The 72,089-nt window shown below is 44.2% G+C and overlaps 1 protein-coding gene across 1 annotated transcript; it reads left to right on the forward strand.

The window, feature by feature from the left end:
• Nucleotides 1–6,234: 6,234 nt before the first annotated feature.
• tmtopsa (teleost multiple tissue opsin a) lies at nucleotides 6,235–52,479 on the forward strand (the record flags this gene model as incomplete). Its single annotated transcript, XM_080010459.1, has 4 exons — nucleotides 6,235–6,610; nucleotides 15,549–15,877; nucleotides 45,122–45,355; nucleotides 52,162–52,479. 4 exons carry the CDS (start codon nucleotides 6,235–6,237, stop codon nucleotides 52,477–52,479), a joined length of 1,257 nt encoding a protein of 418 aa, XP_079866585.1.
• Nucleotides 52,480–72,089: the final 19,610 nt, after the last annotated feature.

Genomic DNA, 72,089 nt, shown 5'->3' on the forward strand with positions numbered 1-72,089 from the left:
CAGATACATGCGATGACACACTGTGCATCAAGTGTTTACAGCGCCGGGTCCGAGGCGGACGTATGTCCAGCGGATAATCTAGGAGGCTGCGGCTGCCGATGCGTCAGAACCCCGGGACAGTAAATCCATGGTGCCCGTGACAGGGCACTTCATCTGAGCTTTTCCACAGCCGCTGGCATAATAAGTTGCAAAGCAGTGGTGGCCGCTCTCCCAAGGTCGATGTCGGAGGGGATGCTGATAAAGGGCAGGAGGGGTTGGGGCGAGGCGGGGTGGGAAGAGTAGAGGAGAGGGGTATGATGAAAGAGCACCAAAGCGCATAATACAGGAAGTGGAAAAATGCTGTGCGGGAGGGCTGGAAGGTGACAGTGGCGCTGTGTCGGGATATTCAACAAAGCCCACGTATGATAAAAGGAATTGAAGTCGCTGGCGGGACACGATTCTTGACATGGTACAACCGAATCCCCTCCGTGGTCATTTGTTTGGTTTGTCCTCATCTCTCTCTCTCTCTCTCTCTCTCTCTCCCCCCCCTCTCTCTCTAATATGTATTTGTTTATTTATTGATTTCTCTTCCTGCTGTTTGTGCTTGTGCCGCTGGAATCAGTAGATACCACGTGTGTTAAAAATTAACAAAATATATTTTTTAAAACTCAACTCTCAAGACTACTCCATTCTTTTTTTTCTTTTCATGTTCTCTCTTTGGATCGTGGTTTCCGTCCCTCACAACAGGGCAGATGGTCGGGCCCCTTGCAGGCGAAGTCTAGACACTGTATTTAAGGCCCATTGGAATGCGATTCTGGGCTGGGTGCCACTCTTACCTCGGGTCGCGTTCGACCACACACCACGTAATCAAATCAAATGTAGTGCTTCCAGCCCAGGTGGAGCCAAACAGCGAAGGAGCAGGTCAGTGGAAATGTTTGGAAAGTTTATGCCCGGAATGTATAGTACCTCTGGTCGATGCCTACGACGCTATAACAGTGTAGCCTATGTCCATATGTGTGGGAGCAAAATGATCTTATTCCTGATGGCGCACAGCAATGTAATGATGATTACACTTGAAAGGTTCACTGGAATAATAATGTAATCGTGGCATCCCTGTGTATATGATTAGCGCACGCACAGTAAAGTTGCTTTTCCGGAGGGGTTGGTTGTCACGGCGATGTCCTCTAAAACTGAGGATGCCCCGCGATGCACAGACGTCCAGCTGGCCTCTCCAGCTGCTCACGCCTGCGTTTTAACGCACGCACACTCACTTTCACCACTTTCTGATGTCACGGGGCAAGTGGTTACAGGACATGAGTTGCTGAACCAACCGATCGAAAAGTCATGATATCCTCACTATTTTCGCACTCATTCAAGGTTTATTCTGGATTCAAGAGGTTTATTTGTGACATACGGTACATATACTCATTTGTCTCATTTGTCATGGCATAGATGTTAGTAATAATTTTGTTTTCTAGTGTGTGTGTGTGTGTGTGTGTGTGTGTGTGTGTGTGTGTGTGTGAGGGGGCCGGGGGGGTCTTTGTGCTTTGCGCTGTCTTTGCTACTCTCATTTGTTACTCTTCATGTCTGAATTCACAGCTGCTGATATAATATATCAGAAGCTGGTATATATATTGTATATCTACATATATACAGTAGGCAGGTGTGTATAAACAGTCAAGTCACACTTTATTTATAAAGTGCATTTCATACCAGGGCAACACAATGCGCTTTGCAAAGAAATACAATTAAAGAACAGTGTGTGTGTGTGTGTGTGTGTGTGTGTGTGTGTGTGTGTGTGTGTGTGAGTGTGTGTGTGTGTGTGTGTGTGTGTGTGTGTGTCTGTGTGTGTGTGTGTCTGTGTCTGTGTCTGTGTCTGTGTGTGTGTGTGTGTGTGTGTGTCTGGTTGAACTTTTCAAAATGACAAAAAACCTAATGCAGATATCGCAGTGACCCCGTGACCCCTGGTGCTCCAAGTCTTCTGAGAAGGAGCTCCTCGGAGCCCGACCAGCACAGTGACATAGGAATCCAGTTAAATACCATCGGCATGGTCCCACCGAGAAAATTAAATAGCAATGGTATTCACACCACAACCTAAATGTCCTAATCCAAGCCAATTAGGACAAAGTACAGGGGAAGATGTTGTCAGAGTAAATGTCGCCACGGCTGTTCTCGCGGGTAATTACCTTGTTACCAAATGACGAGCGGCGCTGGATAATGGATAAGTAGTGGACGGGGGGACAGGGAGCGGGCGATCCTGTCCGATACTGTAGTTTTCTCTCTTGCGGTGCAAAGTCAAGTCAAGTGCTACACAGAGGGCACATTTTGAACCAGGCGTGCATAATTAAGAACACTGCTTTTATCTCCAAATGCCACTCTTTGACTGTGAGCATTCCTTTACAATTACTGACTAATTGGGGTGTGGGGGGCGTTCAAGGTTCATAACGGTTTTAGAGGGGATTGCATTATTAATGTGTTGTATGGTGAAAAAGATGCAGCTCTAAGGAAAAAACAAGTTTCTTACATTTCTGTAATAAAATTTAAAAAAAATAAAAATAAAAAAACGAATTTCTTAAATGCCCACAAATGTCGGCAGAATTATTACACTTCATAATCATTCATGTTTTTCAGTGGAATAATCTGATGTCATATGTCTCTGTTTATCAAACCCCTTTTTTCCATCGACCTACTTCAACTTCAACCGAGCAGAATACCCTCAAATTGGTCGGTCAATTAGCTATTGTTCCTGAAAATCCGCTTTGAAAACTGTTTCTTCGTAGGTTTGAGAAAAGGAGTTAACAAAACGCTTTTGTAACACTTTCAAATTTTGCACGTGTACTTGCGCACTCGCTTTGGAATGACTTGGCCATTCTGAAAAACTATTGATTGACTTAAGTGTTTAGGATAATTATAGCTTCAGCTGACTGTCGCAAAGACATTCTGATTCCTAGGCACCATACATACAGTATATATATATATATATAAATACTGTACATATAAGTGAGTTAGAATGTTAAAATGTCATGGTTTTTTTTTTCACAAAACATGATATTTCTCATTAGTCCATAACATTTGTATTTTTTGAGTAATATGTCTACCGAAATATCTTTTATTTCTGTAGTCCTTGCTATCCTCGTACCTTTGGCATACATGTTGCCATCTACTTTTTCTGCATGCAGTTTAAACAGTCACACCGACCACAGCAAGAGCCTCCAGTGAATCCTATGATGTGAACCCAGCTTTCTCGGACAACTCAAACGCATGTATTATTTACAACTTGCTCTTAGAGTGGAGGGAAAGGAAACATGGAGTCAGTTATTGTTGAAATGTGTGTGAGAGTGGATTGGGTCTCCAGAAATTATTTTACAACCGTCTTCTGAGCAAAAGCCCTTACAACGCTTTCAGTAATTTCCACAAAAGGCATTGTACACTTGTGACTCTGATTATCGAGACCCACATTTCCTCCAGTTTGTTTCCAAGGGATTGACCTGCCAAACATAATCGCATCGCACTTATTCAAATACTTGACTCTAATTACCCTCTCAACTGAAGTGACTGATCCAAAATAATTGTAGATGTTTTGTATTTTATTATTTTTTTTTTTTTTTATGTTTAATGTTTGTGTGATTTTTGTGTATTCATGTTCATCTGAAAATGATGTTTCCGATCTCAGTAGACCAAGACTGCTGTAACTGCTGCCCATCTGTTCCCCGCGGCCACACAAAACTGGTTCAGTCATCATGTTCACAGAATTTTGATTATTTTACATAAAAAAGAATGGATAAGCATTAAAAAAATAAGTGCCCATTTTACCTAAAAGTATTCAGATTATTCAGCGTTCTTCAGGAAAATTAAACTGTACCCAAGTGGCTAATTGGGCAAATGTTAGAAACACACTTCAACTTTCTATGGTCCAGATATAACAGAAATGGTCCACATTCAATCAATGAAGTTTATTTCCACTATATACTATATTTTGTATCAATTTAAGCTTGTGGCGCAGATGATTAACACACAGTTTAACGCTCCATCAGCACGGACACTAATCAAACTTTAGAATTGTAGTCAGACGTAAACTGAGCCATAATGGAATGAAATGTATGCTATTGAATTATCGAGAAAGGCAAAATAATATTAATAACCATAAAATTTAAATTAATTTTATTTTAGCCAGTGGTTAATTGAAACCTTTTTCAAGGTTAGATCACCTTGAAAAAAAAGTCCCCAAAGTCCCAAAGATTGCTCAGAGATACGAATGTTTCTAAATATCTGTTTGTGTGCAGTGCTTGAACATGTATTCAGATCTTTTACTTAATTTAAACTAGAAATACATTTACAGAAAATTACTATCTTAAAAGGGGAAGTACCAAATTTGCATTTCTACTGAAGTAAAAGTATTTAAGAACTTGCATTTACGAATTGAAGAACTTAAGTGCACTTAATGTATTAAAAGTAAACGTACCTGTCATGTCCGGGGTACATGATGTTTGTGTATATGATATGTATGTTTATACAGTAAATCATAAGCACTATAATCCAGCATAAAATACTGCCGTACTCATCACACACTCATACTATACAGAGTGTGTGCAGGTGTACCTTGCGGAACTAGCTCTGTCAGACAACTCGACAGTGTCACACGCTTCCTTCATGGGCCTGCTTATTTAAGCAGCCAATCCCTCTTGCCCCACCTGCTTGCTTCCCGCTTTGTTAATTGCCATGCTGCTGCACTCCCTCCACCTCCCCTGCATCCACCTGTTGGCCTCTACTCTTATATCCAGTGGGGCGGATGCGAGCTTATCACTCCAATATTTCTAGCTCATTAAGCGCGTCTACAGTATGTTTGCTGTACACCTCACCGAGAGTTATGAGCAGTAGAACCCAAACTTCCAAACGCAAATGATTAAATCTAAGAGTGGTCCGTCAGAAATTAAAATAAATATATATTTTTTAGGATTTTTACTTAAAAAAAAGTAAAATAACTGTTACCAACATTGCTGTGTATAATGTTGTGGACTATAAAAATATGGATATTTGCTTTGAAAGTTAGTTCAGTAAAATCAAAAGTCTCTGTCACTGATTATACTTAAGTACAGCTACTTGAAAGGGGGACAGTGCTCAATGGGGGACAGTGCAGTGGTGGGAATGTTTGTGTGAAACACAGAGCGTTCCAATGAGATCTCGACTTGAAGTCAGAGCTGTGAGAGAGGCTGTCAGGGGGAACATGCCTGTGCAAATCTAGCCATTTTACCTGCAGCGCAGATGGAAAATTGAAATGATCTTCGTACACACAATGAGGTATATGCAAATGTCTCTCGGTTTACAGGTTATGCAACTGTCGCGGTACTTAAAGCACTTTCTATTGCACAACGAACAAAGCACAATCCAGTGCCCGTCTCTTCACCCTTCTTTCTCGCGTCAGAGATTCAGCACCATGGACAGCGCCCGGCGAGCGCTCGACTGAGAGAGGAGAAGCTGGAAACTGTTGCAAGTGGCCGTGGTGACATGCGGGGAAATGAGGAGAACGGGGGGAAAAGGGCAACACGTAAGAAAGCGTGTGGGGGCAGGAGTGGTGCATGGACAGACACGGAGAAATATTGAGACTGGCAAGAGAAGGAGATGGAGACGGAGCGGAGGAGAGCGCAGGGAAAGTGGGGGCGGGGGGCATTTCTGAGACTGAGCTGGAGTTTGAGTTGAGCCTGGGTCCGGTGGTCTTTGGCTCCCCACCGGGGCTTTCAAGTCAAGTGATGCGCAGCTCACTGGGCTCCACTCTCGTCACGTGGCTGCCGTGTGTTGTTTTTTTTTTTCCATGCCGATCTATTCCCACGGAGCCTCCGACGTCACGCTACTGGAGCGCAGTAGTTTAAACCCAGACAGTGCGTGAGTAGGGGGGGACAGTCGGCGGTGGTGGGGATGGGAGAGCACCGTGTGCGTGGAAACCCAGAAGTGTGAGTGCATCTCAAACAGCCACATGGTGGAGCACAGCCTCACCAAACTTTTCTTTTTTTTATGGTCGATTTTCAAAACCCCCGAGCAGAGAGAAAAGTTATGATATTTCCCACTAAGTCTACTCCAGCTTTGAAACTTTCATTAAGCTCTACTTTTTTTTTTTCAATATTGTGGAAAATAAAAGTTTCTTTAAAAAGAAACAAGGCTTTAACATAGTCTGGAAAGTCTCTGTTTTCCCCCCCAGACACAAAAATTGTCAGCGACACATTAAGCTCCGCCGCACCGTGCGCGCTCTTGTGCGCAGCGATGATAGTGTCCAACCAGAGCCTGAGCGGCTGCGCGGAGCTCGGCGGCGCGCTGTGCGTCGCGGCCGGGGAAGGGCGCCTGGAAGCGGCCGGCGCGCACCGCACAACCCTCAGCCCCACCGGGCACCTGGTGGTGGCCGTGTGCCTGGGCTTCATCGGCATGTTGGGTCTGCTGAACAACCTGCTGGTGCTGGTGCTCTTCTGCCGCTACAAGATGCTGCGCTCGCCCATCAACATGCTGCTGATCAACATCTCCACCAGCGACCTGCTGGTGTGCCTGCTGGGCACTCCGTTCAGCTTCGCCGCCAGCACGCAGGGACGGTGGCTCATCGGACACCGGGGGTGCGTGTGGTACGGGTTCGCCAACTCCCTCTTCGGTAGGTGGCTTTTATTCGGATACTGCAGTTGTGATTTCTTGTTGAATATGTTGTGTTTCTGATGCGGGAAAGGGCGACGTGGCGGGTGTTTAGTCATCCCGGAGAACTAGGTGTGTGAGACCCGGCATCGTTCTGTGTTGAGAAAATGAAAGACTGGAGGAGCGTAGTCTTTATTATATCCATGAATATCCTGAGGCCGTGCCCAGAAGTTGGGGTTATATCCCGATATGTCATAAAAATGAAAGCGTTCGATGTGAGGAGGTTTAGTCTTCCCGGAGAAAGAGAGTCCGTGCGGTTGTGTGTGACACACTGCAGGAACAATGGTTTATTCCCTTAATGAATATCACCTTCAGGATCTTTGATGTCATGTCTAAAAGTTGGAGCTACGTCATTTGGTGTCATTAAAAAAATGCTTTATATGTTCCTTTGAAATGTGCTTCTCGTGTATGTGTACCTACTGTATTCATTCTTGTTTATGATCTATATTTACTGAGCCACTTTCGGCGGGAAGTGCTTTCTTTATTGGCGTTCATTGTTTTTTAAATGCCTCTAGCGTCGAGCTCTGCAGTGGAAAAATCAGATTTTCCTTAGATCTTACATTAGAGATAACTTACACATCGCTTGGGGTGAAACACTGCGTTCAATAGCTCTGCGCGTTTTATTCAATGACATTGAAGGACCGTGTACAGTAGAATTAGGAAATCATTGTCAGATAAAAGATGAAAAATGAGTGTTGCTTGTCCGGAAGCTCAGGGACGTTAGGATATAGGATGTTCAAGTTCTTCCATTGGGGTGTGTGTGTGTGTGTGTGTGTGTGTGTGTGTGTGTGTGTGTGTGTGTGTGTGTGTGTGTGTGTGTGTGTGTGTGTGTGTGTATATGTGTATGTGTATGTATATGTGTGTGTATATGTGTGTGTGTGTGTATGTATATGTGTATGTATATGTGTGTATATGTGTATGTGTATGTATGAGTATGTATGTATGTGTGTGTGTGTGTATGTGTGTGTGTGTGTTTGTGTGTTTTTGTGTGTGTATGTGTTTGTGTTTGTGTGTCTGTGTGTGTGTGTGTGTCGGTTGTAGTGTCATTGTAGACATCTTGCATGGTGTCATCAGTGTGGACACTGTGGACACTAGGCGCAGCGTCCACTCTGACACTGACACCGATAAAGCCGTCTTCTGAAATGTGTCCAATGATCCGTTCTCTGCAGAGTGTGAAGGTTGTCAAAACTTTTCAGTGTTCCATTTTTGACATACACTCACAGTGGGGGAGGTGGGTGGGGAGTCATGGCGTATCAACATTTAGCCCTTGGTCTGACTCGCAGTGCCTTGTTTGAAATCCTTTAATGGTTTTCTGCACTGAGTACTGAGTAAAAATTTCAAGCCCCACCAACATCCCATTAAGAGCTTTGGTCTTACTGTGTTCCGCACTCTGGGATGACATCAACACATTCCTTGCTTTTGAATTGCATGAGTTATTTTTGTCTAATTATAAAGTACATTCTGGGGGTAAATTGCCACTTCAATTTACCATCTTATTTACTTCCTCTGAATGAATCGTCCTGTAGTTTGGGGGGAAAAAAAATCTGGAAAACTCTGTAAAGCTTTTAGTTGAGAGTGGACAAGAAATCTAGTCATAACAAAGAGAACTATTTTGTCGTTAGAGTGCGTGTGGTGAAAGCTTTCTGCATTTTTTATTTTTATTAAACAACCATTATAACCTGTTATTATGACAATTACCATTATGCTGAAGTTACAATTTATTTTAATATTTTATGAATCATCTAAAAAACATTTCTGTCTAAGTTTCATGAGTTGTCATCTTCTTTGATTGCGATAAATAGTTACAATTTAGGATTAATCTAAAATACATTTCTGTCTATCTTTCATGAATTTACATCTTCTATGATTGTAATAAATACAATGAGTGCTCCAACTCACATCATCACCAGGTGTGATCACAGTTTTGTCCCCTGTTTTGGTCATTATACGTTTGAAAACGGCAAATGAACACACAGAGATGATTATAATCTGAAATATGTTGAACATTGTGACATTGTTATCGAACAAAAGAAGAGACAAAGGGAAACCTTTGCAACCACCAGTGAAGCCCAGTCTTAACGGCCTAAAAATTCCATCAGACTTTTCTCTATTTATTTTCTTTCACACCTATTTCCCTACATCTCTTCAATCCACTGCCCCAGGCTGGTCGTTGCCTCCCGTGTGCCAATAGCTAAAAATTTCATATGCTCAACTCGACTCATCTAAATTGAGTTTTTCCTTTTCGCTAAAGAGACCCTCGAATATGTCAAACTCGAAATTTGAAAGGCGGCTCTCATCAACACCCTGCCACTTCCTCCGGGAAAGTGTGGCCAATTTAAAAAAAAAAAAAAAAAAAAAGCGGTATAACTTGACTGCTATCATATTGGAATGCCGAAAGTCCCCCACGCTTACGAGTTGCACTCTGTTGCCGAGCACGTCTCTGAAAGCCGCGCCAGTGTCTCTGAAACGCTGCGCTGAGATTAGACACAGTCTGAAGCCATTTCACAAGAGCATCCGCAAGGAGCCAATTAAAAAAAAATAAAAAACATCCGACAAGATGTTGGCATCTACAAGGTACCAAAGAAAAAAGAAAAGACTGAGCGGAAAGAGAGAGATATACAGGGGGTAAGAGAGAGACAATCATGACAGATAATCATGTATCTGTGTGTGTGTGTGTGTGTGTGTGTGTGTGTGTGTGTGTGTGTGTGTGTGTGTGTGTCTGTGTGTGTGCATGTGTGTGTGTGTGTGTGTGCGCATGCACGTGCACAATGGCTTGCAGACATCATTAGAGCTTCCATTGGTCGAGTAATAATTCCTTAATGGCAGAAAGATGGAGCGACAGAGAGGTTGGGGCGGGGACAAAGGCAGAGAGAAAAAGAGAAATTGATTGTTGAGATGAATAACGTCGGCCCTGGCATTGACAACGAGCCGCATCAATCTCTGAAGGGTTTAGTGATGATCAATGTTCCTCCCAATTAGAGGGCATTACTGTCGATGACAGAAGAGGTTGTTAGGGCATTGTTGGGACGCTGTTAGTGTTCGCTGCCAACGATTCGCTACCTTTCATAGTGCGGCGTCTCACTTTTGGTCCATAACTTCTTCCACTCTCGAATGGCAGAACTATTCGAGAGACGGCTGGATTGATTTGTGCCGAGAGCCTCCGCTAAAGACGGGACAATTTGCGTCGACGAGTCTAACATGGGCACGCGCGCACACACACACACACACACACACACACACACACACACACACACACACACACACGCCCGCGCACGCGCACGGACACAACTTTACAACATTTTGCATTTCTCTCAGCCCTCTGGCACCCATTTAGCGCGTTCACCTCTCCTGTCTGCCGCTATGCATTTCATCCTATGCCTCCCCTGGACTTTTATTGTCTTTCGTCCGATGGAGGGAGTGCAGGGTTGGATTTCTCTCTCGCTCTATTTGACGTCCTCCCATCCGTCCCGCGCGCCCCGGCCCTGCGTGCGGCAAGCTGTGTCCCCCTGCCTGAGGTAGACTGTGCACACAGTCACTGGATTAACCTTGGACAGCCTGCTCCTCCCGGTGCATACTGAAGCCAGATTGCCTTGCTACACACACACACACACGCACACACACATTCTCACACGCACACACACATGCACACGCGCAGGCATGCGCACACACACACACACACACACACACACACACACACACACATACACACACACACACATACACAGGGCAGAAGTGTAGCATGAAGCGGATGCATCCACAAAATTACACATTTATGAAACTTGGACATGCAAAGACACAAACATATACAGTACAGAATACATATACAGTATGTATTCGCGTGGACCTACACACACACACACACACACACACACACACACACACACACACACACACACACACACACACACATGCACAGACGTGCACATCTCCAGACCTGCCCGCTAAAGTGGACGGACATCTCAGTTGAGACCAAGGAAAGCAGAACATTGCTCCTGTCTTGTAAAGGTCAGAGTGAGTCAGCCGCCTGATGAACCTGCATCATAAACAGTGTATAAAAGACCCTGACACCCCTCGCAAACGCATCTATTATGGACGACTTGTGTCTGGTTTGGAAACACCTTATTATCAGTATGCCGCCATGTTCCCTGACTCGCTCACCTCTCTCGGCTCCCCGCGGCTCATTAGGTTTTGGGGTGGGGGGGGGTCCGCACGTACCACCCACTTCCATTCAAACAGTCTCTTCCTCGCCACCGCTGGGAAACAGCCATTTGGTGAGAGAGGGAGAGGGAGAGAGAGAGAGGGAACAAAGGCAAGCTTTTCTTTCCACTTTATTTTAAACATCTGATCATAAGACATTTATTTTGGGGTTATTAAGTTAGACGGCTGCCTTTAATCCTAACAGGCGAGTGTGAGACAGAGTGGGGCTGATGGAGGGTGGGTGGGGGGGGTTGATTGCAGACTCCATTAAGTTTGGTTGCTGTGACATGGAGGGGGGGGGGTATTGGTGTAACCTTGTTGTCTGGTTCTTCTTCCCCATTTTCCGAATCAAGAAAATCTTAATCAACTTTGAACAAGTTCTCTTCTCCAACCAACTGAGGGAGGAGGGTCAGTGCCAGTTGGAAAATCAGCGTAATCAGTGTGAATATTACGTTTCATTTTCTTTTTTCTTTTCTCCCAACGCCGCCCTGCGAGACCCGTGGCAGAGAGCCTCTAATTAGTTTTTCTGTTCTGGAATGCTGCGCAATTGTTGATTCGATTTTGGCTCCGTTGCCGTAGCGGAAAGTCACCAGGGGAGGTGAGTTTATAGCAGAGTCTGTGAGTGCGGCGGTGGAACCATTTGCAAGGGTCTGGTGGACTAAGAAATGAATAAGCCACACGGAATAAAGTGTTATGCTAAGTGTATTTCGATCAGCCTGCTTTCTGCCATCTACCTGCTGGGTCATTAGTCACAGATTTAATTTCATTCTTTAAGGATAGGTTTCGGCATTTTTCAACCCATATTAAAACGTTGGTCCTCATCGTTTCTAACTGTTCACAGCACAACCTCGCCGCTTAGCTATTTAGAAACTTACCACTCTCAACTTACCAGCCGCAGCTTCTCACCGTGCTTAAATGCAGCGCAATGCATCTCCTTTTTCTCCGAAAAACGAGAAGCTGACACATGCAGTATAGTCAGTCTTTACATATTTTACCAAAAACGGTCACAAGCCCTGCATTTTATCAGGTTGTTCAGGGTTTTTATTGACCCTTTGGCGCATCAGCAAATTTCGGCTGCATCTGCACCATGAAAGAGACTAGAAACGGGAAGCGCGTGGCTTTGGGAGCAGTAAGCCGGCTGTAGCCAGCGATACGCTTTGGACCTACTGCGGCAATCACAAAAAGTCGGTTGGAATGACGTGTTGACTATATTGCAAGTTTCATGTGTTTGAAACTCTCAAACGCACAAAAATAGCGAGCCTGTCCTTTGAGAAAGCGTCCTCCGGCGCCGCCTACTTTATCAGTATCGACTTTGACCGGACGTACAGTAGTGGCTCACGGAACATGATCATTTACACGTTTATGCGTCTTTCTACGGAGACACTGAACACGCTTCTATGTTAATAAATAAATAAATACATTAAAAAAAGCCCAAATTCACGTCAGGTCTTTAATATCCCACATGTTTGATGTGCCTTTTGGTATCGTTTGCAGTGCGACTCCAGCCCAAACATAGCTGGCGGCTGACAGATAACGCCCTCTGGGAGTCCCAGCGTCGTGGGCGGGCTGCTCTGTAGCTGTTTGGATTTCCCTCGCGCATTTGAGTCTTCGCGAGGCGGCCGCGCAACTGAAATTCACGGTAGAATACGCGGTGATTATGGTGTGGATTTGTTGAATCGACACAGTTCAAGCGCCTGCGCCCTGGGGCCTGTGAGGTAAAGGCTTTTCCGCCGGCGTCCATCTCAGTTAAAGGCTGGGGTGGTTTCGCTATCGCCAGCAGTCGTAAAACACCGGCGCCTTGGAAGGGGGAGCTGAGGCGGTAAAAGCCCGCAGCGAAACAGTCTGAGGCCGGGGAGAAGAAGCTCGGCGGCATCCCTGGAGGCACCGGCCGTTACGAAGCAGTGAGCCCTCGGGTCGTACATTTAACTCGCTGAGGAGACGCACGCCTAAGAGCGCACACGCAAGAACACACACACACACACACACACACACACATACTGGAGGTAGACACACACACATGTTCAGTATAACTAATATCTTCGACTGTGCACAGTCCCATGTCCCTCGTCCCTTCTTTTAAGCTCTTTTTGCAGTGTCTCTCACTTTTTTCTCTGGCCGTATCTCTCTTCCTTCTTTGTGCTGCTTGGCTGTGCCAGCTGTACCGTAGTGAAAGGTCCACTTGGTGAAAACAAATGTAACGCCGGGGAGGATTCCGGTCACACAGGCGGCACCCAACCGGGGCGGCGGTGGTGCCCTCGGCGTGGCGCTCCCCTCGGAAACGGCCGCCGGCCCGCCCGGCCTCGGAGGTGACATTATTTCAACCTCATCCCTTTCCAAGTTTACCTGTCAAAGCACAACCCATGAATTATCCATCCAATTATCCATCCCATGATGGAGGAGAAGGTTTTTCCTCCGTGTTTCTGAGTTCCTGAGCACATCGTGACAATTGCCAGAGCTTCTTTTGCAGATGGAACAAGGAGATGGATGGGTTATGGAAAAAAGCGAGGGTGGTTGTGTGTGTGTGTGTGTGTGTGTGTGTGTGTGTGTGTGTGTGTGTGTGTGTGTGTGTGTGTGTGTGTGTGTGTGTGTGTGTGTGTGTGTGTGTAAGTGCGCGCGCACGTATCATTGTGGAGTGAGCACTAAATAATCAGAGTGGACTTTTAATGTGCTCCTTGAAAGCTTCCATGTTGTCTCCTTTTGACTGTTTCATTTTTACTTTCTGCTTGTGATTTACGCTGCACCTGCTTGTCAACCGAAAAATTCCGCCGTTGCCTCCCCGTCCCCGTTGCTAGCCAAAGTTTGACGTTGCTGCTCTTTAACTTTCGCAATTATTTGTAAAATCATAGGTGCTCTGGTGCCAAAGCTATAAAGAATAAAGCCCATTCTAGCGGCGCTTTTGATCTCTGCAGAAAACACTGTCACTGTGGTGACTGTGCAAGCCTTCCAGTTGCAGAGCAGATAAGACCTCTGATAGCGAGAGAGAGAGAGAGAGAGAGAGAGAGAGAGAGCGAGAGAGATAGTGTGTGTGTGTGCGTGTTTGTGTGTGCGTGTGTGTGTGTGGGTGTGTGTGTGTGTGTGTGTGTGTGTTTGCGTGTGTGTGTGTGTGTGTGTGTGTGTGTGCGTGTGTGTGTGTGTGTGTGGTGGGGGTATTCGTCATTCGCTATGGCCTCATTGGGTTGTCACCGTAGACGACGGCAGAAAATCACATCATGCGTCGCATCAGTCCCTTGATGTCCTCGACGCAGTGGGACGTTCAAAGTTTCTGGTGATTTCCCGGTTTCTGGGAAAGTGTTTTCGAGTTGCGGTTACTTGGTTTGTGCACGTGCTGGTGGGTGGATACTGTATTGTTATGGGTGTTTGTTTTTAAGGCAGGCATGTTTGCACCAACATATACCACCACATATAAGCCTTTCTATCCCTCATTCATTTACCCTCCCAAGGTTCCTTCACCTTTTTGGTTTTTTTTGGGCGGAGTTTTTCTCTTTCTACACAATGGCTCAACTGAGAGAGGCCCCCACACGGAACACTATTAAAAGCAGGTTAGAAACCTTGCTGTTCACTACAGTCTATGGCTGAGTTCTGTGTGTGTGTGTGTGTGTGTTCTGTATGTTGTGAGATTTCTGTGTGTGTGTGTGTGTGTGTGTGTGTGTGTGTGTGTGTGTGTGTGCGGGTGTGTGTGTGGGTGCGTGTGTGCGTGTGTGTGGTTGTATGTGTGCGCGTGTGTGTGTGTGTGTGTGTTCTGTTTACTGTGAGATTTGTTTATTCTGCACTGACTGTTCTTATCGTTGCACAGACATTTGATATATTTTCTTTGATTGTATTTCTCTGTAAGGCACATTGTGTCGTCCTGGTATGAAATGTGCTTTTTAAATAAAGTTTGACTTGACTTGACTAGGCAGGATAGTCCAAACGCTTAAAGAAAAAGCGAGTCAAAAAAAACAAAAAATAACATTTTCCTAAACAACGTCATCATTATAGTGGGGACACGCCACCGAGAAACTTTTTTTAATTTGCTAATTGTGTGTAATGCATCTGCTTTACCAAGAGTTCACTGGTGCCTTCATGGCTGGGACTCGTAAAGCTCTCTGTGCCTCGTTTACACAGATGGACTTTCACAAGGACGTTCAAGTCCCAGACGGAGTTTGCAAAATCAGACAATCTTAAAATCTGTCAGCTCGGTCAAACTCTTAAAAACTGTCACCTTATTGTTAGACAATTGTCATAGATGTAGTAATAGTAGTGGTAGTAATAGTAGTAGGAGTAGTTGTAGTAGTAGTAGTAGTAGAAGTAGTAGTAACAGTAGTAGTAGTGGTAGTAGTAGTAGTAGTAGAAGTAGTAAAAGTATTACAATGGGGCGAGGAGCCACTGAAGAACTTGGTCCCTATTTCCCCATCAAGAGCCTGCTCCTGTCATCAGCTTCCATTTGGTTTCAAATGCTCTGAACCTCTTACAATCAGCAGCATCACACTGCTCTGGGACTCGAGTGGGATATCCGAGGGGTTTGATGTTATCCTATGTCTTAAGTCTTGTCTCCCATACTGTGTGCTCGAATGTCTGATCGCGTGTGATCACCGTCCTGCTAAATCCTACCGGGACGATGGAGGGAAAAAGTCTTACGATGTATCCCTGGCATAACAGTGAATTCCAAACAAGACCGACCTGACTTGGTTCCTGTTAAAACATCTTTACCTTTCCATCTGCAGGCATCGTGTCGCTGATCTCGCTGGCCGTGCTCTCCTTCGAGCGCTACAGCACCATGATGGGAGCCACCGAGGCCGACGCCTCCAACTACCGCAAGGTCTCCCTGGGAATCGCTCTGTCCTGGGGCTACTCCCTGGTCTGGACGCTGCCGCCCCTCTTCGGCTGGAGCCACTACGGCCCCGAGGGGCCCGGCACCACCTGCTCTGTCGACTGGACGTCCAAGACCGCCAACAACTTGTCCTACATCATCTGCCTGTTCATTTTCTGTTTGGTGGTGCCGTTCCTGGTCATCATGTTCTGCTACGGCAGGCTGCTCTACGTCATTAAACAGGTAAGTCTCGACGGTGCGGATCGGATCGCTGCGGGACGGGCTCGTAGATTAAAACAGTTTGGGGTTTCGTTTTCCTTTTTGTTTTGTTTTTTGGTTGTTGTTTTATCCCAAAACGCCACTTTTAATGTGCCTGCCGAGTAACTTGAAGCTTTGCAAGCGGGGTTTTACAGCGATGCTACGTTGTAATTCATAATGCAAAAAAATTATATTCGATAAAATGATCATTGGTTTAAGGCCAGAGGAGAAAAACAGCACGGATTCATTGTTTGGGGATCACTCGATTTAGCTGCTGTGTTTAGTTTCGTCTGGTTGTAAGGAAATTGAAGCAGTGTCCAAGGTGCCGCAGGAGTGAGTGGGGCCTCATTTTCTATATAAAAACAAAACGAACCAAAACAAACAAATTAAAGTGTTGAAGCGGGTGATGCACTACCAAAATCTTTGCGGAAAAATAAACATGTTTTTGATGCCTTCTAAGTGCAAAATAAGCGGTATAAAACATTGCCAAAAATAAACAGCATCACAGCATTAATAAATTAATCGTGTCATATAGATTTAATTATGGGTTTAGTCACCTGAAAGGCGGATCCCACCACAACCAATGGAGAGAACACATAGAGGAGCACATGCGTAATACAAATTCATTGCATGGCTGTTCCTCACAACAAAATAATCAAATTATGGTATTTTTCTAAATTAAATAATGTCATGGATTACCACTTAAAATTGACTCTGTATTGGTTACATGGGGTGTACATGTGTATTGATACAACACAGTTTTTTTAGTTTTTTTTGTTTTTGATTCTGATTGAATTTCTTTCAATCAGTATGATTACGCATGGAAGCCAGATGTTTCAAACTCGGTGCTCGATTCAATTTTCTGAATAGGGCATATCATTGAAAAAAATTTGATATCCTTATTTTGAATGAACGGCAATAGCAAACTTATTATATTTGACAATCATAAAAAAAACAAATAATCCAAAACTTCAAGCCCAATGTTCCAAGGTAAGGCATAAACCCATCAGATAATGCTTGCGTGGCGGACCTTTTTCAGCGTCATTACCCCCTTGATTGTCTTCATGACCACCCATTTAATCTGCTCTCCTAAATGGGATGCTAATTAAATTATACTGCAGTGATAAACCATAAACTCTGCCCATATTGCCGTGGAAAATATCACAGCAGGTGCCGTTCCCGTCTTGCAACTTGGCAGAGTAGCCATAAAGTCCAGTAATGAATTCTGTCTATTCTCGTCACTGCGTAGCTGCTCAAGGATCACCTCCCGAATAACATACTGCACGCTATTTGAAGAAATGCCCCATTAAGCATAAATTAATCTCAAATTAATATCGCTATTTTTTTTTTTCCTTGGAGTCAATTCCAAGCACTTGGCTTGACTCCCAGTGAGTCAAAAAACAATAATTAAAAATATTTAAAAAAATATGGGTGTTTTTCGTTTAATGTCTAGGAATTTGAAAAGCCTTGTTTTCCGAGTCAAGGCTGAACCGTAATGTGTTTTAACTTCTTCCAACATCCCGCCTCGCTTCCGAATGGTTTCTCCTGAAGGGGACGGGATATTGGGGCTGAATGCCGCTCTTCCTTTTGCTTTTTTTTTAACTGGCCTGTGAAGTAACTGACATTCGGTTTTGCCCGTCTGTCCTTGACCGCATGACTGTCAGAAGGAATATGATGGGAGACGGACTGAAGGCTGCACTGCTTCTCCAGGGAATGGTTCGCGCAAACAATGTACAAAGACACACACACACACACACACACACGCGCGCACACACACATGCACATACGCACACACACACACACACACGCACACACACACACAAACACACACACACACACACACACACACACACACACATAGTGCCACACACACTGAAACGCAAGCTCACACACATATACATAAGCATACACACTTGCATGCACACATGCAGAAGCACACAAACATACACACAACCCACAGACACATAAGCAGGTACATGCTCACACTGGCACAAGTGCGCACACGCATACACGCACACGCGCGCACACACACATACACATCGACAAAAAAAATACAAAGACAAACAAAAGTCCCAGAGCAATTTTTACAGGATTACAGCCCACTCAGAGTCTGTAAGCTTCATGTGTGTTCAGATAAACAATGCACTGTTTAATCTGCTGTGTGTGTCTGTGTGTATAGACATGTTTGTGTCGGTGTGTGTGTGTGTGTGTGTGTGTGTGTGTGTGTGTGTGTGTGTGTGTGTGCACTATTTCTTCCCTGAAATACACTGACACTCAGTCTGCTGTGAGCAGGAATGAATTACAATACACAGCCACATCAATTAAGTGACAAGACGAGACGCTGCCTCTTGTTTGTTGTTCCTTTCAGACCCAATGAGAGCGGCTCAGTCCCTCTTGTTCTTCTGTTAACCGCTCTCTTTCTTTCCCTTCTCTCTGCCGTGACACCTGTCTATTCCTCTCTTTTCTTATAGTTCATGTGGTCTTTTTACTTAAACATTTATTTTTGTCGTTGTTGTTGTTGTTGTCGTTGTTGTTGGTGGGGGTGGTGGTGGTGGTGCCCAAACATAAATCGAAGCGACAAAGTCTCTTTTTGTTTCTGATTTTCACCACAATCGTCCGCGTTTCTTCCTCTTTCTCCCTTTTTATTTCCCACCGTCCGTCTCATCCTTTCTGGTCCATTTCCGTACCGTTCTCGTGTTGGATACAGAGTGTTGGGTCTCTGTTCGATGTCGGCCAACACATTTATTTTCCTCCCCTCTCACTCTCTCTCTCTCTTTCTCATTCGCTCTTTACAACTCCTCTGAACTTGTCCTCGAATATCTGGCCGGACAATCTCTCCTGGAAGCCCGGCTCTCGCTCGCCCTCCGCCGCAGGGAGGAGTGAGCCGTGTTCCTGTCTGGTCGTGCAGCATAAATTGAGGGGTGTTTTCGTCCCGTGGAGTTTGGTGCGCTACGGCTTGGGAGGGAGGGGGGAGGTGGTCGGAGGAGCCGCTGGAGCTCCTCGTCCAATAAAGCCAGAGAGCCGACAGAGTGGAATTCCCCGATCTAATAAAGCGCCGCTCACCAGGGCCGGGCCGCGTGGGAATAAGCCAATCAATTCATCTCCCTGATTACCTTGCGGCAAAGGATAGAGCGACGGGGACCGGCCGGCATCCGTAAAAACGCAACACATCCGGCCGCTGGCGATCAGTCGGAGAGGAAGAAGAGGGAGGAAGAGGGAGGAAGAGGAAGAGGGAGGAAGAGGAGGAAGAGGATGAAGAGGAGAAAGTGGAAGGAAGAGGAGGAAGAGGGAGGAAGAGGGAGGAAGAGGGAGGAAGGGGAGAAAGAGGAGGAGGAGGAGGAGGAGGAGGAGGAAGAGGAAGGAAGAGGAGGAAGAGGGAGGAAGAGGGAGGAAGGGGAGAAAGAGGGAGGGAGAGGAGGAGGAGGAGGAGGAAGAAGAGGAAGACAGACAGAAATAACAGTGTTAAGAAACAAGTGAGGCAGTCTGACAGACTCACAGACAGACTGGACACAGGTCCATTGGCTCCACCAAAAGTCATTCAAGTCAATGGGAGCTGGGCGTGGCCTCCTGGGCGTGGCCCCCTGGCTGCCAGCAGATCATCTAATTTCACTTCTTTCTTCACAGTATCAATTCTTTTTATATTTGCTGTGTATGTTTTATTGTATACAACACTCAAGAATTGTAATGATGTGGTTCAAAAAGAAATAAAACACTGCAATTATTTACCGAATTAAATTCAAACTTTTCCCTTGACAATGGGGAGGGGGAATACAGACTTGAGCATTCTTTATTACCTTGTATCTTCTTCCCCCGTCTCAGCCTTGAGACCCCACGTGGGGACCCTGCACACAGGGTCAAGAGACATCTCTAGGACTGATTAATTGATATAGGATTGATTGATTGATTTTTTTATCGAAACAATAGTTAATTGCCGGAAGATTTTGAATATGTCATCCTTCCTCCAGGTTATTTACTTGCATTACTAAAAATTATATTATAAAAAAATGCTTTCAGTAATCGTTATACAGAGCTGCCAAGTTTCACGATTTGGCCGTGGGGATTCACGCACATCGACCGGTTAACGTGCCACACCTCGCATTTCACACGCTGAGAATCCCAAAACAAGTCCAACTCAAAATTTTTCTTTTAATTCCACATAAATAGTTTCCTCACGCGCTTGGGGCCCGCCAATCTTCGCGCGGTGGACGGGAGATCCTTTCCGAACGCACGCAGACGCCCAACTTCCTAGTGGGAGTGGCAGAAAGCGATCCGTTGATTGGCAATCCGGCATAAATGTTCACCGTTGCTCCAAAGAAAACATTTATTGTATATGTATTTATTGTTATTTCCGCCTTACGGTATAATATTTTGGATATACCGATTTTGGATATCAGCCAATCCTGCTGCTTGGCCAAGAATTGTAATACATCAAATTAGTGATGCTGGGTCCAAAATAAATAATAATAATAATAATACTATAAAATAAGGACATTTGTCACACTCTCTACTTGGTGTCATCGCAAGTATTTGGGGACTTAAAAAACGAGGTCATGGGCCAAATAGGGTTCAGAACCCCTGCACCACACACACACACACACACACACACACACACACACACACACACACACACACACACACAATGGAGAGAGAGAGAGAGAGAAGCGGTAAGGAAGTGCAGATCCGTCTGAACACCTTGAAGGCAATCACTGGAAATGAACGTGTCAGGATGTTTGTGTTTGATTTGATTCCGTGGGAAGGGTTTCGGGGGAATGGGAGTGGCCATATTCAAAACACCCATTACTGGAAGAGTCACCTGGCTCAGGCGCCGGAGAGACCCGGCTCCCGTATGGCATCGGAACCACGAGGGCCATGGTTGGCCATTATCGCTCCCTTTCGCAAGTTCTTGTCGCCTTGTGCTCGCACTACTCTGCGTGAATTGCTGGCGAGAGTTTCTGGGGGTTTTTTTGTGTGTGTATTTGTTTGGATTTATTATGGGTGTGTGTACGTGTGTGCGCGTGTGTGTGTGTGTGTGTGTGTGTGTGTGTGCGCCCGTCTAGTTCTCTTCATTCATAATTTTGCTGTCAGTGATGTTTTTGTGCTCTGTCTGTTTCAATCTCCTCTCCCTCCCTCTCCCTCCCTCCCTCCCTCTCTCTCTCGCTCTATCTGTGCCCTGTGTCACACTGTGTCCTCTCTACAGATCACTCCCTTTTCCTCTCTCACTGTCCCATTACCATCCGCCTCCTTTCACTCCGACATCAGCCTCTCCCCCTTCATCTCCATCCGCGGACCTCGCCGAGATTTCCTTTCAGCCGCTTTTTCACACTGAATGCGACAATAACGACAACAGCTCACTCGGAAATCGGAAGTCCCGTCCATTTTCTATGGCGGGTCGGAATCCGCACGCAGAGAGCCCCGCCGGCTCACTGCAGTGCGGAGGCTTTTGTTTCCGCCCGGGGGTCGGGATGAGCGCCACATCTCAGTCCGAGACTGCGACCGGAAGTCACTGGGGCTGAGCAGCTGGCAAACTATCGTTGTTGGAGCTTGGTTTTAAAACAAACAAAGTAAGTTAATGATGGATTGGTTATTTTTTATGAATCACGCAAAATCCACAATGCTCTACGATGGCCCCCTTAGGGGGAAGGGGTTCCGAGGGTCAGATCTGTTGTGGGATTCAGTGCGAAGCCGGCTGCAGTCCCACTGTCCTATGGAGCGGGTTCCTAACATTTGCAAATGAATTCCCTGCTAATCCTCCCACAAGGTGTTGAATACTGCAGAAATAGTCACAGGCGTTGACGTTGTACCTTGACTAAAATCCCTAACAAGGGTCTATTTTGAGGGTCTTGCTGCTTTTGCCATTTCATTTTTTTGGTATTCTGTCATCATTTCTACACGAGCAGAGGTTGTTTCTGTGAAGCCTGTTTTCCCGAGACACTGTGTCAAGACACAGTCATGCACTGCTTCTTGTCTGCCGCTGGGGCGGCAGCCAGGTCCAGGGCCGGGGCCAAGGCCAAGACCGGGGCCAAGGCCAGGGTCGGAACCAGGGTTGGGGCCAGGACCAGGACCAGGGCCAAGGCCAAGACCGGGGCCAAGGCCAGGGTCGGAACCGGGGTCGGGGCCAGGACCAGGACCAGGGCGAGGGGCAGGGGCAGGCGCAATTTGTCTTGCTTACTTACTGTACGAAATGAAACAAGGTCAGAGGAGGCAGTGGATCAGGCCTTCAGCTCAGGTTGTTTACAGTTGAATGGAGTGGTGCGGCCAGGGAAGGACTGGAAGTAATGATCGGATATAAAGGACCATACCCCAGTGTCAGTAGAGACCCAGTCAGGGGAGGAATAGGAGCCACAACCCCTGCCAGAAAGGTCAAAAACTTTTAAAAGAAAAGCTGGAGCAGAAGTGAAACTTTGGCCCTTGCCATAACTTATTATTATAAGTGAAAGCAGGCATTGCTTATCTCACCTCCATTACTCAGTTGGATCGGTGTGTAGTTTTATTTACGTGAATAACATGTAAAAATAACTAATTCACCATGCCACTAGTTCTCAAGACAACGTGGCTCAAGGCAACTAATATGCAATCCTCTCGAAAAGGACATGTGGAAATTAGAAAGGAAGCAAATTTAATAAATTTAAATTAACAATGTTATAAGTCAAATGAATTAATTTCAGTAATACTTCAAATGAAGGACGAGCTCATAAGGCTGGGGAGGGATCACAAATAATGATTCATGACACAGAATACATTTGGCTACACTGGTCACACACACACACACACACACACACACACACACACACACACACACACACAGTGGAAATATTATAGGAAATATTTATACTTTTTAATAATTCAAAAAATATAATTACTTATTTCACATAACTGGATTTCATTTTGTCTTACATAAATAGAGTTCTTATCTAATCTAATTTGGACTATTCCATGTGAAACTGTAATTTGTAACCGCTGAAACGCCGAAAGCTTTAGCTCAGAGAAAAGTGAGCGTATTCTGAATCTGGGAGCCCATGCAATATCTTAGATTTCGTAGAACACCATAAAATCCAAAACAAGATTGGGAGGAACGGGAGGAGACGAAAAGGTGGCAAGCCTGACAGGAGAGGTTGCTTTTGTATTCTTTGGTGCCGTACTGTAGCTCCACTGGATTCATGGATGGGGGGCAACGGCGCAGCTGCATTCAACAAGAAAACACAGGCTCCGCTCCGTGGTGAAAGGAGCGGAGAGAATGAGGAGTCGCACCGCCTGTCTGGTGGATCCAGGGCGGGAGCAAACTCAAAAGAAAACTTGCGAGAACACCGGGGCAGATAGTCGCTCAGCTGTTGTGTAACAGTGACACAGAATCCAGATCCCAATTGGACCACAGCCACCGGCTACCAAAATGTTCTACTATCGCTCTCTCTCCCTCTCTCGCTTTCTCTCTCTCTCTCTCTCCACCCCTCCTTTTCACGCTCTTTTTCCGGCTGCTCTCTTCTCCGCTCGCTCGCTCGCTCTCTCTCTCTCTCTCTCTCTCTCTCGCATTCAACTTTTGTGATTGCCTGAAAAGCTGTAATTGGGCTCAGCTGAGTTGAAGATGAATTGCTGCTGGCAGCCAAACTCTCTCTTGGGCCTCAGAGCTTTCATGTGTTTGATAATATTTCTGTTTTAGAGGCGCCTGCGTGTAGCTCTGCGTGTGTGTGTGTGTGTGTGTGTGTGTGCGTGCGTGCGTGCGTGCGTGCATGCGTGCGTGCGCGCGCGCGTGTGTGCGCGCGCGTGCGTGTGTTTTTGTTGTGTGCGCCTCACAACCATAATGTTTATGTTCCGTGCATAAAAACGACCCGAGTTGAGGGTTTGAAATTTGAGTGTCGAGCATCTGATAACATTCCAATGGGTTTGAGAGCTGTGTATTTTTATGCGGAACACAGTTACAGGAAGCCAGCGACGTGAATTGGTTTGGGTTTAACAACTTAGTTACTCTGCGTACGGAAACTCTCGACGGCACAGTACCGGCTGCACTTGTGGCAAGAAGGGACGCGTCTCGGAGCAGTTCTACGGTCTCACAGTAGTTAAGCATCGTCACTTCACTCCCACCGAGCGTGACATATGATTTATATTTGAAGGCGAATTGTGGTCAAACCAAGTGTTCACCACAGTTGTGACAATGCTTAAGTCAAAGCCAACGTAAGACAACTCACTACCATCTTACTGCTCCCACCCCACGGCCAACGGCATCCCCACCCCCACGTTGAGTGCGTGGGTCTGCCGTAGACTCGTTTGCGCGTACACACAGAGGATGGTTTGGGAGGCGGCGGCGGGAGCAAACTTTACCGCTGCACACTGTGTTTCAATCGGGAGGATTTCGGATGTCAGCACAAAAGTACGATTGGTGGCAGTCGTCAAAGCCTGGCGCCGGGACCCTCCGTCAAATGACACAACGGTACTGTACGGAGCGTAGGTCTTTAGGCGTAGTCGTAGATCTCCCCCTTGTGGAGTCCCGACGCCGGCGGTTGAGAGAACCTTACAGACGGGACCCGATGCCCGGGGGGAGATGAGTCCTGAAGTGACACTCAACAAAGACGCCGGCAGGAGTAACCAGCAGTGCCACCACTTACCACCAAATACTCTCAGGCAGCAACGGGGATGGGATCTCTGAGGGCGCGGCAGTCGATGTGAAATGAAGAAGAGCGGTGATTCGAATCTCCCGACGGTTTCGTGACGATGACAAAAAGTCGTCTTCCTGTCTGAACCTCCGCTGAAGCTCCGAGTCCCTGACGGCCGGTGTGTCGGGACTTTTTTTGATTGCAAACAAACATCAAGGAAACCGTGCCCCCGCCCACAACCCTTGGCACAAGCATCTTCTCCCAATCGGCATTCCGCATGTTGTTGTTGGTATTCTTCTTTCTGCTCTTCACTTTTGCTGAAGGTAATTTAAATCCAAGGCATTATAGGCAGGGAAGGCTTTTAGGGAATAAATTGTTGAACCGCTTCAAAGGCCGTCGAAGCTAAAAAAAAAAAAAAAAAAAAATCGTTTTCTTTAATCTACCAGAAGACGGGTGGGTTGGGGATAGCCTGATGAATGATGTCATTTAATCCAGTGTCTGCTGGATGTCTACTTTTATGTGTTCATTTAGTCGCAATAACTCTCAATGCAAGAATCAATTCAGTAATTATATTGTGCATTTAATGGTTTCATTATGGAACAGCTTCCCAGCACGCTAACTTTCATACTCCACAAAAAAATAATAATGTCTCTGGCGTCGCGTGATCAAATTTGCAAGGCTGTCCTAATACATCTAATTGATCAGTTCCAGTGGACTAACCGCTCCGTGTTCATCAGAGCAAGCTCGGCTCAAGTTTCACACTGAAAGTAATAACTATTGGTAGTGATGAAAGATTTGGCTCTTTGTTTCAAGATTCGGTAATTGTTGAGTCACTCAGCGGAGAATAAAGGCTCAATCATTCTTCAATTTTCAGAATCAGTTGGAATATCCAAAGACAGAAATTCTTCTGATGACCATTTAAATCTGTAAACTGAGCAATATCAAACTATAAATGTAATTGTACCGGAATTTGTTTTTTGTGACGATTTTGAACCTGTTTTCCCCCCTTTTGGTAAATGTGTTAATCATATCGGACATCATATTTCCTTATTAATGGGCATAACGAGACTAGACACTTCTGAAGATCTGGCGAGGGAGCTCCAACACTTATTTGGATGTGTCGTTTGCATTAAAATGTCCTGCTCTCCTTTTTGTCACAAACAAAATTCTTTGTTCCAAATTTTGACCTCACTCGTTTCTATGACAATGAACAAACAGAACCTTGGAAAACATTGATTTTGCGTCGCTTTCCTCACTGGGAAATCTCACTCTGTATTCCTCTGAGTTCCAACACAATCTGCATAGTGTCTGAAGCGCCAGCAAAAAGTAAAGAACAAGTGTTTATTTATCAAAGCAGAAATATATACAGTATGTCAACGTATCAGATTTCCACACTTCCACAAATATATTTGCATTTTGATTCCTTGCTACACCTTGTAGTGTGTACAATGTGGTGCACAATGTGGTGGTGGCAAAGTGGTACGGTGCTTGCACTGCTGTGGTAGAGCAAGAAGGTCCTGGCCTCAATTCCCGCCTGGGGCGCTGTTGGCACTGTGTTCAGGTGGGTGATCTCCCGATTAGGGGCCTTTCTGTGTGGGGTTTGCATTTCATTGCTGTGCTCACATGGGTCTCCTCCAATATAAGAAAGTATTCCAATTAAAAACATGCAAAACGCTGTCCTGTCCTTGACCACGACATGGATGGACACCTGGAATTGGTCCCCAGGTGCCGACATAGTCGAGGGCTGTCCCCTGGAGGAGGGACAAATGTATTAGGAGGAAAATGTAACGGCTGAATTTCTCCCTGTGTGTGTGTGTGTGTGTGTGTGTGTGTGTGTGTGTGTGTGTGTGTGTGTGTGTGTGTGTGTGTGTGTGTGTGTGTGTGTGTGTGTGTGTGTGTGTGTGTGTGTGTGTGTGTGTGTGTTCATGGTTGTCACCACTCCCTGCGTGTGTGTTGAGTGCATTTGCATCTGTGACACCAGTAAAATGATTCTTCTTCTCTTCTTGAGAGGAAGAATCATTCTTCTCTCATGTAACTACGTAAATAGTATGATAGCATGCTATGTGTGCTGAAGAAGGAGGAAAAAGGAAACCTTGCTCAAACACAAACGAGAGACCTGTCAATCAAGCCTACTAGGCCTCCATATATTCCCCTCTTTAAAACTTAACTTTTGTCTCTATTGGGCATTTATTAAGTTGTTACTTCTCAAAGTCAGAACCACAATACCAATTGTAAGAAAAATAAGCTACTGAAATCTATTACCCAGCAAGTGAACCAGTAAGAAGTTTCTTCTTTTTTCCGTCGACTTCCCGAATTCCATTGATTCTAAATGTCCCCTGGGGCATGAGCACAATTTTTTAATTCCACAAATTGATTCGCATTAAAAGCCTCAGCAGCACTGGGTCTTACTGATATGCAAAATTTAATGATATTGAACGAGACATAACCAAACGGAAAAAAGGAAGAAGCAGTGCTGTCTCTGTCTGTCTGACCTACTAAGACGTGGCCTAATTGGAGTGGTTGAGTGTCGGAGCACCTCTGGCGCGGCTTGACTGCCTCTGCCACCACCAGGCACCAGGAGTTCTCAGACGGCTGCAACACCTGTTCTTTACAGAGGAGGTAGTGGACGGTGCCACGTTTGGCAAAATGATGGCAGGGTTGCGTGTTGAGTACCTATAATGAATATTTATCGTTAAGTTGGGTGCCACCAATTTTATTATAATTTTATATTATATATAATATATAATATAATATTATAATAATTGGTAAATTAAAAATCTGTTTATGGCCACATGTGCGGCGCTAGAGGTCCTTACTCTTCCAGGGTCATGCTCTCTCCGTTCAGTAATCCTCACATGGAATATCAGATAAAAGCCCATCTACTTCTTGAGGAAACAATGAATGTTGATTTATAATAAAGGGAAATTAAAGCAAGTTAAACATAAACACACGGAGGGCAAGTGAAGTGGTTCTTCTGGTGAGGGGAAGTATAAACTGCAGCTAACTCACTCTAAACTGCATAATAAAAATAAAGACATTTATTGATTGAGAAGATTTAGACATATAGTTTAGTCCATTCTTACTCTAAGGGAAACAGGACTGTGGTTGTTCTTGTGCAAATGACCCTAAGTCGCCGAGCCGTTCATTTGCACTTAGTTCCCTGCTGTTGTACCACAGCTGGTGTGGTGAGGTATGATTGGGGAACAAAGAGAGGAGTTGAATGCATCTGCTCTCATAGTCTTTCCAGGGCCATCTGCTAATTCTTGACCATTCTTGACGCCTGTTGTCTTACTGTTCCCATGGTGTCACGGGGGTTCAGATGAAAGAATGCTTATCTTGTTTAAATTCGACGGTCTTCCTTTACACCCCCCCCCTCGGTCCGATAGCTGCTGCCCAGGGATCTTCGGTCAGTGAAGAAGAGGAGCGCCGTCCCACGGGGTCATGGGGCACAACAGCAGCTTACCATAGTTAGAGGGGACGTTGGTTATAGGCCTGGCGTCAAACAGAACAGGGAAAAGAAAATAAAACCTCTCTATTCAAACTTACTCTGACTCTAAATTAAGGGTTATCCGTACGAGGGGTGGGATCAGCTTCATTATTCCCTCCATCTATATCAAACTTGCGGCAGGCGTCTTCCACGCGGGTTTCTTGCCTCTAACCAACCTAGCCAGGCAACGGTTGCACTTGTCTCACTTACACGTTCGGACCTGAAGGGGTATGACTATGTTTCAGGTAGACGGTGTTAGGAGGTCCTGCAACAGGGAGAGAAGGATGCAATATGGGGCATCTTACCCATGGACAGACGGTCCACTGAGGGTCCTATGTCTCGCAATGTCAGATATCAAGAAACTTATGAGCTGTGTGTCAACCCGGGTCCCTGGAAGGAGCAAGTTTACAGCGCAAACGGTCTTGAAGGGCTACGCAATGCGCGTTCACTGCCAACACTGTGCCTCGTGCCGCCTGTCCTGTTGCAGCTTGTACTGTTGGCTTAACTGAGGGATTTCAACTTGAAATCCCTCGACATGGCGTTTGACCGTAGATTGGTTGACAATGTTGAACGCGGAGTGTCCCTATTATTAAACAGGGACCCGAGGGCCGTAGTGACCAGCAGTCCCCAATAAATTGTTTGGGTATCTTATTGCGCCTGCTCAATTCGGACTGGGTAATGGTGAACCTTTGTAGCTGCTATAGCATGCACCGATCAGCCACATCATTAAAACCGGTCCTCCGTTACAGCAGACATTCTTTGGCATATTTCACACCTTAGCGGTGTACAAAATAAATGTACTGGTGTACATTTATTTTGGGTGGATGTCGGATGCCGCTATGCAAAGCAATGCTGCCCCAGCTCTGCCCCACCCATCTTCACTCCTTAGGACATAAATTTAACATAATCTCTGGAGAAATCTGCATTGGAAATAGAGCAGCGGCCTCACCAACATATTATCACTTTGATTTTCTTCCACCTGACCCATTTTCATGTGTTGGCTCATTTTCCTCCACCGCCGTAGATGTGTGTTTACACTGGAATTGGAACGTTTGAAGGCTGGAGGTGTGATATTAAAAATGAGATTGTATCACTTCGGAAAAATGCAACAGGTTTTTTCGAAAAAAGTGCTCTGCGGTGCCTCTTCCATTGATTTCTTTTTTCTTTATATTGCTTGGAGACCAGTGGTTCCCAATCTGAGGTTTCAGACACCCAAATCGGGTCGCCAGAGATCTCAGGGGGGTCGTTTGGCCCTCTATAATTTAAGGCTTATGTTTCCTCATACTCAAATATTGGTTAAAGTGTGCTTGTTGTGTGTGTGTGTGTGTGTGTGTGTGTGTGTGTGTGTGTGTGTGTGTGTGTGTGTGTGTGTGTGTGTGTGTGTGTGTTCAAATATGAATTGTGATAAAATCCATGACTGTATGTTCTAATAAATATATTTCCTCAAAACCTTGCTCTCTCCACCATGAAAATAGAACCAATTCAGACAAAAGAAGATGCTAATCACTCATAAATAATGACGAATAATAAAATCACGTCATCTTTTAAATAGGTTCTCAGATTTAATCAGGTTTGATTTAAGGGGACCTCTGAAGAAAAAAAGTCTATACTGTCTTCTTTTATTTCTACTAGGGTGCTGGGTCTTTATCCCTATCCTTCTCTTCCTCAGTTGTCAGTCGAGCTAGTTCTTTTGCTCATTAGGGACAACATCCCATTTCTCTTCTGAAGCTCCAGAAATGTATATTTCATATACCACAAGTGGATCTCCACCTCTTTCATTGTGTTGCCTCATGTTTATCTGTTGACATTGGACATGCCTGACTGGCAGCTCTGACACCCGGTGGGTAACCTTGTCAAAAGAAAAATAGCCTGGAGGTCAGAACACGAGAACCACCACCAGGGTTGTATCTCATCTCGGCTGGAACCACGAGACCCCCCGACCCACATTGCCCATCCTTGTGCCTGTGGTACCCATGTACCCTTGATTTAAAAATAACATGCGGTTTAGATGAATGCTGCTGATGAATATTAAGCAACACCGCTACAAAGTAATGATGGCAAAAAAAAATAATGGCCTCCTCCATTTGGCATTTGGGACCCAGGCTCTTGGCTCTTTCACTGTTCTCAATGAAATATTAAAAATTAAAAGTGTGTGTGTGTGTGTGCGTGCGTGCGTGCGTGCGTGCGTGCGTGCGTGCGTGCGTGTGTGTGTGTGTGTTCGCAATTTCAGGCAGATCCAGGCCACATTGAGTGATAGGCTGTTAGCCCCCTACTGCTAATTGATGAAAAGCCAGCACATGATTGTGTTACCCTCTGTGTGTATGTGCGTGTGCCTCCCTCTATGCATGGGTAAACACCGCATGCACCCATCACCCATTATCATGAGGTGAGAGCCTAATGGTTTTGACACCCTACTGCTATTTTAGTTTTGGAGCTGTGACACTGGGAACATCAGGGGTTTGCATTAATTGGCAACCCAGTTTCACGCTTTTTCGTGCTCATAGTCACCGAAATTAATCTATTGAATCTTATCCCGGAGCACGACTGTCCGCCTTTTTTCATGCTACAGATAACAAAATCTAAACCAATTCATTTAAATGGGGAGATTTTTTCATGCGACAGAAAACAAAATTTGAACCAATACATTTTAATGGGGAGAAGGGAAGTAACCTGGCGAAAGGACACCACCGAGGTGAGGTGATGGTATTATGATTTATGATCGATTATGATCGTGATTTTATCGTGATTTTATCACAAGATGGTGTGGGATGCTGCTTTCGCTTTTTTTCTCTGAATTGTTTCTCTGAAATTCAAGGTTGGGCGAGAATAGGGATATAGCGTCATACCCTCAGTATGAATTTCCGTCATAGATACATGCATTCAAACATTTCCATGGTAACAGCGAGCTCCACACCAAACAGAGATGTCACTTTTACTGTTAGGTTTTGGGGTAGTGTAGTGCTTCTCGGTGACATAAATAAAATGTGTTTTTCAGAAAACAAGGTTGATATCATATGGCCTTGTGGCAGCTACAGGAGCAACAACAAATTATTATATAAGTTCTGAAATATTTACGCAATTATTTATAAATGTTCAAAACCCAAGATTAACAATAACCCTAAAAACTCCAAAAGCTACAATTCTGCACCATTTTGTTCTGCATCTTGGTGCAATTGCCTCATGGGTAAGGTAGTTTTATTATAAACCTAAAAAGGAAAAGAAGGTATGGGTGAAAAACGACATGCATGTTTTACTGGGGGTTAATTTGGTCAGGGAATATACCTGCGTTTTCAGAATTTACATGTCATTACTGAGATATAGGGCTTCAAAGGTCAATATCGCAGTTTAAGGTTCACTGAATTCTCTCAAACTCATGTTTACCCAAAAGACCTTTCCAAAGCCTCAGCTGGTAGGTATATAACAAATATAATATAAATATAAAAATCCTTAAATTTAAAATTTTAATACATCGATGGTGCCCCCCCCTCCCCGCAGGGGCATACATTCGTCAGGTTAGTTTTAGTTTTAGTGTATGTATCTGGGCACCCCCCTCCTTCCCCATGCCACCCCCCCCCCACCCCTTCTGAAGTCGAAGAAAATCTCCCCATTCAAATGAACTGGTTTAAATTTGTTAAGTATAGCTTGAAAGAAGTCCGAAAATCACGCTACAGGACATAATTCAATCGATAATTTTTCATGACTATGAGCATTATAAAAGCTTGACACCAGGTTTTACTTGGGCACCAAGGTAAGTGACCACAACGTCCTTGTTCTTAAAAAAATATAATTTAAAAAAGTATCCTCAAAAACACAAAGCTGCTCTTGATAAGGTTGTGTATTTATGTGTGTGTGTGTGTGTGTGTGTGTGTGTGTGTGTGTGTGTGTGTGTGTGTGTGTGTTTCAAAAGGTCAACTTTCCCGGAATCCAGAAAGTTTTATTTCTTGCAACATTCGTACAACTGTAATTTCTTTTATCGTTTTTTTCATTTTCTCATCCACTGATAACACTATGAGAGATGGAGGACGAGTAACTTGTTACCACAAAGGGCAGGGCTATATTTCTTTGGCTTAACTGTTTTATTTTGTTCCTTATATCACAGACACAGTGTTCAGATTGGTTCTTAGACGCAAAGCAACAGTGGATGACAATATCCATATATTTAATGTGACCCCATCGCAACACGTATACACAAGACATAACACGGAACATAACATCCTGAAATTAAAGCAAAGCCTGTCTCGCGAAGGGCAACCTTCAAGGACTGAATTAGCAGAACTCAGATTTCCCCCTCGGGATACATCCATTTAGGGTGTTTTTTTCGAATATCAAGGTACTTGCATTGGTTGTATTTGACAGAGAGGAAAGAGAGGCACGGTTCTTCACAACCTTCCAGACATGTCTTGTCGATTGTTTTGGGCAATAAGCAGCAGTGTGTTTGCCGAGGGTACCACCTGCTCACAGCTCAAGGATATCCTTCAGTTTTCTCTAAACATCTTGTCGGCTCTTTGAAGCGACGTGAAGGCTCCTGGGATTGGATAAGACCATCAACTTCTGTCTACCGAGAAAAACTCTGATTCCAGGAAGCAGAAGAGTCAGGAGCTGCAGACAGCACAGGCCGCCTTCCACGATTTATAAGCCTGAAGTTAATGACTGCTACTCTCGAGATCACCAGAACCATTTTTTCTAAAATGAAAACAGAGGTTGCAACACCGTAACCGAGCGCATAACTTACTCCCATGCTGATGCACATGCACACACACACACACACACACACACACACACACACACACACACACACACACACACACACACACACACACACACACACACACACACACACACACACACACACACACACACACACACACGTCAAACGTGCATTTATCAACCCTCTACGATCCTTCCGGGCCAACAGAGTATCTCAACTTCAATTTACTTCCTGATTCCTTTCCTCACAAGTTGTTGGTCTCTAAAAAGTGGTGGTGATGCATATTTCCTGCTCCCAGACACATCTACATTTTTTCCCCCTTTCATCGAATAAAATTCTACATTCCTCCTTTGACCTAGCGGAGGGGAAACACATTTACGTGACAAGGAGGGAGAGAAGAAATGGGATGTGGACAGGGGAGGCTGGCAGTGGGATTTGGTAAGGTAAAGAGGACACTGAGTGTTTGCAGAGGGACGCAGTGGAGCGTTCAGTTCAGGGTTGCTTTGCTGAAAGGCCCCTTTGGCGAATGACTGGCAGGGCTGATGCTTGGCGGACCACAGGAGGCTCAGGTAAGGGGCTAACGCAATCAATCACTTTTAGTGGAACTCCAGGGCTGACTCAGGAGCTGAAGCAAAACAAAGTGGAGGGAAAAAAGTGCTGCTTGTGTGTCTTTCACTTTTTGGCTTCCATCGTTCCTGGTGCCCAGGTGTGCAGTTTCATGTACCATAGTGAAAAGAGCATAGCTACATTCCAGGGGATCTATGTTCCCAGGGCCCTATGTTCCGTAAGGCCCTGTATTTCAAGGGCCCTATGTTCAAAGGGTCCAATGTTCAAAGGTTCAATTGTTACCAGGGCCCTATGTTCCCAGGGTCCTATGTTCCCAGAGCCCTATGTTTCCAGAATCCTGTGTTCCCAGGATCCCATGTCCCCCAGGACCCTATGTTCACAGGATCCTATGTCCCCAGGCCCCTATGTTCCCAGGGTCCTATGTTTCCAGGGCCCTATTTTCCCATGATTCTGTTTCCAGGGCCCTATGTTCCCAGAGTACCATGTTCCCAGGGCCCTGTGTTCCCAGAGTCGTATGTTCCCAGGACCCTATATACCCAGAGGCCTATGTTCCCAGGATCCAAAGTTCCCAGTGCCGTTTGTTCCCAGGGCCCTATCTTCCCAGAATTCCATGACCCCCAGGCCCTTATGTACACAGCGTCCTATGTTTCCAGGGCCCTATTTTCCCATGGTTGGGTTCTCAGGGTCCTGTGTTCCCAGAGTCGTATGTTCCCAGGACCCTATATACCCAGAATCTTATGTTCCCAGGATCCTATGTCTACCAGGATCCATATTCCCAGGGTTCTATGTTCCCAGGGCCCTATGCTCCTAGTTGCCTATTGGACCTAAGGTTGTTAATATACAATTGAGGGAACATAGAGCAAAGGATGAACCCCACAGTGAGTCTGCGATGAATTCCATAATATGGTTAATATTGCAGTGTACAGCCAAAGCTCTGTGTGTCTACACTTGTGTTGGAGTGAAAAGCTCAAACTGACATCTTTGCCCTTTCACTTGAGATTTTACAAGACACAAAGATTTGAACTGAGCAAATTGAGGCCAAATTACACTCCCCGCAGTCGCTGCTGTGTTTTCATGGCAGTTTCAGCGTTAGTGAAGAATGACTCCTCTCTCCGAGTCCTTTTCTTTCCCGCCGACAGAGTCGAGGAACGGGGAAGGGGAAGGCACGAAAGTGAGATCAGACCAGTGATAATGTTGCTTTTTGAAGCGCCCGTATTCCGGTTATATCGACTTGACTTTAATATCTTTCATAGCCTTAGTTGTCAAACTGCCAGTGAGGGTGGAAATCATACAAAATCACAACCAAAGCCCACCGATTTTGTACTGTCGTTTCCGGGCGTCTATTAGAATGTCACCTAAAACAAAATGACTCACTTGGCTTTTTTTCTCTCTTCACATTCACAATTCCCACAGGTCTTGTAAAAGTCACTTTACCCCTCAAAAGACTTGCCTTTTGCGATAATTACATGAGTCATAAATGACAGCATTAAACATAAAAAACACTTTCTGTTAGTTTAATGGTTTTCTCAGAATGTTTTCAGTGACTTGTCACAGTGGGTAGCGATACATGACGTACTCAAACTCACAAAGGCTGCTGAGTTAAAACGGGCCCAGGAGTTTCCGGCAATTCAAATCTAGCGACGGAGTCAAGGCGAGGAAACCTTGTCTCCCGAAGAAGTTGTGTTTTATCGCTCTGCCACAGTGCAATCACAGATCTTTTTTTTTTTTTTTTTTTTTTTATCATTCTCTTGATTCAAGTTTTTGGTTCAGTGTGTGTGTATGCGCAGTATGTAGTGGGAAGATACAACGTTGAAATCAAGTCCGACAAAGGTGTTCCCTGTTCAGGGGAAATGAGGTACAGTAGGGTGTTGTAAGGAGGTTTCAGCTACGGGTGGACGGTATAAACGGTATAGAAGGTACACCAGTATATATTTGCCCTTTGTTATGGATTTTGACTGTACCGTGCTGACCGGTCGAGCCCTCACAGATCTAAAGTAGGAATGCAACGATTTATCCGCCGAACATGGCCGTTTGCAGTTTGTTGATATGGAACACGGTAAACGCACGGGAGCGAGCGGGAGGCACGACTGCAAAATGAAACAAACTTGATGATGTGTTGCTATTTTGCTGATGTACAAAGACTGCAATAAAATGTATTTAGCTAAGTTATTTAGTATCTGTTGTTATATATAAGAATTTACACAAGTAATTACCTGGAGCTGCAACCCTCTCAGCGGACCAGCCGTGCAAGGCAAGATCACCGTGTCCAAATCCTCCATCTGCTTCCTCGCTACAAGCACCAATTAATAAATAGAAAAAAAACAACTTTTACATCATTGCCGGTTTATATTAAAGCCATTTAGTGCGATATTCTGGAGGAAACGGCGTCTGCCGGCCCCGTCACAGCAGCACAAAACTCCTACATAGGCAGCAGTCGGCTCCTCGCTTTCTAGCTACGTAACATCCGGGTGTAATTCCATCGCAGAAGACGGCAAAAAGTAAAAAAAAATTTTGATATATATATATACATATATATATATATATATTTATATATAGAAGCATTTATATTAGAATTTGAAGAAAAACCAATATACTGTGATCTGTTACCATCCGTGCTTCAAATTATATCATGATATAAAGTATAGGCCCTGCCTCCCAGCCCGAGTTCCAGCTCAACCTTACCTGGAGTTTCAACAATGTGGACAGTGCATAAAAAGAAGGAAAAAAAAAGAAAAGTAGAAATAAAATATCCCCAGTTTAATAGACACTTAGTTGCCTCAATTGATTTGGCGTCAGTCCCACAAGCCTCTGAGGGCGTCCTCGCAGCTGGAGAGAGGGGTGGTTTATTTGCGGCAGTGTGTTTGGCGAAGCGTACTTCCCACACAACCCTCCGTCTTAAAGTGGAGCAGAGCTGTTTGTTCTGACAAACATGGCGGCGGCCGTCGCCACCCCAGCAGCTGCTGGGTCTGCACTGCCCACACCTGCCAGCCACGTCCCCACGGTGCCAAGCGCCAAGCCTCGGCTGTTAATTACAGCGCTGGACAAGCCTCCGAACCCAAAAAACAGAGCCGGTGGATCGGTGAAGGAGAGGGGAACGTAGAAAATCGATCACAAAAGAACCTGCTTTCCCCCGGCCGGATCGGGACACAATCGATCGCGGATTGGATGCATGTGGCCACTGTTGCCTGAGGCGGTTTGGCCACCGATGGAGGCGGTCTCCACATTCTTTTAACTCAGCGCTTTTGGTGAATTCATCACTCTCTCTTTCTCTCTCTCTCTCTCTCTCTATCCACCAATTCCTCCACGCCGTGCCAATCCACTCCTTCCCCACCACCTCTTCTTGTGTGCGTCAACCTCTCATGTCCCTCCATCTCCCCCTCTCAATAGGGGCGGAAATTACGGGGGCGGACAGCGGGGTCTGGACCCAGGTTGCTGGTTTTCATCACAAAATACTTTTTTGTAGATGGTAACGGTGATATTTCTGTAATATAAGATTTAAGATGAACTTACCCTACGTAATAAGGTTCTAAGTATATTATTTTTTTTCTAACTGCATTTAAAATGCCATGATGAAATTTTGTTTATAATTTTGGAAATAAATGAAGACTTAATTCATAAAAAATACATTAATTAAATTAAAATATAATTACAACAAACACAAAAGTTAAAATATTAAGAACGTTTCCGGCAGGTTTCATAGCATTCTGGACTTTTACACATTAACAGCAAAACATTAGAGATCTGCTCCTTCGGGAAAACTAAATAGAATCATTAGCGTTAGTACTTGCAGGTATTTTACATGCGCTGTACAAAAGTTTTTTTTGGGGTGATTTTGGTTTGATGATGATGAATGGAAGGGTTGAACATGATAAGAAGTGAACCCGGTTGAATTCAAAATAAAGTAAACTAATAGTAATACAACCAACGTGATTTCAATACAGCTTTCCCATCAGTGAACTGCTTTAATCTGAGATCAGATGAGGTGGAGGTGCCTATGGAAGTCATGGAGGAGGGCGGGGCAGTGAGAAGCAGCACTGAGTAACAGGTAGGTTATACGGTATGTGATTTCATATTGGTTGCCGTAGTCCCTAAATCTGTGTAGAAATGCAGGAGATGGGATTCAAATGGCATTTTTTTTTTCTCTGCGGGAAGGTCCCCAGACCCTTTTATTGTGTCCCCCACACTTCTTAAACCAAAGTTACACCCTTGACTCTCTACTTTCAAATTCCATATGCCTACGCCTCTGTTATCGCCCCTTCCTCTGGCTGTCACCCCCTCTCACTCCCCTCCTTTGACACCACCACCACCACCACCGCCGCCAATCTTATAGTCTAATAACCGATGTCTGGATGTTGCTGCCGGCTTGGAGGGGAAGCAGAGCAGACGGGAGGCAGAGGAGAGGAGGTAGAGAACGCTGCCATTGCTCCTCGGAGCCAAGGTAATTTTTTTGTCGCCCCAGCCAGTAGGCTCTGCCAGGAGGGGTGCACAGGGGGCCTGTTACAAGCCTATAACCAATTAAACTGCTCTGCGGATGCCAAAACTAATTATGGGAGTCAATTAAAGATGTTTAAAGGGCTCTGATTTAGTGGTGTGTTTGTCCGTGTGTGCGTGCGTGCGTGCGTGCGTGCGTGCGTGCGTGCGTGCGTGCGTGCGTGTAAGCCAAATATTCTAAGCAAAGTAAAGTAAAGAGAGATGGTGCAACAGAAACAGCTTGAGATGGCTGGAGATGATAATGGCACCGGATATATAACAGGAGAGTGAGAAATAGAAAGGCGGACATTACTGGCAAATTTATGGTGAAAGCAGCATAATACATCAAGGAGGGTTGGTAGCGTGCAGTCTTTGCTTCCTTCACTTTACAGAACTTTTATGAGGAGTTCCCAGGGACAGGTTGTAAAAACCCTTTGGACATCCTGCATGGAAATACTGGAAATACGACACTGCCACCTTAACAAACCACTTTTATTTTTTTTTACTTTTACACTTTGTCAAAAGTATATTTTCCTCATTCCGCACCAGTCAACCACACACCAACACACACACACACACACACACACACACACACACACACACACACACACACACACACACACACACACACACACAAACACACACACACACACACACACACACACACACACACACACACACACACACAATGCCTGTTTCGCTCATATTAAAATAATACATCAATACTAGTTTTGCACCACCCAGCAAATATTCCTCGACATTAAAACACTCTGAGGACACACTTTCAAGAGTCCTCGGAAAATAAGATCTAAAGTCTAAATCAAGGTTCCCCTCACATCGGCTCCTACCCTCCAAATTGTGTTCGGTGTTATCTTGGCCCTTGTTCAAGCCAGTAATTTTCCATTAAAAAACGGGATTTATAAAAGCTCTCCCCGCTGTCCTAGTTCGAACAGCCACTTCGCATAAACAACGTTTCGCAACGCGCTCTGCAGGGCAGCGGGGAAGAGAGAAGGTTGGGTTTCCGACATTGGTCACCCAGTTGTTCTGTGGTGTCCCCTCCTTCTACCGTTTTGTGTGGTTGTCTTATTATTATCATTATTATTATTTTTTTTTTTTGGATTCTTTGACATGTTTACTTTAGAAACATCCCTTGCGTCCAGTTCCAAGAAGGTACCTGAGAATGATTTGATAAAGAAAATAATTCTCAGAGTGGCCAAGTCGGTCGCACTTTAAAGGCCAGGACTTCATTACCGATAGCAGATGGTTGATAAGGTCTGCCTTTGGAGCCAAGTCGACTTTTCTCCGCCGCCCACCTCGGCCACCACCGCTCTGCAGCCTCCTGTCCTTTGTCCTACGTTCTACTTTAACCATCTCTCTGCCACTAAATGTAGATGAGCATTTTTTTAAGATTTTTTTTTTCCGTAAACAACCCTAGCGATATCTTAATACAGGGCCCTGGGATAGAGGTCCTTGGGAGCGTAGATAGGCTCCCCCAAAATATATGCTCCATACATGCACATTCTTCCATTCTTATGCGCCAGCTTTGTTGGTCGCTGGCTGTTAATTGAAAGGAAGTGTGAGGGATGCGTGGCGGATTTTCCCCGTGCATCCTGAGTTGCGTACCGCACGCAGTGATCGGAACACTCTGAAAGGTTTCCAGGCAGATCGTAAGGAGAGCCCGGGCTTGGTTGGCTGAAAGGTAATTCTTTATTTTTCTCATTAGGCCTCTCACGTACACGAAACGCGTGCACTCAATCCAATTTATGCGCCCGTCTTGCACAACGCGGGGTTGCACACCTGCTTGTATGTGACACGCTGTGATGATTAGAGTGAACAGGAGGCTCGTCACGCAGACAACCAAATAATAGCTTTCAGTGTCATCGCAAAGAGAAAGCCAAAGACCGGCTTTTTGTTGCAGAGCAGAGGCAACAAGTTGATGCATGTTGATTGTTGGCCCTCTTTGTCACCGGGAGGGGAAAGCCCAACAGGTGTGCTGTGATTTTATTCAAGCTTAACATTCATATATGCGAGCGGGTTCACACACTAACAGGAACGCATTTACACACACACAGGCACGCACGCACGCACACACACACACACACACACACATCAAAAACATACTATCATGCATAAAACATAACGTTCCTTGAACATACATTTTACAAAGTACCTCTCAATTTACAGTGCATTCACAGGATAAAAGACTGAATTTAATAGAAAAGACAGTACTGTAAAGCACACAAGGCGGCCTGATTCATCTAACAAATTATATCCGTTTATCTGCACGACGACTGCTTCGAGGCAAACGTCGTGCTGCCCCAGCTCTCCTGATAGGAAACAATGCCTCAGTGTCACTGAGAGATCTGCTCGCTTGTCCCGTGTGGTTGGATTTAACCGAACTCAAGGTGGACCGCGTCTTTAGATCTTTTGAGTCTTTTCAAGGTAGTCCGTTTTCCACCATGCTCGTTCCAAAAATCTGGAAATAGCTTTAGCCTTAGTGTTAAGTCAACCGCAGCGTTCTGCTTGCATTGACTAGACAACCCGGTCTCGCGCTTTTTCGTGTTCGTAGTCAGGAAAATGAATCTATGCAATCGTGTCCCCGCGCACGATTGACCCACTTTTTTGGTGCGACATACAACGCGATCTCATTTGAATGGGGTGATTTTATTCTACTTTAGAAGTGGGGAAGCGAGGGAGGATGTTTTCAATTTAAAATGCATGGGTTTGAATTTTGTTCTGCCCAGGACGAAATAAAAGCGGGACACGGGTTTTCGCTTTTGCTCTGTTGAATGGTCTATTAAATTCAAGGTTGGGCGAGAACCGGGATAAAGGGTCCTACCCTTAATATAGATTTCATTCATCGCTGAAGAGTTTATTTGCAAAAACAGAAATCTCCATTTTTACTTATTTCAATAATTCATGTTTTTTTTTGTTGTTTTTTCATTGTGCGAGTAATATCAATCAAACTGCAGTTGGGTTGCTTCAATGAAGTGAAAATAACTCAACAAAATACAGGTAACTTACAACAATGTGGTCCCTCCATTATATTTGAGTTGCGAGCACCACCGTGGCTTTCATGCATTGTCACCCAGTTCTGCCTCAGTACTTGGCAAGGTTGCGCAGGCAATCTTTTTTGATGCCCGGAAAACAACAACAAACAACTATAATTCTCTGTGAACTCACTGCCCCCTCTTGTTAAGCTCTTGGTTAAAGCAGTGAGCAATTAGTGGATTGAAGGAAAAATAATTGACATCTTTTTTCATAACTGACTAATTGTTTAAAATGATTTAAAGTTTCAAATCCAAACGGCAGACATTGTTTTTCTTTTTTTGAGATTCTCAAACATCAACATGTGGAACATTTTTCTGATTTATATCAGTTAGAAATGTATCTTTGCGTCTATAAACTTCAAACAGAAAAATATATTTGAAAAAAAAACCAAAAAACAAAAAAAACAAAAACAATAGAAGTGGAACAGTAGAAGTCAAAACTGGAAGATTATAACCAATGTGGTGCGTCCCTAACAGACTGAAAGCCCGAAGCAGCGTAAAGAAATAACATTTTAATAAAATAATCGGAAAAAGTAATTATCCACAACATGCTCATAGACATTTTAGCAATATTCAGTACTTACAAAAAATGCTCATAAATTACGTATCGCAGACAGGTATTTCTCCAGTCTCATTCAGAACGAAGCACTTGACCATCAGATCCCTTGTTTTGTGCTTTGCTGGATCGTCCCCTTAAGGTCTTGGCCGTTGAACTGGGATGATCTCCATGGTAGACAACGAGCGGCATCCTGTTTTACTTTATCCGTTGCGGAATAAAGCACTCTGCTTATCTTGGTTAACTCCTCGGTAGACAGTGCAGCCGCCTGACAAACTTTTTCTTTGTGTTTACGAGCAATGGAGGGAACTTTTCCCTCAGCGCGATAACACGCGTTTTTTTTATGCGCAATGTTAACCCCGAATACATTTCGGCTTTCCTGTTCTTTTTGAGCCTGAAGTTAGGAGAACATCATGGTCCATACCTGTCAACATTGGGATTTGTTAAATAAGGGAAATTTTCCGTCTCTTTCCGTAAGCGGAGCAGAGATCGCCGAGATGGTTGGTGCTGCTAACCCCGTAATTATAAAATTACGGGGTATTTATACGGGGAAAATAAACAACCGGGAGGACAGCAGGAAAGAAGGGTAAAATACGGGAGAATTCCAGGAAAAACCGGAGAGTTGACAGCTATGTCACAGACTCTTCACTTTTGTCAAAATTATCCATCCTTTAAGATGACTTTGAGCCAACGTTACGCCGATATTCCCTTTCAGACACATATCTCATGCTGAACAAAGCCGCAGCCATACTGCATGCTGATTTGCTGAATTAATTTATCAGACTGTGTTCAAGAACTGCTCTGGTCTTCGATGTTTTCTGCTGTAAATCGTGAACTGGCAATGCCTTGACGTTGGACAATCACAGCTTTTGGGACAAACCGTATTTAGGGTTCAGAATGTGTTTTTTGTTAAGAATAACTCACGACAGTTCGTTTTTTGAAAGGATGTTTCTCATTTTCTGCAGGGGAACTCTTCAAATACAATTTAACTGGATATAATAACAGCGTTTGTACGGCTGTGTACCGAATGTACCCATCAGCCAGTGCGGTAAACATTTCCATGGTAACAGCGAGCTCCACCGATCAGAGACATCCCTCCTACACTTTGGGTAGTGTAGTCTCCATGACATTGTGAAAAAAAACATGTTTTTCTGAAAACAAGGTTGATATCATACGGACTTAAGTAACAACGATAACTTTGGAATCAATTTGGGGATCCCCTGAGTGAAAAAGTACATGAAAACACCTGGGGGTACATTTGGGATTTCCAAAGATCTTATAGTCCTCAAGGTATTGCCTTAAGTTGTGTTATGTGTTGCAACAAGGCCCTAAATGGCCATTTTACTCTATAAAACTCTATTTAATCAATTTACTTTATAACGTTGGATAAAGTACAATGGCTGATTTTATTGTTATTGTGAAGGGAGGTAAGAATTGAGGTGCAATATTCTCAACAAGCAGGGCCGGCCCAAGCCTTTATGGGGCCCTAATCGTGCAGGGAGGTGGGGGAACCTCACTTTGACCTTGAAGATGGGTTATAACGACTTTGTGTTGTTCATTTTGTTTTGTTGTGTTTTTCAGAAAGAATTGCCATTTGCTCCTGCATTCCTTCAGTTGTCGTTATCGTTTTACACTGGAGGGAACGCCGAATAACATAAATTTTCATGGTGCACATGCGGCAGGTGAAAGCTGCTGTAACCAGTGCATCACGTGTGCACGTGAGCTGTCACATATGACAGAAACTTTTGTCAAAAGCGTTGTTCGAATGCTGAGGAAGATTTGTTGCAATATCTTCGCCAAAAATTCCCTGGCCTCAGGAGGGGTTTGGCCCGAAGGCATGGACCGAAATTTAACACTTCGAGTTTTTCGGTTGGATGTGTCAATACTTCAACGAGTGCACAGTTAAATTCCTGCGCTTTGACTCTTCATCTGCAGGACACGTGCCACCGATTTGGTTTCCATGGTGGTGCGTCGTTGCTGAATAGTAAGTGCTGTCGTTTTGGTTTCGGGCTGTGGGGCGGGAGACGGAAATGGAAAGCCGGCGAAAAGGAAATGAATGGCACATTGAGAACCTGCCAGGAAAAAAGGTGTTATTAAAGGTGTTATTATTTGATAAGCCCACAAAAGGCAGGAACCATTAGTTTGCTCTCTGACTTGTTGTGGCCATCGCGCAAACAACCTGTCTGTCTTGTAATTACCGAGCACTCGTGCAAAGTGTATATTTAGGCAAATGCCTCTGTGTGAGTGACAACGTTGGAAGTTTAGAGCCATGTGGCAGTTGACTGCGGATCCCACGGCTTTGTGTATCATGGAACGCAGGGGGGAAAACTTTCACATTGTGTCATATTCCTCAGATCATTAGAGCACACGCACACACACACACACACACACACACACACACACACACACACACACGCACACACACACACACACACACACACACATATATATTTAGTGTTTGTTGAAGTCCAAGAAAATACATTATGCATTTCGACTGTGAGTGCAAAGCGAAGAGATAGATGATAGAGTGATAGATAGAGGGCGTGAGAGACTTCTTTCTCCATGATGAGCTGTCATGAGAGTGATGTTTGATGGATGGACCTATGAAGTATTTTCTTCTTAATGTTTTAGTTATGCTGTTTTCTCCCCCTCATGTGTTTATTTTCTGCGCCGATGTTTGTCTGTACTGTACGTATGTGTCTCGGCTTCGGTTGCGAGGGCCTGGGCGCCGCAATACGCTGGCTGTCTGCGCTTTTGGACGTTTTTGTTTTGTTTTTCCGGATTCCCTCGCGCGCCTTTCCTTGTGCATCTCTGAGTGGCCCGTGAACTCAAAGAAAAAGACGTGGCACTATTGTAACATAAAAAAAGAGTCAGTCAATTTTTGTTGTCTCTACAGGGATAATATTGCGTAGACAGCACGTCACAATGTCAGTAGGCAGAGAGCAGACGGTTTGATGAGGACAATATTTTATTTTAACTGTTAATTTGCCGACATGTCTATGTGTGATGCAAATCACTTCCTCGTACCCACCTTCTCTCCCGTTGCTGTTTCTGCACGGCCCGGCGTGCAAGGTTGAAGGGGCCGTTTTCTCGAAGACGCTGTGATGAGTTTCCCTCCGTCTTCCCTTCCGAGTGTCCCTTCCCACTGCCACGCCACCCCTTTTCAAATTCTCTGTCATTCTCATTCTAATTCAGCCTCTGCAACGTCTCCTTCCCCTTCCCCGGGATCCATCCCAGGACTGTGTTTCTCTCTCCGTCCGCTTTTATCTTTGCTGCCGGGAATTCCAAGGATGGAAAAATACAAAAGTTTGGACCCTCAGTCGCGGCAAAGGATTTGGCAAAAGTACACATGAAAGTTTGAATACCTTTTTCCCTGGAATCTATGTGTATCCATTACACCTTCCAACATCTGGAAGAAATTCTATTAGGTATTTCCTCATACTTTATTAGGTATTTCACCGTTAGTATTAGAATTTGATTCATTAGTACCCAAAGCTTCAGTCGGTACCAAAACCCACGCGTACTGGGAAATACATAACCACAGCTGGGATACAAAGCAGAGGAATATAAAAAATATAAATATAAATATAAAAAAATTCATTTCATTTTGCAAATTTAGCACTATGTTTGTACTCCTCTTTTCTTGCCTCACTCAACAACCATCACCCTCCACCCCCACACCCCCACACCCCTCTATCCCTCATCACCCCTCCATCCCCATTCCCCATCACTCTGCCATTCCCCATCCCCGGTCACCCCTCCATCCTCCTTCACCTCCTCATCACCCCGCCACCGCCCCTGCCCAGGTGAGTGGCATCAACACAGCCATGACCAGGAAGCGGGAGCGGCGCGTCCTCCTCATGGTGATCATCATGGTGATCTGCTACCTGATGTGCTGGCTGCCGTACGGCGTCATGGCCCTGATGGCGACCTTCGGCCCCCCGGGTCTGATCACCCCCGAGGCCAGCATCATCCCCTCCCTCCTGGCCAAGACCAGCACCTTCATCAACCCAGTTATCTACATCTTCATGAACAAGCAGGTAAGACCGGGAGAAGGCTGTTTTCTTCCTCTTCCGCCTCCGCGAGATGACCGTCTGAGGTTGCTTGACCTGAACGGGGCATTCTTCTCTGCTGTTTTTTCCGTGGTGTTATGACAGTGTAGACATCTGTAATTGTTGTTATTGTTGTGTTGACCCTCTTGACAATGTGTCATCTAAAACATGTGCATTTAATCACCTTGAACAGTGTGTCTCTCAAGCCCTGTTCCACAGACCCACATGGCTTTCCATGGCACAGGTCCACGTCCAAGACTCAAAATTAAAAGCGTAACATCAGTGGTTGTCAAATGATGTGCCTCCATTCTAGTTGAATTAAAATACCATTATAACCTCAATACCCACATGAACATACAAAAAATGTGTCGATATACACACATTTGCCTTATATTTAAGACCTGTTCTATGGGTAAGGGGGTCTGTATTTTGGGTTCATTTAAAAAACCAAACAATAAAAAACCCATTTTAAAACATTTTACTTAACAACCATTATACTTCTCACAGCAAAGTGGTGAATGTGCCTGTTTGTCCTCCCCAAAAGAGGTGAATGCACATCACAAGGCCCAATAATGAGCGTGGTAACTACATAAAAACAGACAGTGAAACCAGGGAGGGAACAGTGCCTGGCTTATTTTTCCATTTACCTAAATTTCCCTTTCGCCAAATCTTTGATCAGATTGCTTTAATCTAATATCTGTTGAAAATTACCTTGACCCTTTTTCCCTTTCAGTGTGTGTGTGTGTGTGTGTGTGTGTGTGTGTGTGTGTGTGTGTGTGTGTGTGTGTGTGGGTGGGGGGGGGGGGGGGGGTACATTCCAAATGTCTTGAATAAGTTCTTTGTTGTGGTTCCTCTGATTACCCTCAAGAAAGCATAACTTGAACTTCGAGAGGAAACTGTGTTAGGACACCTGAAGCACAAGCAAAGAGGATCCACGTTGGCATGCCGTGTAGTTGTCAGTCAGGAATTCGGATTTCTCTTAAACTCCATCGGCTACTTTATTACATTAACCGGAGAAAAATAGAACCCAGCCGCTGCCCTATATGTGAAATTCAATATAGCATTATTTTCTCTAATCAAAAAATTAGCTTTACGCAGGAGTAGGAGGGAACAAGACTCGTTTCTGAGCCAGAATGTAAGGTTTGTATTTGCCCATGTTTAGTCCACGTACGGCGGTCCCTGTATCAAAAAGATTGTGTTTATTTAAAATGGTCCTATGATATTCAGGTCATCGGGCCAGAATGAGTGCTCTCTGCATCATTCAGCAAAGAGCGTCAGCCTATACACTAAGTGTGGTGCTATGGTGGAAGGTGCTTTGGAATCTTAAACTGCTTTATCCACTGGCCACTGTTTGGTCGCTGAGGACGGCCCATCGCCATTGGTGCACTGGATTTGGATGCCAAATGAGACTTCCCAGTTGTCGAGGAGGTTCTTCTTCTTCGGAAGGCACCATGGTGTTGTTGTTGAAGACCTCATGTGGCATGGGAAGCCGCGGTCTCCCTGGCCAGTTTGGTGGCCAGGGAGACCGCCTGGGTAAGGGCAGGTCTCCCTTGCTTTTTACTAAACTACTGCCTATAGCCATGGTGGCTTGGAGACGTTCCAACGCTTAAGGGACAGAGCTGGCCCAGATCTGCTTTGAACGGTCCTGTCTGCTGGCCTAAATTAATTAGAAAGGTCTTTCTTAAAAATTTTGGCGTCGGTGTCCGTCCCACGACTGACCTTTTGTGATAGACAAGAAAAAACTTGAAAGAAATTCCAACTTCCCAAAGTGTAAAATATTGTCTGTTTTTTATATTTGTTTTACGTAATGTTCATTATCGGGATGAAAAACCACAAAAGATAGGATCAGAGATTCATGGGGCTGGTGTTTTAAAGTCTAGAAGTCTCCTTTTGCTCCACAGAGACCTGGGTAAACAGATAATTCTGCTCGAATTTTCTCTCCCCTACGTTGTAATCTTCCTCATCGCTCTCATGCACTGAAGCACAAAATGCTGCACAAGGGAAATATTTACTTCTGACTGTCGAGTTGATTTTCTACATTTAAGAAACGCAACGTTAGAAATGAGAAAGCATAGTTTATCAAGTTATTACATTGTTTTTGTAGAACCGTTCGAGCGGAATACTTTCCTGTCCCGGCTCTAACTTTCCGCACAGCGACGCTGTGAGAGTGGGAAACGGAAGAGGGGGAAATGAACGCCACCTAATCGACCATGTTTCCGGACGGCCATGCCTGGACGTATGAGTGCCTGTGTTCCAGCCCCTGTCTTGTTTCAATCTCATGGCCCCCCTTCCTACTCACTTCCCACGGACGCCAGAACTGTCTGACCCCACGGGGACTTTGTCGCCGTGGGGTCAGAAATCACTGTCGCGCCCCGGAAAGGTAAGAAAAAGACAGAGAAACACGGACAGAGAGATGTCCTGTATGTCATTTTCAGTCTTCAATTCCTCCCAGCCCGTTGCTATGGAAACTGTGAGTTGAGGCGAGTTGAAGACTAAAAATGCTGTACAGATTCAAGTAGCAGCCGGCGTGTGCCCGACCCCGTCACCGTTGCCCGGACCAACAAGTTGAAAGAGATTCAGCGGTAAGTGTCGACTGAATTTGCTCTTTATTGTCTTCCGCCCAAACGGCCTGAGTAGGGTAGACCTGCTGAGAAAAGGTGTGTGCTGAATTTAAAAAAAAAAAACATATAATGAAAGAAATGAGCCAAAAAGTTATATTTGGGTTTGGGGTGGGGCGGGGTGATGTCAGATCTTAACTTAGGTCGAAACAGACAGGAGCCAATAAATCGTTGTATGTCACCCCATAAATTGTTTACCCATTTGCCGCCTTCAGAACGTCATAGCTGCTGCTAATGTCGCGTTGGGTAAAGTTCTCTCTCTACCAAGAGATAATCCAAACTATTTTTCCACATGATTCAGGAAGGAGTGAATACCAAAAACGACATGAGCGCAAGGTGTTGAAACTTGTTGGGATAATATAATATACTGTATACAACATATGGGTTGTTAGCACACATGACCTTCGGAGTGAAGTCTTGAAAAATCTTAAACAGCCTTAAATTGTCAATAAATTGTGATGGAAATGCTGCGGCATCCCACATTTTTAGATCCCAATACATTAATAACTGAACAAATTCAAAGTCGATTCCCCCCAAAATGTAATTGGTCAATTGGGGAAGCATCATTCCCAAAGGGGAAGTGCTTGAACACACACACACACACACACACACACACACACACACACACACATACACACACACTGTGCAGTCTCTGCAGAAACCCAGTCCGACCCCGAAGCGGAGCTCGATTATTATCATTCAGTTTCATTCAGTTCCTGTGGGAAAAATTATTATTTTTCAGACCTCTGTTCTGCTGCACGTGTTTGTGAGTATTTATTTGAAAACACTAATTGCATCTGACTGACAATTCAACAACCCTCAAGACCTGGCAGTGGTCCTGGATAATAATCTGAATGTGTACATCAATTGGAAATGAATTTAACGATCAGGCAATCATATAAATGGCCAAAGATACGTTATAGATAACAGCAACATTGTTAACATTCAGACTCCAGTGTTAACAATACCAATTGGATTGACCATTAATATGAGTTTAGGAAAAAAAAACACTAGACTCAATTGACTCTTCACTCTCTGAACAAACTGCCGTGATAGAAAACTTGATTTACACCGAAACCCGCGAAATATCGAACTGTCGAAGAGAGACAAGCGGCGCATTGCCGAGACAACGCCGTGACATTTGACCCCGGCCACCTCCCGTGGAGCGTGGGTCCAGGTTGTGGATGCGCGGATTCTGACAGCTCTGAGACGACCCTTCCGGAGTGGTGTCCGTAACCGCTCGCTCCATAATGCCCCGCTACTCCTCCTCACACGCTCCCTCCATCTCCTTGTCATGCGCCATCCTTTCATCTGTCACTCTCTCCACCTCTCTGCCCCTCTCTCTCTCTCTCTCTCTCTCCCTGTCTCTCTCTCCACCCGAGTGGCGATGCCTTTCGCGTCCCATTCAAGTCCCGCCGTAGCTCCACACCAGTATATATCACTCTCTCTCTGTCTCTCTCTCTCTCGCTCATTCTCTCTGTCTCGCACCCTGTCCACCTCATCCTGTCTTCCTCTCATCCTGCCTCTCGTAGTTTGGAAGGGTGTCGGAAGCCTCGTCCACAGCTCCTCGACTCCTGCGTGTCCTCACGGGATGTTAAAATTCTTTAATAAAATAGAGAATTGCTCGTAAGGGTGCGGAGAAACGCAGGTGGAGACCTAAAAGGTGTCTTTTTAGGACGGAGGAGGAGGAGGAGGAGGAGGAGGAGGAGGAGGAAGACAAATTAATTGAGACCCCTGAGTAAAGGGAAATAAAATACATTTTGCTAAAATGTTCCCTGACTTGAGAATTTGAAGGACTGCATCAAATAGAGTAATATCGGAGTATCTGTGTAATCAGATTACAGATGACATGACAACTCATGAATTCAAGAGCAATACTGTAAGAGAAATAAAGATTGGAAATAATTTGCTGAGGAATGATCGTGATCCTTCCAAGTCTTTATTAATTACGTAAAACTGAAATTGCGTATAATATGAACTTATTCTTTGCTTTTTTATGACTACTATTTGATTGTCCTATTAATAATTGAATAATTGAATTGAATTGTAAATAATTTGAGTTGCACTCTGTGTATGAAAGGCAGCTTAAAAGGTTATATAATAATAATAATAATAATAATAATAATAATAATAATAATAATAATTATTATTATTATTATTATTATTATTATTATTATTATTATTATTATTATTATTATTATTATTATTTTTATTTTTATTTTTATTATTATTATTATTTGGATGTATTTATTTACTTTATATCCGTATTCCTGTCTTCCTCTATCCGTTTCACTTCTAACATGTCTTTATTTCCTCTGTTCAAAACGGAGCAGCGTTCAAAGCGCGTTCAAAATGTGTCGGGCCGTGACGGCGCCATGGACTCCATCTCTTTTGCATCTCTTGGGGAAATGTAGTAGACTATAAGTATACGTGAAACTCGCTGAGTATACTAAGTACACTACGTTTACACAAGGGAAGTGACTTCAGAGTCCACGCTGACAGGGACTGGGAAAAGGGGGAAGTGTGAACACGGAATAAATCACGGCCTGGGTCCAAACAGTGTGTGTGGGTGCGTGTGCGTGTGCGCGCGTGTGTGTGTGTGTGTGTGTGTGTGTGTGTGTGTGTGTGTGTGTGTGTGTGTGTGTGTGTGTGTGTGTGTGTGCTTGTGTGTGCGTGTGTGTGCGTGTGTGTGTGAATACACCTGTTTTCTGTCTGTGTGGGGTTTGAGGCTATACGCCGGGGGTGGGGGTGCAGTAATGCCTGGAATCTAAACTATAGCCAAATGCCCTCAATGCATTGTTATGCTTTCAAGCTGCTGCTGGTGTCCTCATTTATTCAGCATGTGTCTATCTGTCCATCAAAAAAGATTGGATACCTGGACTTTGAGCCAGGGAAACTCAGGAATTCTGAATTGTAGCTCGGAGTGAAGCCCCAAAGATCTGCATGAGATCAACATCCTGGGACTTCCAGATCCGTTCCTTGGCGTGAAAAATAAATGCGGGGAGTCCATTCACTATTTATTCCGCCCTGACAGCCGGAGCTGCTTTTTTTTCCCCCTGAAAAAAAACCTCCGAGAGCGCCTGTCTGCTCTCCCTGGGAAGCGCTGAAATCCCTTCCCGCGCGCGCCTTTCCCCCGTTCGCCGCAGGCGCGCGTGCAGATTGGTCTTTCGGTGTTCATTTTTCCATTTTGTTTTGACGGTCTTTCGCTATCACAGAATCCGGTCGTAAAAGTCTGGCCGCGCGCGCGCTGTAAAAGACGTGTGTATCGCCGACCCGACGCACCCCGCGCCGGCTAACCTCGTTCCGAGAAATGAAGCTTTCGAATCTCATTCTGCAGTGGGTGGGGGGCAAAATGGAGTTATGTGACATTTCCATAAATGCAGATGCACAAATGCACACTGGCGGCCACATTAGCAAATCACTTTTCCGATTGAAAGTGAAGTAATAGTACCCCCACTCATGATTGCAAAAGTAATTAGTTCAACATTTAATATAATTTGGGAAATTTGCAAATAATTAGCGGCTGGCGGCGATATTTTACGCCGCGGCGGCTGAAACCCAACAGCTCCGCCAGCGGAACGGCGCGGAAAATGAGAAAGGACGGGATCAAAAGAGCACGGGGTCCAATCCGTCGTAATTATTTGTAATTATCCAGAGGACGAGAGGCATCGAGGATGATTGCAACACGGAAGGCAAAGAAAGAGAGAGGTAGGGGGAGAGGGAGAGGGAGAGGGAGGGCGAAATGGGGCAAATGATGTGCGGAATTAATTTTTCCCTTTCTTTTTTTTTTTTTTAGACGGGGCTCCGTTTGAATTAACTTAATTTATTAATTAATCAGACTCCATTCAATTAGTCAAACTCAGGTGATTGTAATCACTGATAGAGTTACTGTTTTCCCTCTTTCCAGACAAAGCAGCAGCGGCGCCATCCCTTCTTCCTTCCCTCGTTTACACTCCCTGTCCTCTCCCGCTGTGAAATGATGATCATCTCATTTTGTATAGGTGCGCCTCCTTTTTTTTCCTGTGTATGCAAATATGTACTATTCAAATCTGTGTGTGTGTGTGTGTGTGTGTGTGTGTGTGTGTGTGTGTGTGCGTGTGTGTGCGTGCGTGCGTGTGTGTGCGTGCGTGCGTGCGTATGCGTGCCCGTGCGTGTGTGTCCCCGCTCCTGACCCAGTTCTACAGATGTTTCCGGGCGCTGCTGCACTGCGAGGTCCCCCAGCGGGGCTCCAGCCTGAAAAGCTCCTCCAAGGTCGTCACCAGGGCCATCCGGCCCGCGGGTGTCAGCGTCGGCGGCGGCGGGAACGGCCATGGGCGGCAAACCAAAGACAACACCTTCCCCTTAATGGTGGCCTCGCTGGGGCCGCCGCCCACCTCCCTGCCCCAGCTGGTGGAGCCCACGCTGGAGCCCAACGCCAACGCCGCCCAGGTGCCGTCCGACGACGACGTCGGCAAACCTGTGGTGGTGGCGCTGGAGGCCCACTACATCGGCTGATCCGTCACAACCACACCCCCCCGCCCCCACCCCCCACCCCCGCATGACCAGGAAGTCGCTGATAAAGAGAAAGGTGGTCTTGTTTGAGGCCTGCGGTCCGGTGGGACTTGTATTGGACGGATTTCAAAGAGTAGAGGAAGCCCCACAGCCTGCGGTGAGGAATCCCGCCCTCAAGCTCTGGCCGGTTCCTCCGTTTTGAAGAGAGGGAGAGAGATTTGAGATGCATCTTACAGTCGGGGAAAGATAGGCAGAACACACAAAAGATTGCGGACGAAGGGAGGAGATTGTGCGGGAAAGAAAAATAATAATAACCTGAGCTGCAGCGTGCGCGTACCGTATCACCCATAGTGTTTTTGTTTTCAGCTGTCACTGCAGCTTCTAAATCACATTAGGAAAACAAATCTCCGCCTACCCTACAGTGTAAGTATTTTCCTGTTCTGTAGTAGCTTTTGTAAATTGTAAGATAATGAAAGCGAATATGTGACCATGAGGCACGATAAAAGAGGATGTACTGTTAACGTTGCTGTTTTTTGTTTTTCTTTACATTTTTACATATTTTCACATTTCATCGTTTTCTTGATTGATTTCACTTTTTTTTCCCGTTGCCCGACACTTCAACACACTTTTTCAGCGTTGACCAATTAGTAGCATTGTTAGCATGTATTGTATTTTTTTTTAAATAAAAAACATTTTGTGTGAATACGCAAAATAAATTTAGCAGCTGCTTGTGCCATTTCATTTGGAAATAGAAATAAGTGCATGTACAGGAATGTTTTTTATATTTTCTCCAATATTTGTATATATGTTATGTATTGATATTGAATAAGACACTGAGCAATATAAGATTACTGATCGATTCATTGATCTATAATAAGAAGTGTTGTGCAGTTAGTTTTAATCATTAATTGGTTGCATTGCTAAATAATTATACTTTATTAAGAAGAGGAATGTATAAATCTATGTTTGGTGAGAGATAAATAAAACATATTGAAATATTGTAAATAAAAATGTATCTATTCAGAGATCAGGTTTAAGGGCTTGGCACTAAGGGCTCTGAATCCACAGAGGGTTGCGTGCCTTGCTCATAGTGCTGGGAAGCAAGGTGCAGCATCCCTCACATGCAAATCGACACAAATGCACATCCAGACATTATTCCTATTAATAATGTGCCTGTTTGAAATTCCCCAGCGTCCAACCGACTCCAAGTTTTTAAGAAAAGTCCTTTTCAGTTTTGCTGTAATTTACAATGGATTTGAATAGTAAAATTGTTATTATTTGGACTATGTTATCGTTTAGTAAAATCTTCCCATTAACTGTTCTCTTCCTTTTTTTCTAACATGGGAAAAAAATACATCAGAGGTGGAGCTTGGTGTAATGCATTAATGTTTCACAGTACAACTTACATGGATTTGCACGTAATGAATCTCATCTAGAATCCCTTAAAGGGGACCTATTATGCTATTAATATAGGTCTCTGAGGTTGCCAAAACATGTTTTGAGAGGCCCTGAGTTCTGTGAGCCAATGGGATTTGAGCATTTCTTCCGGGTTCTGTTGATTTTAGTCCGTCAACTTTAACAGATTTCACCTCATCAGTCCACCACAATCTGTTTCTGCACAATTTGAGGCAAGACATAAGCAACCCATTTGCTGAATCTTCACTCATTTTAGATCTACAAGGCCTCATTTAAAAGCTTGTTCCGACTTTCGTTGCCGACACCCACTCAGACGCACCGGTACACCCCAGCGGGGATGTTTTGTTTCATGTAAAAGTCAGAAAATAAAATAGATTAAATAAATGAATGCATCTACAATAAAAAGACAAAAATTTTTTTTTTTTTTCTGGAGAAGCACAGAGCAGCCTAAAGTCTATGTACAGCATACACACTGCAGAATTTTTTTTATACACTTCTTTTATACACGTATTAATTCCTCTTTTTATTAAGTTTTGCGCTGGTCTGTGAAACAAACTGAGCAGTTCCCGGTGGAGCTTTTTATTCTCCAGCCGTGGGTGGAGTTACTCAGATAGTGGCGGCTCTAATTCTACTTAGGCGTCAAGTGACGTATGAAGGGATCGCAAACCTGAACGGGTGCTTTTACTGTATGTTTTCTGAAATAGGCGGCCCCCGGAAAAACTGACTGGGTTGTCTTATTACACAGGTTGTGTCTTAGTGGAGACAATCAGTGACAAAAATGTTTGTGCACAAGCACTGAAAAGGTGAGTTTTTCATGATATGTCCCCTTTAACTCTGAGACGCTTTGAGAAACGCTCAGCACGGACTGTAAAGTTCAGGGACGACAAGAAGTGTGTTTCTTAGAGACAATTCAAATATTGAATGTAAACTTTCTGCCACACACCCCATGGAGAACATTTTCTGTTTCTTTGCAAAGTCACAAAATCTTTTCTTTTTTTTAAGCTGTTATACCATAATATATAGTATATATGTCATATCATATTATCATATTAAAGCAATGACACTGCAAAAAAACCCCACTTCTTTTTCTCTGTTGATTCAACAAAATAAAACAAGTGGAAAAATATGTGTATTTTCTGAGATGATTTTGTTGTGTATGTATTTACTTAACATATATGTTCTTTGTTCTCGTAGACTGCATCTTGCTTAATGCTGAGGACATATTTGGCATCCTCTTTGTTCTTGCAACACAAAAGTAGTCGTAGGATCCTAAATGCATTCAAGTGTTGATTCAATAGATGTCTAAGCTCTTTAAAGAAGAAGAACAAGAAGAACAATCTTTAATCGTCACACAGCATAATACTTGCTTGCTTGCATAATACACAGCTGGTGTCTGCATTTCTTTGTATGAGCAGATTCTTTGTATTTGTTCTTTGTATGATTTGTATTTATTGTTTATAAAGGAATTCTATGAGTAAGCAAACTGTTTATTTCACGGCGTCAAGATAGTTTATGCAGAATATACCAAAGCTGACAAAGTTTCAATATTTTTGAGGTTTTTTTGGGGGGGTGTTAAATTTGGATTTCGTTGTTGAATAAAAGGATTTGCAGTGTAAAGCAAATTGTTTGTCTCTTCATCAATGTTGCAGAGAAACCAAGTCATCGACAGATAAATATTTACTTTTTAATAATTTTTGGGAGGATTATGATAATATGCATCTGTGACTACATTGGCTTCTAAAACATATATATATATATATATATATATGTATATGCAAACTTTTACTTTTTGGAATATTTCAATCCAGTAGGTTTTGTTAAGCCACCATGTTCTTGAATTCTAAACTTTGTGATTCCCCCAATTATTTACATTTTACAATCTAATAATGAAAAGTCTATATTTTAAACAAGGACGACTTGGTGGTTTTGCTCAAAAAAAGAAATTTCAATCCCTATTGGTGCCTTGAAAGTTGTGTCAATGTCAGCCACATACACAAAATCACAGACACATATACTGTGACTGTGAAAAATATCACCCTTCAAAAGGCAAAAAACATTTAACACCAAGCATTATTACTACAGGATTACTGAAAGTCACCCATTTCAGAGATACTATTCAATTATGTATTTTTATTGAGCATGAAAGCTCAAATGCCTCAATTTAATTTCCAGAAAGTAATAAGAGATGCAATGAGAGGCACAAACACATTTAAAACACTTTTATATGACTCAAATTTCACCAAATCTGTAATAAGCGGCTTTGGGAGAAAGCGAAAACCTACATGTTGTATGAAGGACTCTAAATCGCCCAAATTACCAACCATCAGGTGTCATGGGCAAAATATCACATTTTGGGCTTCATTTTTCTTTTTTTTTGCCCCAAATTAAATATGTGCAAAGCCTTTTTTTTTACGTATGGGTGGTTCTAGTCATTAAACTATCATCCATGATGAGACAAGATGCCCTCTGGACAAGGTCTTGTTCTCCTAGGGGTAAAAAACAAACAAAAAAGGGTTTACTGACAATGGATAAAAGCAGAATCGGTGATCCGATCCCTTCTTTGCAGAGATCTGCTCCCGGCAGCGATCTGGGATGTTAATCAGCGTTTTCCCTTTGCTCTAAACTTCGGAGTCAGTCCTTGAGCCCGCGGTGAGCAGCGGAAAGGACACACCCCTGTAATCGACGCGGCTGAGAGACGCCATTGTCCTGTTGGACTCCATTAGTCACCGTAATGTCTAATTAAGCAGCTGAATGGCTCTTGGTTGAATGGAATCCATACGACCTCTTTTGTCCATGGCGCGCTCACCTTTTGGCAAAACTAAAACACCCGTCAGTCGCTCTGATAATAAGCTGCCGTATAAAAACCCTCAGCCCTCTTCGTCTCCCTCCTGCCGACTTTTAGCCGTAGAGAATAAGAGGAAGAGGAATGTCAAGGAATACTCTGTCTGGTCGTTAGAGAGGAAAACAAATTGTATGGAAATGAGACTGAAAAAGAGTCTGACCTGATGGGTAAAATATGAAGAGGAAGGTTTGACAGTTGTTTAAAACACTTAGATAGAAAGTAATAGTTCATCCCAGTTCATCCCAGCTTTAACTTACAGACTTACGTTCTATAGTATTCACAGCGTTACCTGATTTAATAAACTCTTTAAATTTGAAAATGTAAATGAAAGCATGACAGTATGCAAGTGTCCCATGGATCTCACACATATGACACAATCCATTGTGCAATCCAACTGTATCCCTAAATACATTGTGAGGGTAAGATGCTGGTAAAAGTTTCTATGCAGTGTTGTAATTAACCCTCAACGTGCTGAACGGAAGTAGAGCAGCTTTACGATGATGTAGTATGTCGTCCTTCTCACTCAGATACTAAAGTACGCTGGCCGATAGTAAGCAATTATCTACACATACATAGTAGGCCAATTCTGGTCTCTGGGTGTGGTAAACTCTGATTGGTTGAGTGCGATCCGTGCAGCTCATTCCAAATCCCTGATGATCAGTGATCTCTTGATCCCTCAAGGACTAAACTTTTTTGCTGTATCTTCATGTGTTCAAATTGTTTTTCATTTACCATTGTTTTGGTGTCTGAGAGTCGTTGGCAACTGCTCAATCCAGAGGAAGCTGGGAGACAGAGATAGTAAGAGCTGGGAGACGGCCCGTTGGCCAGCAGGGCCAAGCAGTGCTCTGATGGTAAAACACATTTTAACGCAGGGGTGAGTTGCAAATTATCTTATAACACTCATTTCTTGGATTTTCTTTATTTCGATTTAGATGCATTGCAACCCCCCAGTATGTGAGGCAGGACAGGAGGAGAAGCTCAGCACTCTCCATTACCCGCAGGACAGTGGTGTGCTCAGAGCATTTTTGGGGCAGGGAGAAAAATCTGAAAAGGGGCACTTTTAAACAGGTGGAATTGGGGGAAGTCCAGAGGAGAGTGCAGGCCCCCGATGGAAGGTGAAGACATTTTTATTGTTTTGACCACCTGAAGCACCATTTCCTGCCATCTAGAGCACCCAGATGGGAGACAATGACCATGATCCTAACAATGACCATGTTACGGTCAACTGTGTAGTTTCTCTCAACTGATTGAGATGATGCATTTCAGTGCTGCCGTAGTAGATTCAAGGCCTGATTTTGTCCATCCAAGTCATCGCCATTGTTCCTTAAATCAGATGACCGGAGGAGACAGCATTATATGGTAAGCCACGGTGGCTCCATGTTGGAGGGTTTGATGCAGAGCGAGATTTAGAAAGGCAGGAGCCCAAGGGCATGTTTAAAAGCACCCGGAGACCAGCATTAAGGGTGAGGGAGACCAGTTGTCATAATGGTTCAGACGCTGTCTTTCAGAGCCGCTCTCACAGGTTCAAGGCTTGATTCTTCTGTTATGATACGTGCAATTTGGGACCCAGTGATGCAGAACATAGGGCTGCCTCCAAGTCCTGGTTGGCCCTTTCCGCCTGCCCATTTGTCTGGGGGTGAAAACCGGAGGCGGAACGGGCCCCCAAAGCTGTGCAGAACGCCTTCCAGATTTGGGACTGGGGGCATCCATTGGAGACAATATCCATAGGTAGACCATGAAGGCAGAAAATGTGGTTAGTCAGGAGGTTGGAGGTCTCATGAGCAGATAGATGTTTAGGTATGGCAACAAAATGGACAGCCTTGGAGAAACAGTCAACAATGCTGAGTATGGTGGAGTTACCTTGGGATGGCGGCAAACCAGTGGAACGACTGGGCACAGGTTAGGGACGTAGCAGGCCAGCCAGTGGACGGTGAGAGAGATTGCCACAAGCACAGATGGACAAGCCTCCACATACTCACGGACCGCCAATAGCGGACCGCCAAAAGTGTCTGTTGAGTAGGGACATGGTATAGATGACTCCAGGATGGCAGGAAAACCAGGACATGTGAACCCACTGTAGGACCTGGAAATGGACAGAATCAGGAATAAAAAGGCGGTTGGCCAGGCCGTTGGGTCGGGTTACTGGGCTTTGTGGACTGTAGCTTAAATTTCCCAGGTAAGTGCTGCCACAACACAAGACAGAGGGAGGATGGTGTCAGGACTAGCATTGTCGTCCCCTGAGACAAACTGCTGAGAGAGCGCATTGGGTTTGACATTTCTGGAGCCAGGACAATAAATAAGTGTGAAGTTCCACAGCCCAGCCTCAATGGGCCTGCCTAGACGTTTGGCGGACTGGATATAAGCTAGATTGTTATGGTCCGTCCAAACCACATGCACATAATGCACATATCTGTATATACATAGGCATATTCCCTCTATCTATTCCATTTTTATTTCATTTTATTTTTATTGTATTTTATTCTATATATCTTTATCTTATTCTATAAGTATTCAACTTACTGTATTACGTTTTAGGAGTCAGTTAGTCGGTCTATTAGAAAGGAATTTTTAACTTTTATTTTTTTCCTAGGACATATTGTGTGCTATCACCGGGTGCGTTGCATTACATTTCACTGCATATATGTATGAAAGTATGTATATGTATGTGACAAATAAAAATCTTGAATCTTGAATCTTGAATCTTGAAACCACAAATGGGTGTTCTGCCCCCTCCAGCCTATGTCTCCACTATTCCAGGGCCGATTTCGCAGCCAACAACTCCCTGTATCAACTTCATAGTTATTTTCGGCCGGGGACAGATGGCGGGAGAAGAAGGCAAAGGGATGAAGTTTCTGGTCAGGACCCGAACGCTGGGACAGGACCACTCCAACTATGGTGTCTGAAGAATCCACTTCCACGAAAAAATGAAGGGTAGAGCCAGGCTGTGAGACGACAGGCGCAGAGGTGAACAGCACCTTTAATCTCTTGAAAGCAGAATCCGTTTCCGGGGACCAGACACATGGGAGGGAGGTGAAGGCGAGTCTGGTAAGGGGGGCTGCAACAGTTGCTGCTAAAGTTTCTGATGAACCTCCTATAAAAGTCTACAAAACCGAGGAACCCCTGTTGTGTGTGTTGTTTACAGGAGGCAGGTGGAGGCCATTCCAACACTGTCCTGATCTTTTGTGGTTCCATCTTCACCTGCCCACTCTGAATTATGTATCCTAGGAAACCCACAGTGTCAGACTGAAAATAACATGCCTTAACAGACAATCTGTTCTCCAGGAGTCTTTGGAGTGCCTGGCCAACATGGGAGGTGTGTTCCTCTCGGTTGTGGAAGAAGATGATTATGTAATCTAGGTACACAAAGATGAAACAATTAAGAAAGTCTCTTAAAACATCATTGGCCAGGGCTTAGAAAATGGCTGGGGCACTGGTCAATCTGAAAGGCATCACCAGGTACTCAAAATGTCCTAGTGATCTCCGGAACAGCAGTCTCTGCATCTCAGCATCTCGGCGGTTTCAGCGGTCTCTGTTCCAGCGGTCTCTGGTCTGGATCCCTTATTCAGACCAGTAGGTAAGCATTCGGCAGATCTGGCTTGGAGAAAACCATGGCACCCTGGAGAGGTTCAAAAGCCGCGCTGATCAAGGGCAAAGAGTATTTATTCTTGATGGTAATATTATTTAAACCATGGAAGTCAATACAACGTCTCAAGTCGTATCTTTCTTCTCCACAAAGAAGAAACCAGCTCCTAAGGGAGATGAAGAGGGACGTATAATACCTGCGGCTAAAGAGTCCTTGATGTACGTCTCCAATCACCTCTCTTTCCAGAGGGGACAGGTTGTAGAGGCAACTAGAGCGCAACGAAGCTCCAAGCAGAATATCAATTGCATAATCAAAAGGTCTATTGGGTGGCAGGGACAGGGCTAAGTCTAAAAACCTCAAACAAGTCACGATATTCTGCAAGGACTTAGGACAAGTCTGGGGGTTCCGGTGATGGTGAGTGTTATAAGAATTTTATATATCTATTTATTGCTGTGCCTTTCATGTGAAACCTTGTACGATGTATGTGTACTGTGTGTTTATCCTTCCCAAGGCTAAGTCGAGTTTCTGTCGTAAAAAGGACGTAGACTAGTCACTTTCTGTATCGTAAAGAGGAGGAAGGGAACCTCAACAGATAGTCGGTCTCAACGAAACTGCCCCATCAATGATCTATGCAGGGGCGTTGCGATATCTGCTGACCTTCATCCCAGTGGCTCCTCAGTTTTGCCATTCCAAGAAGACTGTTTAAAAAGCTCAGCTCTCCAGTGAGAACTGAGCACTTCCTCTGTGACATTCTGTTGTGTTGTTACACTGAAACTGCTCCTCTTGTACAAGATTAAATACTTTATTAACCTAAAGTATTTGTCTCCGATTTCCTCCGTAACGGTTAGTCCGTCCACGAACAAAGTTTATAGCTGCTTAACTTTTACAGTGAGGACGACTTGATGGCACCATCTGAAGGAGACAGTTCGTGCCACCCGAGTAAGCCACCTAGACTGGAAACTGCATGCTGGAGGTAATTGGTTTCCAGGGCTGTGTCTGTTGGGTCCATATTTGGCCAGATCATTCTGTTATGATACGTGCGATTTGTGTGAGTAAAGAGTGTGAGTGGCAGAGTGGTCAGGCATGGGGGAGGTCCTTCTGAGACTGAGGACCGAAGGCTGAAGACTGAGACCGAAGATGGCAACACATAGTACAGTATACGATCTGGAAAGGAATGACATGACGCTCCCGGGGTTAAGTACTGCTGCTTGATGGCATGAATGAGAGGCAGTTGTGAGGGTGAACCAATCAGGGAAGGATCCAGGACCAGGATAGAAAACGCCCAGGATCCACGGCCACCTCCAGACACACAGATAGGATGCCAACAGGAGGTGAGGGGAAGACAGGGGAAAAAAACAAGCAGCAGACAAGGGAGAGACAATGAACTCTGACATCTTCAGAACGGAGATTTCTTTAATCTGATGATTAGAGGAGATAACCAAGCTTGGTAACACTCATTGGCTCAAAGAGAGATGCTGGGGAGTTCAGGATTTGATGCCGAGTGAGCTTTTGACAGGTGTCACCCAAGGATGCATTCCAAAGCGCCCGTAATACTAGGTTCAGCGTGAAGGTGACCTGGTGGCATGATGGTGTTGTCATTGCAGGCCCAGAACACGTCCGAGGATGTCGGGTGTGAGGTCGGTTCGACTCCCTCTCTGCCCTGGTAGCCGGATCGCAACAACATCAGATCCCACTGAGGTATGTCTGGGGAGGGATTTGGGGCCCCAGCCTCCAAAAACAATGACGCCAGAGGGTTGGGAAAAGCGGTGCGTGGCTGAAGCTTTGAGACGTTTCAGTATTAAATGCTAATGTATTATATTATAGTTAGAGAAGGCGTTTCCCTGCAATTGATCGTGTTTTAAGCTCGGAGCTCAACTGTCATCGTGAGATGGCCTGTTATTGTTGAGTTAGTACATCGTTCCATGATGTTTTAGCTTTGTGACAGAAAGCTTCTCAGTGGAATTCATTAAGACACAACATGTAGGTAATACCACTTCACCTATAACACACAACCAACTATATGTGTCATAGTAGATGTTTGTTTACTTTTCTGCAGTTTTCTTCTTGACACAGCATGTTAAATTTGACAGCAGAAACAGCTTCATCTCCCTGAATCCCTCTCCGCCTTCTCCTCCTCCTCTTCCTCTATTTGGGGCTCCCTACTAACACAATTCTAATCAAATAAAAACAAAGTTAAAGAGAAACAGCTTTCTGGTCTCGCTCCATCTGAGTCAGATGGCCGTCCTTAATAATTCATTTCAAATAAAACTTCTGAATGCGGATGTTAAGTTTAGTGGGTTTCTCTGCCGTTGCCTAAATCAGTGTTTCCTAACATTTTTCTTGCCAAGGCAGAATATATTCCCACACATCACTGTTCTTGAAATCGCTAAAAACACATCAAACTGTGCTTATTACTATGGACCACTCACAGTGATGCAGAAATTCGTAGGGAACAAATCTCTGAAATTACTCAAGTCTGGAGTCACTCCGGCAAGAGAGTTGGGCGAGCGAGTGAATCTTTGACTGAAAATAATCACTGAGGACTAAATTAAAGACCAAGGCAGCTAAAGGTCAAGGCATTTGGCATAATTCATATGGGGTCGAAGATTCTCGCACTCACACACTATTTTTCCAAAGTGACTCTCGACTTGAGAGTCATTTGAGTCAAAGGATTTGTTCATTAGTTCACAGTTCACAGTTTTGCCTCCACCCACCCTGACCACCAATGATAATTTTTATTAAGGATTTATAAAAGGAGATTTTGCCCATCAAATCGAACACTTTGAATACGCAAATCGGGCAATACAGTAGGAGTGAGAACGCTATTTCAAAAGAAGCTTTCAGCAATCAGGGAACGAGGCAAAAAAAATTAGCAGGAGAGCAATTTCCCATGAGCACGTCTCGGTTCAGCAAGTTTTCCCAAATGGACTGAAGGATTCTGAAAGAAGAACAAATGCGGGGAAATTGGGAGGGGGGGTGGGGGGTCGGGGCTCTTGTATCTCTTTCAGTCACTCTGTCGCACTCCCTTCGCTCCACGTTCTGTCCTTGTTTATCGATCGTTTCCAGCTGCGTCTGTCCTGCAATTTGGCTCATGAGAATTCAAGCCCAGCTCTGCACGGAAAACAGAAACTGACAGAAAACAGACACCACAAGGCAAGGAAAGCAGAATGATTGGCAAATGTGCACACAAGAGCATTAGTCTGTGAACACAAACGCACACAAACACACAAATAGGCAAAATGGACCTCTTATTTCGTTGTTTGTTGTTTGTTGTTATAGAATGGTTAACCCTCAGAAGGTAAGGTGCGTTAGGAGTCAGGTAAGTCAGGTTAGTTTCAGTTTTTGTTTAAGCATCTGCGCCTCCCCTCTTTCTCTGTGCCGCCCGCTTCTAAAAGCGAAAAAAATCCCCCCATTAAATAGAATAGGTTTTCATTTTGTCTTGTATAGAATGAAACAGCTCCCCATTCAAACAAATTTGTTAACATTTTGTGATGTATGGCACGAAAACAGTCGAACAATTGCACTTCTGGATACAATTCAATAGATTCATTTTCGTGACTTTGACCATGAAAAAGTGTGAGTTTGGGTTGGAATGGCTTTACCCCATATACAGGGAATTACAGTAGTCTAGCCGAGAGGTGATAAAAGCATCGATAGCTGTTTCCTGGTCCTAATGAGATAACAATGGCTTATATTTGGCTATGGTTCTAAGCTGATTAAAGCTGCCCTTCACAACACTACTGACTTGTTTGCTAAAATTAAAAGAAGTGTCAAAGAAGACACCAAGATTCTTAACTACATTGTGCAAATTTGCAGACAGGAGACTAAGTGCATTGCGTAGGCTCGTGATAGAGGGAGGGCCAAATAAAATTACTTCTGTTTTGTTTCCATTTTGTTGAAGAAAGTTCCTCACCATCCAGCATTTGATGTCGTCAAGACAGTTAGAAAGGTTCTTCGGTGAGCAAGCGCTGTCTGGTGTAACCTGGTAGGTAAAACTGTGTGTCATCCACCTAACAGTGATATGGAATATTGTTGTTTTTCTCAAGAACAAAGCCAAGGGAAAGCATGTATAATGAGAATAAAAGAGGTCCTAAAATTGAGCCTTGGGGGATGCCCATTTAATGGGAGCATGGGATGAAGAATAGTTTCTTATTCTAACTCACTTCTCTCAGGTATGAGGTGAACCATTTTAACACGGGCCCTGCAGACCAACTTGCCCTCTGGGCGATTTAAGAGGAAGTCGTGGTCGATTGAGCGGTGTCAAACGCCGCGCTGAGATTAAGCGCGACTAAAATGGCCCAAGAACCAGAATCGACAGAGAGAAGGATGTCGTTATGTACCTTCAGCAGAGCGTAACTAGAGAGTGCTCTAAAACCAGACTGGAATTTGTCAAAAATGTGTTCGAAAACTTGTGTTCAAGGAGGAGCAGACCTGGTAGAAGATCACTTTTTCACAAAATCTTAGAAATAAAGGCTAGCTTGGAGATGGGCCTGTAATCTTTATGGTCATCGGGGTCTAGGCTGGGTTTCAGTAGGGGTTGCACAATTGCATTTTTGAAGCTGGAAGGGACGACTCCATTTGTTAAACAGCTATTAATTACAGCCAAAATAGTTGTGTGTGTGTGTGTGTGTGTGTGTGTGTGTGTGTGTGTGTGTGTGTGTGTGTGTGTGTGTGTGTGTGTGTGTGTGTGTGTGTGTGTGTGTGTGTGTGTGTTGGGGGGGGCGCAGGTTGTGACAAAAACCTCCTTGAAAAAGCATGTCGGCATAATGTCTAAGGGACAGTAGGTTGGGTTCATATGTCAAACCACCTCAGAGAGGTGAGAGGACGACACTGGTTGGAACTGCCAGAGACGGCTGAATGGAATGGTTCGTGGCTCTGAGGGATCAGAGTCTGGGGGGTGAGATGTGAGCTCTTATGTTGCGTCTTATGTTGTCTGTAAGTCCTATGTCAATTTTGTTGATTAATAAATTCCGAAACTTCTCACGGGTTTCGGCAGTGGAAGCGGCGGTAGCAACAGCAGCAGCAGCAGGATTTAAGATGGAGTAAATTGTGTTGGACAACCTGGTGTGTTTTTGGTTTAAAAGTCTAAATTGATCGAGTAATAAGGTTTCAAAATTTTCCCTAAATTATTCTGAAATGTTACTTCTCTGTGACGACTTATTGGGTTGCTTGAATGAGATATCAAAAAGTTATCTTGGCTAATCAACTTTGTAAGTTTTCTAAATGAATAACAGAAAATAAATTGTCTTAACAAGATACAATTAGACATTGGCTGTTTCCCTGTCTCAAATCATCAAAACAACTGAAAGAGACTTCATATCTGCCTCATCTGCTGAAAATGGTTCCTGCAGCAAACAAAGTTTGAGCTGTATGACTAACCTGCACATTTTTTTCAATGCCATGTTCATAGCGGGATAATAACATCATATTTGTCAAACATCATATTTGTTAATGGTGATATATATCACTATATATGAGCTAACCTTGTAACCATTGAAAAAACGCCTTCTTCTTGCAGCCATTTGAGAGGTGTCACTGTGTCACTCTCTGCGGAGTCGTGGCATTCCTTAAGGAGGTCGCTGGGCAGCGACAGATCGTCTTTGCTGTGAAGGCCCGACATGGTATCTGCAAATAGACTCTTTGCTGTGGTTTCCCCACTGACAGGAGCATCTTTGATTACATCTCAGAAGCCAACAGAAACAAGCATCCTGGCCTGTGTGATCCAGTGTATTTATATGGTGGCGTGTCGGAGAAAGAAAGCCAGTCAAACTTACATCCACATGTAAGAATAATTCCTAAATGTTGGGTGTTGATAAGTGGATGTAGACTGATGCAACTGAAGATTGACAGCTTCCATCAATGGATATGGATGAATGAATACATTCATTCGTTAATGAAAAGTCTATTGAAAGGTCTATTGAAAAATGAAAGGAAAAGCAATAGGAAAAAAAATATGTAGGAATGAATGCATGAACAAATTAATGAATAAAAAATCATAATAAAAATAAATTAAGGTATGAATGATTGAATGCATGAATGAATTAATGAATGACCTGGCAAACTAATGAATTATTTACTGAAAAAATAAGTTATGAATGAATAAACAAATGCATGAATGCATGAATGCATGAATGGATGGATGGATGGATGGATGGATGGATGGATGGATGGATGGATAAATTAATGAAATCATGCATGCCTGAATGAATGAATGTATGGATACATGTTTAATGAATTAATGGATGAATGCATGGATGAATGCATGGATGAATGAATACCATATAAACCCATTAACTATCTCCATTTATTTCCAAGTATGTGACCCTGAAATCTACAAAATCTCCAGCCACAGCGAGTCTAAACAGGGAGGAACAGGTAAAATAAAATGGGAGGACAGATGGATGGACAGATTAATGAAAGGAAAGAAACCGAGCGATTACACAGATAGTGATCATGAACATGCTTTTAACACACTATAATAAACGACAAAAAAAAGTTTATTTCATTTGTGGGGGTTTTTTTCATATCACAATCAGTTTGTTCAAAAAAATTTTTTTCTTTTTTCAACGGAGGATGCAAGAATATATGCTTAAATGTTGATATTCTATCATGAAAAACTCACATTTTCAGTGCTTGTGCACATCGATTTGGGTCTCTGATTGTCTCCTCTAACACACAGACTGTAAAATAAGACAACCCAGTCGGTTTATTTGTGAGCTGTCTGTTTCAGAAACCATGTGGTGAAACAACCCGTTCAGATATGCGATCCCTTCACACCCCGCTCGATGCCTCAGTAGAATTAGAGACGCCACCACCTCAGTAACTCCAACCACGGCTGTAGAATAACAAGCGCTGCCGGGAACTGCTCTGTTCATTTCACAGACCAGCACAAAACTTTATAAAAAGAGGAATTAAAATCTTAAAATCTTAAAAGAAAAAAAAAAAAGAAGGGGAATTAATACCGACTGTCCGTGAAGAAACTGCAGACAATGGAAATGTAGGTATTCAAAATATAATTCAATTGTGTTTCGGCGTTTCTGTCTAAAAAGTGTATGCTGTACATAGACCATAGGCTGCGGCGCACGATCTGCTGTGCGTTTCTCCAAACAAAACCAATAAAATACTGTGTTTCTATTGTAGATGTATATATTTATTTTATTTATTTTATCAGCAAAAAACATGTTTTGGGGACCTCAGAGACCTATATTAATTTGTTGAAAAAAGGAGCAAAAAAGGTCCCCTTTAAGATTTGAAACAATGTCAAGGGAGGCAGCTCTCTTTGTGCGTAATGTCAGTGATTCATGTCGAGGTCAAACTGCCTCTGTAATCATCAGCTGGTTTGGGCCTCGTAGTATAATTGAATTACTGAAACAGTGGTGATGATGAGGAAAGTGACAAAAATGGGATGTTATTTTGCGCTGGCATGTTAATTATGGCGTCCAGTTTTGTCAGAGCTCGGTCCAAGGGCCAGGAAGGGGAAGGGGAAGCCAACCTGTTTGTTTCTCCTTTTGGGGAAACAAAAGATCAGTTGTTTCTTTTTCCCATTCGACCCAAATTCGACCTGCACCCCCCCCGGATTTGTAAGAAAGGGTTAATAGGTTAGAGACACAAACAATGGGGGATGTATGGATGGATAGATGATGAATGGATGAATGGACACATGGATTCATTAATTGGGCACAGAGGACTGTAACATCTGCGTATTGGCAAATGACATAAATAACACATGAAAATATATGATACTCTTGATGATCTGATGTTTTGTTTTTTCGTTAATATTAACTTATTTTTATAATTATATTAAAAAAAAGGCCCACAATAAAAAATATATTTCTCCACGCATAAATAATACTTAGAAAATAACCTAATGAAAGAAAAACCTTTATCGAAAAAGTTTTATCGAAATTTTACCGTCTGAACCTTTGCGCTGAAGACGAGTGTGTGTGTGCCTTGGCTTTGTGAACCTCACAGTGGGGAGCTGCCATCTCTTAAATGCAGTGGAATCATTTGCCGGCGGCAGGAGACGGCAACGTAAACAAAAAGCATGACAAATCTGCATGTAAAACTTGGCAAAAAAAATGAATAAAAATATAAATAAATTTAAAAAAGGGCTCATCGCCCAGCGAGACTCCTACAAATGAGCCTCTCAAAACAATGGGATCGTTCGTGAGTGACCCAACTCTAATGCATTCATGTTTGAGAAAGAAAGAAAAAAAAAACACTGATTGTGTTTTTGTTTTTGAGGAACAGTTACGTAAAAATACATTTGAATTGCAAAGCAGAGGCTGAAGGGGCTGGTGCAGAGCTAATGAAGGTGGACAAAGCAGATGGTCAAAATAGCAAATTTCTCAAGGTCGTAGTTGTAGTTGATCTACTCTGTGTGTGTGTGTGTGTGTGTGTGTGTGTGTGTGTGTGTGTGTGTGTGTGTGTGTGTGTGTGTGTGTGTGTGTGTGTGTGTGTGTGTTTTATGGCTTGATATTGAAAATGCTTAACTAGTTACAACAATAAAGATAAACTGCATCTACTTTTTGCCGTGGGAGTCAAGACGCAAGCCTTGACTTGTCGCACCGGGATTGTCATGTTAATGAAATTCGTAGACACGCACATGCACAGGCACACACACAGGCACATACGTATGCACACACGCAGGCACGCACGCATGGACACACACACACACATACATACAATCCAAAACAATCAGAACAAATGAGAACCAAAACAATTTCATGGTTCATAAAATTCAATTTCCAAGTTTATAACTTTGGACATTTAACAACATTGCCACCGAAAGTTTCCTCAGTTAAGAAAACAAGCACAAATATTTATGGAGTTTGACTGCCAGGTTTTGGACAAAAAAAATAAAATAAAAATTATTCTTGAGATAAATGTTGTGCATCTCCTTTCCTTTGCTGTGTAGATTATTGAGTGAGAAACGAGAAGTAAGTGTAAAATGACGGGTTTATAGGTGGTTCATTAATTTAGTTCAACTCACGAAACAAGCAGAAAATTAAGCAGCCATGAAAAACTGAAAGAGGTAGACTTTTGAGTACTTTTGAGTTCTTTGCTATGACTGTTTTGTGCTATGGTCGACGATGAACATTTTTTTCATGCATCTTCTGATCAAATCTGAGTATAGAGTCTGGAGTTTCTGTCTGTCTGTCTGTCTGTCTGTCTGTCAGTCTGCATAACCTCACATTATCTCGTTCATCCGATCTACTTCACACTTGGCTGGTGTGGGGCTCAAGGACGTGCGGGGCCCAAGGACGTGCGGTGTCGCATTTGGTGCATTTGGACACGCGACACGTGTAATATTAATTAACAGCGAGCCAGCGGGGGGCGGGGCTTCATCACAAAGACCGTCTATCCCCGGTGTGTGACTTTATCCGGCAGTTCCATCTTCCATCGTGGGACACAGGACTGAAGTGTTGACATTTTGTTAAACCGTGCCATTTAAATGAAAGTTTTACATTTTGAACGGGCGTGCGCTGTCTAACTAAAAAGGGAGAAATCTCTGTCTGCCTGTCTGTCCTTTGATTATCCGGACAAGCGTTCATCCGATCTACTTTACACTTGACGGGTGTACTCCTTGGGACCCGAGGACGTGCGGCGTCGAATTTGGTGCAATTTGGACACCCGGGCACGCGTGATATTAATAAACAACACGCGACCGCTGGGCTCCGTGCGGCAGCGGGGCGGGGTCGTCGGGGCTCCGCAAACCGAGTCACAAAAAGTGGCAGCCAGCAGGGTCGGCCGACGGGGCAGGCTTCGCCTTCTTGCTCAGGATGAAGAGACAAAGTAGAAGCGCCGCTCTCCCAGCGGCGTCGTTCATCAAGAGCCGCTGACGAGAGTCGGCATAGACAGGACCGAATCATTGACAGGTGAAACCCGGACCCGACTGATCCCCCCGACCTTCCGATGCGCCCATATTTTCACATTCGGAGCGTCTTTTTTTTCTTGCAAGGTCGTCCTTTACGTTTTGTTGAACTGTGCCGTTAAAATGTCTTAGAAAGTCAAGTTTTGAATGGAACAAAAAAAGAAGCAATATCGAAGATTGAAGTTGCATGATTGCGATGTTTGCATTAAAACGTCAGTAGGTTAGTGGGCGCCTCTGCAGTGAGCCTTTCACGACACCCAAGATTGGATAAAAGCTCCTGTCTCTGTAATTGCATGCGCTTTTCCAACCATGGTGGTTTAGGAAAATGTGGAGGAACGTCAAAAAAATATGGGAAGAAGGGCTGCAGAGATGAACGCGCGACGTCAACGATTTCCATTCAGGGTTGCACGAGGGTAAACAACATAATTACGTGGATAACTCTCCATCCCGGGATCAATCAATCATAAGCCTTTCACATCTTAGCCACGTTTTGAACAAAATAACCACTCTCTCGACCAAAAGCCAAAGAGGCGAAAACAAGACGTTAAAAGCCCAAATGCGTGACAGTTGGCCTCATCTGTATTTAAGTATTGACTAAATGACAAGGGCGCAAACACGATTTGCACACCTGTCACACACCACCAAACCAAATGTCAGTACCTGGGACGGATCAGTTCCGCATTAAGCCTGGAGGTAAATCATCGCCCATGGTTTGTTCTCCCAACAAAATGACACTTCAACTGTGACGCCCGACCTTTCTCCCCCCGGGGCGTCTCGGCACAGGCTCGGCCGTTTGGTTTGAAGCACCGAGTGCACGTGGAGATGTGTCTTTATTTATCTTTATCTTTATTTGTGTCTTGAAGGGGAACCGTCCGGTTTGATCGTACAGATTCAATGACAAATTGCGGGTGCGTGCACAATTGTGTGCATGCTCCCTGAAAAAACTCTGTCATCCTGATGTCCCAGTGGAGATTTGTTATTTTGTGAATTTCTAAATAGGTTTTTCGCCGACGTGTAGCTTTCTTAGATATCGGCTGCTGACAGCCACAGAGCTTCTATGATTGACAAAATGACAAATCAGACTTATCGCTGAATTTCTGCTAAAATAAATGCTTCTATGCAACAAGGGCGAGAGACAGTTTATTGGCGGTGCTAAACAAAGGCAAAAGTGAACATATCTGTAAAGCAAAATGATTAAAAAAAAAAAAAAAGATCTGTGATTCCAGGGATAAAAGATAACAAACTGAAACAATACTGTCTAAAATGCCACGCCTTTAAAACAAAGATCTGCCATGAAAAACCTTCCAACAAATTGGTTTTCATCTTAAATCTGAAAGGGAAGTTCACTGCGGCAGGTTAAATAAAACAATAAAAAAAAAGTGAAACAACTGGAAAAGTAGATCCCGGGTTCGATTCCCGCCTGGGCCGTTGTTGGCACCGCACTCCGGCGGGCTATCTCCCAATTAGGGGTTCTTTCTGTGCGGAGTTTGTATTTTCTCCCCGTGCTCACAGAACGTCGGTTAGGACCCCCACTAAAAAAACACAAAGGTCGTCGTCTGGCAATGGACGTTTGGAATTGGTCCCCGGGCGTCGCTGCACGCCGCCCAAGTTTCGATCAAGTATCACTGGTGGAAAAAAAAAGATCTATTTATAGGATCGAATCTGTCAAACTTCGCCTTTAAGCCATAAAACACAAGCTGAAGTAAATGTAAAATATATGATGTGCACGCCTTTAAAAGCCGATGAGCTGAACTGGGAGAAGGATTGCATTTCCCATTGATTTTATGTCGTATTAAAAGGAATGCTTGCCCCTCTCCTGATCGACATGTTCACCTACTCGTTGGACGACGCCCTCTCTCCCTCAATCCCTGTCACAGGCCTCCGTTTCATTCATTCAA

Source organism: Zeus faber (assembly GCF_960531495.2).
Source record: "Zeus faber genome assembly, chromosome: 12".
Taxonomy (NCBI): domain Eukaryota; kingdom Metazoa; phylum Chordata; class Actinopteri; order Zeiformes; family Zeidae; genus Zeus; species Zeus faber.